The sequence below is a fragment of the Falco cherrug genome, chromosome 12 (assembly GCF_023634085.1).
Source record: "Falco cherrug isolate bFalChe1 chromosome 12, bFalChe1.pri, whole genome shotgun sequence".
NCBI lineage: Eukaryota > Metazoa > Chordata > Aves > Falconiformes > Falconidae > Falco > Falco cherrug.
In genome coordinates, this window is record NC_073708.1 from 2,975,999 (window position 1) to 3,048,087 (window position 72,089).

Sequence of the window (72,089 nt, forward strand, 5' to 3'; positions counted from 1 at the left end):
ATTTTGGTGCATGATAATATTACAGTAGGTGGAAATGAATAAATAGTTATACTCCCTCAGTACCTGGGGTTTGGGTTTGCTTTTTCTTGGGAAAATATTTAAAGATAACAGCTGCAGATATCCTTTTCTACATCCTGCGTCTAAAATACACATCTCCACCTAGCTCCTTCCAGGTGCCTCTTACTGCCCACCCAAGTAACTCACCAGAGATGTAGAATTATGACTTCTTAGGAGGAAGCCCATTATAAGCTTGCTGAATAGGGAAAAAAATGAATGTCCCTTGACAAATTGCTTATTAAAAGTGGTCATACAACGGGATCATTGCTCCTATCCTCTGATGACTCTCCAGCTGCCACTAGCTTTTTCTCCAAAATAAAATTCAAACTGCAGCAGCGAGTGTATTTCTAATCAGCATGGTAATTCAATATCCTCCCCATTTCCCCCAGGACCAATTAAGAAAAACATCAAAAAGTGTAGTGACTTTAATTAGCCAGTTATTCAGCGTGTTTTTATCATTAGCCTGCTCTGTAACCACCACCCTCATCAGAACTATAATGATGGTGTAAATTAAGCTATAGATATTGGCCATATTTAATAAGCAATTCCAGAGCAAACTGGATTTAACCAGAATCTAGTGGGTCAGTGGGTGCCACTTCAGCTCTGAATTTGAAGCTGTCTCTGTGAACTAGAACACTACAATGAACTCTCAGGGAGACAGTATAAAAATTAAGATTGATGTAAGAAAAATAAAATGCAAGATGAAAAAAGCTTCCTTTATGCAAAGAAGAATATGACTCCTATGTGCATTAAACAGTAGGTTATTTTATTTCTTGATCTCTGTTTTGTCTAATATTAAAGCAATGTCATTGATTACTGAACATTATCAGAGAAGGAAGAAGAAATGGATTATCTCTGAGGAGTATTAATGAGGTTTTAGAAAAAAAAAATTAAAATCCAGCAACTACCAGAGTGTCACAAGGCATAAGCTTCTTTTAGGGGTTTTGGTTTTGTTTTCTTCTCTGTGATACACATGTAGGTGACAGAGTTCATATTCATCCGTTTCAGGTACCCAGATGACCTCTCTTATTGTAACCTCTGTACATCAGAAAAGCTTTTACACTTGTATCTTAAACTTATGGAAAACAGATGTGACTTGATCAGAGTCATAAAAACAGATCCCATGACTGACATCTTTCTCTAGAGTCCTAAGTTGACATTTTAACTTGTCTTTTACGTCCATACGTGTGTGAATGTGTACTGTATACACTCACAGATGTGAGTAAGTACAATAAACTACTTTCAGGACTAACTTAAACTTTGTGCTAAGTCTAATGTTGTTGAGCTGCAAGATGATTATTTGAACTCCCACATATCAAGCAGAGACAGTCCATCCTAGTCTCAGTGTCCAGGGGGTGTTGAGACCCTCAGGACTGACCCTTGCCTCCTGCCAAGGATACCTCTTTCATTGCAGGGCTCTAAAGCACGGTGAATGAATCCAACCACCTCTGGTCACGCAAAGATGTTCACCTCCAGCTCATGAGACCAGGGACTGACCACTCCTCTGGTGCCAAATTCATGCTAAAGAGCATTAACGCTTTGGGATTTCAGGAGATATCTCAGAGCTTCAAGCCAAATTTTACCAAATCCTGTGTAAAGCCAGTGAAGTCTAGAGTCAGTGCTGAGACATTGTAACTACTGCTGCTAACACCGATGGGACCTTTTATCCTGAGTCCTTTAAGGCAGAGAGAAGTGTCAGTTTCTGCTGGTTTTGACTGGGGTAGCGTTATTTTTCTTCATAATTGTTTGTGCTGCAAACAAGTGTTGATACCACAGTGTTTTCATTAGTGCTGAGCAGGGCTCATGCAGTGCCAAGGTCTTCTCTGCCCCTCATCCCACCCCACCAGCGAGGAGGTTGGGAGGGCACAAGGAGCTGGGAGGGGACACAGCCGGGATAGCCGCCCCCAGCTGCCCCACGGGATATCCCCTACCACATGGCATCATGCTTAACAATAAAAGCTGGGAGAAGATGAAAGAACAGGGGGACATTCAGAGTGATGGCATTTGTCTTCCCAAGCAACCTTAGAACATGGTTTCACTGTGTAGATCTCAACAGTAGATGGTAGGCCTGTAAATGAAGAAAACAAAACATAATTTTATAAAGGAGAATTTCTACTCCTCCAAGAGGCTAGAAATACTATAGTCCTAGCTTTTATGGATTATATTTTTGAGAGGAAAACCACAGCAAAAAGTAAACACTCAGTGGTCCCCCTGACATGCTGAAATACAAATGAAGTGATGCTAGAAATCCATTATGGTCCAGATGGTGTTCTTGTACTTCAGAAATCTGAGACTCTGACAAAGAGAGAAACTGGGGAATGGAGAAAGGCCTGCACTCCAACTAATAAGGAACACTAACTTATTTAAAATGCTTTTCCCTCTGCTTCATTAGTTTATTTGCCCTTGCACCAGCAAAGAATGAGGGGTAACTGACTTTTCCCTTTGTAAAAAAGCATCTGAGATATCTAAAGACCAGTGATTATCACTATAGCAAATACTTCAGATAAAGCTTTTCCCATGAAGTTTACTAGGGTGGCATCTACCCACCCCAAATCTACCTCAATTTTTTCATTGCTTTTTACATAAATATGCTTGCATGTCAAAATTATAAGCTGACATCTAAATGTGTGTTTCTGTAGGCTGGCCTTATAAAATGACAATGGGTTTATTAATGTGCTTTACATTTCTATTCAAGCACAAAAATAATAAAAAAATATTCTCCATACAACATATTTCACTACAGTTGACTACAGGCTAAAGTTACGCACAAAATGCATTGCTAGAAAGGACATTCAGGTGGCATTAGAATTTGCCATTGAGAGTTATGCTTTACTTTGTTTTTTTTTTTTAAGTGAAAGTATACTATTATGGTATGAATAACTATTATTAGCAAATGCGTGTACATGACACCCTGAAGATCTTACATCCTTAATCACGTTGCCACAAAGAAATTTTTCTCTTACAGAGTTGTAGTTTCTCTGATTCCAGACAACATTCAATAAATTTAAATAGGAATCTTTTATCAAAACCCATATACATTCATGTTTGTATGTGCAGATTGTACAGCCAACACTGAGCTGTACTAATCAGCCAGTAGTAATTTACATGCAACCACAATACTGACAAATATTGAACAAAGTCACAAAGGTTCACATGCAAATGCACATTTCTTCTCAGACACTGATAAGCATTTAAAAAGAAATTAAATAGTGGATCTCATCTTTCAGCAAATATGAAAATGTAAACTGATGCAAATTTTTTGCTCCTGACCTAGGAACATGATGGCCAATTGCCTAACCTGTATTCAGAAGACAATTCTTAATTTTATATGCTTTTCACAAGGAACGCATTTGAAATTTCTATCGCATCAGTATAAAAATCAGAATGAACATATGTTTTTCAACACCTTCAATTATTTCTGATTTCCTAGGCTAGCATCTCTGTCTATCAAAGCATGAAGCCCAGAATATATTAACAAAGTATTAATTATGGTTGAAATCCTCAAACATATTTCAATACCCAGCTAGCACCAAAGTGGTAATAAGTGTCATCCTCTAGCAAAAATCATTGTGTAGCAATGCTTGAGGCATAAACGTGATAACATTATTCTATTATTTCTTAAGGAAAAATATTAAAATTAATTATATAAATCATGTTATATATAAACCAGTACAGCACAATATACTAATAGATCAATCCTCTAGAGCTAATTGGGAGAGTGACCAAGTAGCTGATATGAACTTCAATTTTTCCTTTCCAGCAAAGAGCTGTTAAAAATACTTTATTAAGCGTGTTTGCATGGTGTAGTGTAACAATCTCCCACAGCCACTGCACATTATCCTCTCTATTCCCCATTGCCTTAAAACAGCAATTAGAAGTTGATGAGAAATGTCCAGGAAAAATAATAGTTAAAGATCGATTAGGAATCCACGCAGCTAGAAAGATAAAATATTTACTAAAATAACAACAACCTTTCAAATAATAGTTCAAACTTCATTACTCTAATACATTCTTGAACTTCTATTTTCTGCCTCACTTCACTGTAATTGCAAGCTGCAATAGTGACAGTGAATGTTTCAGACTAACGTACATAAAAACATAGAGGTTTTACATTACAGTGGCAGTGGCTGAGTTTTTATAAACAATTTGAACAGTGTTATTTTTTATTTGCCTGCACGTTTCTAAAGTTCTTTTCTATTCTACAATGACAGAGAACTCCCATTTAGCTAAATTTAAATGGAGCTTATAGCATGCAACCACAATCTTCCTCTGGCAATCAGATGGACAAGTGGCCATAGGCATCATGTTCCTCTCCAGTAGCAGCCCTGGAGGAGAAGAGAAATTGGGAAGCTGGGTGTGAGGTAAGAAATGTTTTTGCAGCAAGAATGGGGCTTCTTTTTTGTAATTCAGTGCAAAAAGTTAAGGGTTTTGTAAGTAAATGTGGCCACTACAGGTCAAGGTCTAAGTGCTGTGTGATAATAGCGTGGCAGCTATGGTTTCTCTCAATGTCTGCTTTGGTGACAAGCAAAAATTGTGCAACCCAGTATTGCTCAAATACGTAGCCCAAAGGTCTACCCTGACTCACTGAAAATGGTATTTTAAACCAAAACCTGATGGAATTAGGAGCCAACAGATATTTTGGCATCTATAAACAAACAGAGTGAAAACATTACTTATTAGAACAGCATCAAAAGGAAAAAAAGGGGGACAATTTTAGTTGGAATGTCATACATAAGATGTTCAGAAACTGCACAGCTCATGACATTTAAAATAAAACAAGAAAATGTTCTTCACTGGGGGAAAAGCTACAGCCACTCGGTTTAGGCTAAGGTGGTTACCTTGTGCGTGGACTGCTCAGCTGGATGAAATGGCTTGCTGAAGGGCACACAAAGGGTCTGCGCCTCCGTCAGACTGTACGGACTGGGAGAAGCCTTCAGCATGCACCAAAGGAGCACCTCAGACTGACGGCCCTGGAGCTGTAGTGACGGACTCTGGGGCTGGGTCAACAAGCTGTGTGGAGGCCACAGATTCTTCTCCATGTACATCTAATATGGGCTTGGCGTGTTGACATGGATACACAAAGTGGCATTTTTTTTTCTTGACATTTTTCTCTTTATACACTTTATTAAGGAGTGTTAAGATCAGTCACTTCCTCCAGCCACTCTGGCCCAGGACCACTCCTGGAGCCCAGTATAGACCAGTACCAGCCAGTACAGTCCACACATAGGACTCGAACCACAGAGCAGCACTGACAGCCGTGTCCTGCCCTCCTCGGGGCACTAGTGCAGCACACACACCACGCTCAGGGTTCCCACACACACTCACATGTTTCCTGAGCCCAGACCCATCACCAGAAAGCCTCAGAAGACTTTGTTCAAGCATTAATTCTGAACTTCCCAGGAAAACAACAGCCTTTTTCGGAGGGATACTTTTGGACTATTTGAGAGGAACGTTCACACCAATGCCCAGAGACACAGCTTTGCTCAGTCTATCAATCCCTTCTGTCTTGCTGCCTGGAGTGGGGCATCTTTCTATAAAGTACACGGCTAAAGGAATCTTTCTTTTACAACAATTTATTTAAAACATAAATGAGATTAAGGTATTGATGCTTATTTTATTGAAGAAATGTCGTGTTAAAATATGACTTGAAATTTTAACAGAAAAAAAAAATCAATGTATTTTATTTTAAATGGTGGGGGAAAAGACACTTGGCTTTTCTGTTTCTCCTTAGTCCTTCATTCTTCCCCTTTGGGAGGGGGGAAGAATGATACGGAGGAGCTGAACACACTAAAAATGGTTATGCCACCAAAAAATAGTTTATTTTGTTTAATAAAAAACAAGTAAAACTGCTGTTTAAGCTAATCATTGAAAGAAGTAGGCAATAATTCTAAATGCTTTTAACATTTCAAAATGCACAGCTGTTCAAAACATTATTCTAATTTTAAGTTGCATAACACTCCCCTAGAAAGGTTTCTTATAAACTGCTAACAATGGGAGCACCACCAGAGCTATGATCTACATAAGCCACGTGGCAGGGCAAGCCTGTGGTAGTATTTATTTTGACAGCAGTTACTGATGGGAAAGCCGCAAGATATAATTCAGATGATACCCACACCTCAAAACCAAGAATAAATAGGAACACTGTCGTCAACAGATAGCCTTTCCAGGCTTTATGCATACCCCATGTGCAGAAATGTCAAATAAAAGCTTTTCAGCAACCTTCCAGAAAGTTTCTAAGGGAAGCTTTCATCCTGATAAAAGAAGATTCTGCAGTGACGATTTGCCCTAATCATTGTGTCACTGATCCCATAAGGCGAGCTTGTCCCACCAGATACACAAGAGACAGTACTAGGAGAGTAGTCAGCCTGTTTTCTGGAATGTATGGAAGCTGAATGGAAACTGCTACTTTATTCTTCCACCTAATAAAAATGCTCCCACTGCTTGTAAAGGGCATTAACAGAGGGCAATAAGTGGTGCCGGTACAGCAGGTGATCAGCAACATGCATAGACATACTCACCTCTGTTGATTTTCATTGTTCAGTTCTTCATTGCAGTATTTCTTCTCCACCACCACCACTCCAGTATTTCTTCTCCACCACCACCACTCCCAAATAAAAAAGCAAGGGATGCTGATTTTTAGTATAGTAGCAATATAATGTTATAAAATGACTAAATTAAGAAGCATTTGAAGGCAACTTATTCAATTTGAGTCTTTTATGACAAACAAACAATACTTAGAGAAGTACATTTAGAAAATGTGGAACTATTTTATGTAAGTATAAAGATGTCTAATGGATTTGGTTTAAACAAGTTTCATATTGGAAATCTTTTTTCTCTTCATGCCCAACAATTCTATCTAATCTTTAAAACCTACTGTGTTTCTCTTGCTGGATCTATACCTTAGGGAAAACATGCTAATCATCATGCTCATGCTTCCTCATGTTCTGAACTTATTTCCCACTGTTGGTTCCATGCATGATTATAATTTGACGATAAGAGAAACAATTTAAAACTTCAATTATGAAAGCATTTCTTTGCTAATTCCCTCCCGGCTAAATGACTTCCTCTCACACTAGGAAGTTAAACATCTGACAGCATGACTGAGCTTCAGGAACTTCAATTTCCATTCACAAAAGCCTGCATTTCTAGCTGCTTTTTGCAATCTTGTTGGATTTTATACTGATTTGCTCCCTCGTTTACTTATAGATTCAAGGATCCCTGAGAGACTCAACCTGGAGCCAGTATTGCATCTAGGCTGGACCTCTGACTGTTCTAGCTGACGTTATATTGTAAGCATTTCATTAACTGGGTAGATGAAGAATATAAATGGGGGCTGTTCCTTTGGGCATCGTCTACCTAGCTCAGCTGGCGAGACAGATCAGAGCAGTATAGCACAGTGCTACCGAAAGGATTAGGCAATAACAGCAGGTTACACGTTGAGAAATAAAATATTACAAACCAGCTCAGAATTTTTCCTTATCGATATGGCAATATTGCAGTGAGAAAATCAGAAGGTAGAACACATGGCAGAATGAAATATTATGTAATTGTTACCTTTATGTAGGTAAAACAATGTGCCATGATGATGGTACTGTAGTCCAAATACAGGACAAAAAGTGCAGGGAATTGACTGAGTTACTTTTTCTCCTTCTTTTTCCTCTAAGATCATACCCAAATTAGCCATAAAAGGGAACAGAGAACAATAAAATGCAAACGTGAGTGCTAACATCATAGGAAATAAAAATTATCCCCATTTACCTACTCATTTTTATTTCACTGTTGCGAGTGCATACTAGTGTATGATTTGCAACAAATATAAAATGTGTATGTTCTCTGCTAAAAATATGTAACTTTGATGCAAGGTAATTTGTTTAAAAGCCTAACGAGGTTGACATTTGAAGCAGGTTCCTGCCTTTTCTGTTGCTTCTGGCTGCACTGAGATAAAATATAATTGTGGCAGGTGACTCATAAAATGAGTTGACCTGCCAGGGCAGAACAGGTACTCTGCAATGTCCGTGTGGAATGATGTTATTTTTGAGCTTTATTGGATATGGTAGCAAGTGTTTCAGTACTGCTCAATGTGGGCCAAGGACAAGACAACCTGGAAGGACATGGATTGAGGGTCCTGTGCAGAGACGATGGAGTACAGGGGCATAAGGAGAGACATTGCAGGAGTGGCAGAAAGGCGAGCAGTGGTGAGGAATTGGGTACGGCACCGCGTTCCTGCAGGCAGAGGACACAGAAGTAGTCAAAAGCAGAACACACTGGAAGAAGATTGTAGAAATCAGTTGGGAAGCAGTTTTGATTTGCACAGTTGACCAAACCACACCAGGTAAGAGCACCTCCAACATCAGCTTGTGGGATAGGAAGCTTCTACTGACCTGCAGTAGAATATCAGTTGAGGAAAATTACATTAAACTCAGCAGTATTGCTTCCTGGGACATAATTTTTGTCCTTCTAAGATTCAGCTTAGCATCTTTATTACAGTCAAGGGGAGAAATACCTGTCTTCATTTTTTTATTTTCTCTTGGGCACCATGGTGAGAAGTAAATGAGTGTCTGCATGGTACACTGATCCTACTTATTCTTGGCACTAATGAATACCAATGCTATGTATAGCAATTAAAATAAACCATTATCCATGGCTTTACATGCTTAGTTATTATCTCTAGATTTAAACCTTTTCACATTGAAAAGCAGTGAGCAAAACCAGTGGGAAATATATCACCAACGGACTCGGATGGGAAGGTGTTACGGCAGTGGCAGACCATTTTATCAGTACCAGTTATCACAATTTGGTAAGTCTTGAAAAGCGTTCACCCTAGAAGAGAATATAATGGCTCTCAAACATTACCCTATCATCTTCCTAAAAACTAGAATGTCTTATTTTAGGAATTGAGATAATGGTGGGTGAATATCAAACACTTTAGATCTGGATTGTCAAAAAATATCTGTAGATTAAGAGATACAAATTCTCCCAATCAGAAATTGTAAGGGCAGGCCGTAATAAAGACAAAGGGGATGATATCAGCCAATGAAGAGAGAAGTAAAAGAGAAACCTAAGGAAATTAATAGGAAAATGTGAGCAAAAAAATTTCATGCTATAGAAGGATCTGCAACTTTGAAGGAATTTTTGTTAATAGTATTTATTTTATTTGGGGCTAAAATATTTTGCTTTGAATCTGTATTTCATTTTGTTTCGAGTGCCCTTTGATTTATATGATAAAGGTATATTATTGAACATGCTATGAAGTGTAAACCACTGATGTAGAAGAGTCTATGGACAAAGTCCGTGCTAGCAGGAAATGACAGAAGGCAGCCGAGGAAGTGCTGCGAAAGGTTAGATCAGGTGGTTTCAAAGGTTTTATGAGAAACAGGATAAGAGCAGAGAAGTAAGAAAAGCCTAACCTTTCTTTTGGAAAGAGAGCAACAGAGAAATTTTATGTATTCTGTGCTAGTCCTCAGTTAGGCTCGGGTTAACATTAAGAGCAATCATATGCAGTTGTCCTGGTTTCAGCTGGGACAGGGTTAATTTTCTGCCTAGCAGCTGGCCGGTGCAGTGCTGGGATTCGGTGTGAGAGCCCTGCTGATAGCACACCGGTGTGTTTGGTTGTTGCCGGGTCGTGTTTATACCGAGTCAAGGACTTTTCAGTTCCTCTGGCCCTGCCAGCGAGGGGGCTGGGAGGGGGCACAGCCAGGAGAGCTGACCCGAGCTAGCCAGAGGGTGTTCCATACCATGGGATGTCATGCTGAGTATAAAAACTGGGTGGAGATGGCCAGAGTCTGGCGATCACCGCTCAGGAGCTGGCTGGGTATAGGTTAGCGGCTGGTAAGCAGTTGTGCTGTGCATCACTTGGGGTTTTTTCCCTTTTGGATTTTATTGTACTCACTCTCTCTCTCCTTTTCATAACAAGTGTTATTAACATTATATTATATTTTATTGTAAGCATTAATTCTTATCTCAGTCCACGAGTTTTACCTTTTGCTGATTCTCCTGCCCATCCTGCTGTGGCAGACAGGGGGGTGAGTGAATGGCTGCATGGTACTTAGCTACTGGCTGGGGTTAAACCACAACAGCAGTGTAATATCTTATGTCACTTTTTCTTGGTATGACTCATGACTATAAGCCTTAAAGGTAAAGAGATCTGAGATAAGGTCTTTTTTGCTCGTATCTGTCTCTTCTCATCTTAAATGGTCCTGCTCAGAAAGTCACAATATAGACAGTAGTCTTTGCAATAAGACCTAAACAGTTCATTTGGGCTCTTCTTATTTTTTGCCCTGCTGACATCTTTAACTATTTATAATGTGCTTTGCAAGCAATGCCCTTCTCGAATCAGCAAAGAGCACATATTCAGGTAAGAATTGTTTTTTCCCTATCTAAAGACGCTGTGTTCCAGTTCTGATTTCGGTTTAAATTCATATTCAGACTGTGTATACTTTTTGGATTTGTTTTTTACATGAATAGTGTCTGGGTCACTAGTTTGCACAAAAATCACACTTTTAAAAAGGAGAGAATGCAAAAAGAAACTCAGTGGGCTGCTCCAGAATCACCTTTTTTGCAGCGAAAAATAATCAGGGAAAAGCAGCTTTTAAAACACCTGATTTTTTTTCTACCAGTATTAAAATTAACTAAATTGATTAACACAATGATTTCACTTGACAAAAGTGTGTTGGGAAAGTCTTGGTTACAAAAGCACCTTGATCCATCTCAGCATGATAACTGCTAAGATGAATGAATTAAACAGAGGTGTGCTGAAAGCAAACAAAATTGCAAAATAAATAAATCCTTTGTCAGAGTTTACAAGCTCTGAGCCACATTAAGCTTTGTATACAGTTTGGCCCAATGCTTAAATACCTGTATGATGACATATTGAGGTTAGAGTTCCCAGTGAAGCGATGTTGTGTATCTGACAACATTTATATTGATTTTATCACCAGATAGCTGCAATGTGACAACTGATGGATTATAGGGAACACACTTCGTTAACTCTGTATGCCTGTATCTTGCAAGCAGTCTTTTTAATCTGCTCACTTTTTAACACCCCACTCAATAATTTCTCTCAAGAGCATGTGTGTCTGGATTGTCCTTTAATGATTTTTCCAAATGGGGAAATCAATGGTATTAAATACTCAAGGAATGGGATGTAAATAAGCAGCTATAAATTTAAGTATATCATTTTTATGCTATTTTTGATCCAATGATACAGTATAGAAGCCTGCATATTTTTATATCGATGACTGTTCTTCCCATTTTTATAATAACTCTTTTGAAAATTTTATTATTTTCTTCACTATTTCAGTAATATATTTAATTGCAGTTTGCTTGAAGAGAAGAACAACAATGAACAGAAAAAAAGGATTTACATTTAAGGAACTCGAAATTACATTCTGTGCTTAACTGTATTTTGTTAGATGACTTGTAACCAAACTTGAAACCAAGGAAATGAGCATCAGGGATAACAAATTAATAATCCAACTAATTGGCAACATCATCATGTTTTGCTAGGCATTGTCATCACGTCGGGAAAATTTTCAAACTAGAGGCACCTGGTGATAAAACAGACCTGTGTCGTTTTCTATTTCTGGTTTATATGTTTTTGCTACTTGAAACACATGCATTTAATTGCTTCAAACAGTGGGACTCCAACATTATTCTGATGACTACTGAACTGTTAAATTGATCAGAGCACTGAGAATATGTATATGTTTTTAAATCAACCTACTGGCAAATTTCCTTTGCTTTAATGCTTCCTCATTACCCTTAATTAAATCCTTTTCTTATTCATTGCCTCCCAAATTGTATCAGTAACCCCTCTCTTTCTCATCTTGGTAGTGCCTCCAAAATTTACAAAAATTAATGGCTCTTCAAGCTTTTAAACACTTTGGGCAAAATTCACCACATGTAATTTCATTGGGAACAGATGGAGCTGCACCAGGAATGAATTTGGCTGTTAGGAGTTACTGGGTGACCTGAGGACTAAGCTATTTATGCATTCTTGTTTTGCAAATCTGATTTCTCCAGCAATGTAGAGAAAGATAAAGAAGCAAACCCAAAATGCTTAAGATGTTATGATCTCTGCAAGTTGTAGCCTACCCTCAATTCACACGTTCACAACGCCCAGTGACGGTGATGAGAAGTCTGCCATGGATCAGGGATACTCATAAACCTGTGTGTGTTGCTTGGTTGAAGCATCTATTTATCTAAATATATTTAAAGCTCTTTCCCTACAGACATTTTTACTACCTGGTATGTGTGTTGGAATTGAATCACTACTACCTTATTTTAGTTTTATGCCTTCGTAATGACATTAAAAGTAACACTTACTCAACATAAAACTAGAGAAAAGTGATGGTGAATCAGGTCCAATTCACGGGGTTTTTTTTGCTCATGAAAAAGGTGGGAAGTATCCGAGCACGAAAGAACCAAACAATTGCAAAAAGTAGTAGCTTTCCCTACATGTAGCTCTCCTTTACATTTTCTCTTCTTTTGCTTTTGGCTTGTCTTTTGGGTGTTTTTTTGTTTGTTTGTTTTACTCCATAACATCTTGGAAAAATATTGACTTGGAAACATAAAAAACAATCTTATTGAAAGCTTTACTTTGACAATAAAATATATGCATAGCACAATTCCTGGAAAAGCAAAATGACAGAGAAGCAATATGCCTGATTAATTTTGAAACATTTAAAACAATCAATTGAAAACCTTTTAAAGCAACACCTTCTGATGAAACATAGCACTTTACAACATCAAAATAGCTTGTAGATACATTTTTGAACTGGAAAACCTGGAAATGTTCTTGGTAAACTGCAAACAAATTGCTCTGAGGTTCTGGAAATACAGAATGACACTCATTATAGAAAAGACTACATATTACTCAATCTGGTCCAGGAGAAGGGGAAAAGTATGACAGCTGGCTTTGTGGGCACTTGGGCACATTTCCATCCAGAAGGCTGTCAGGCAAACCCAACTTCCTTGTTATAATTAAATTACGTGATATATTTTGTTGAAGAGTCACCTCTATTGGTTTTTAAACATAATGAATTGTTTTGAGGGCCCAAAATGCTGTCAGTTTAGAAAATTACATGTTTTCCACTTTGTACTTCACTGTTATTTGAAAAAATTAATCATAGGGAAGATTCTTTGTTTAACAGAGTAAAGCTAGAAACCCGTCATTTAAGCAAATGGCTTGCTAGGATTGATTTATAGATATTATAAAATATAACATAACGACATGTAACAAAATTTTATTACACAGTAAGGTTAATTTAAATTATGATTTGTTCTCCCTGATAGACAATGGGAGATACTTGCCTTCAGTAACTGCTGCAGTGTCTGACACCAGCACTTCAATGAACTGTAGCATTCTGAAAATGAAACAATTAGCTACCCTAAAGATAGAAAGTCTAAGTGATTTACTAGGTTTTAGAGGTATGTGTTGTTCAAATGCAATTACTACAATATATACTGAAAATCTGCTACCTCACAGCAGACAAAAAGTTAGTAGTGCACAGAAGAGGAATTGAAGAAAAAAACATATGAAACAATGTTTGGTATTTGGCAGGTTATTTCACCATGTGGAAGAGCAAGTGGTGGCAAGACGACTGCTCTAATACAGATGGGCAACATCCCAGACGAGACCCAGATTTCTTCCTGCAGACGAGAGCCAGAGATAGCTCTTTTGGCTTTGAACAGACTCAGAAGCTTGCAACTGAGCCAGGGGGGTCTCTTGCTCTGCCTCCTTCCCTTACCTTTAAAGGGGATGAACTGGTTTGGGGCTTCCGCGAGAGCATTCCTGGAAAACTCCCAGCACTCACTGTCTCCTTTATCCTCCATGGAAGCTTCCCATAGAATCCCTCCCAGCCGAGCTCTGAGCAAGCTGAAGTTTGCTCTTCTAAACTCTAACCCCTTTGTCTTAGTAGCAACCTTCAGCATGCGCGGCAGGAGCCCAGACTCCACGACCCCGTCACCGCTGCAGCCAAGGCTGTCACTAACGGGGCACTACAAAGCGGGTTCTCCTGGTTTGCGAGCAGCGGTTCCAGCAGTGCCTCATTCCTGGCTGGCACAGCCAACAGCCCTGTGAGGGAGCAGTCCTCTGCGCCTCCCAGGAACCTGATGGATGACGTGCCAGCTGCTGCGCTCTTCTTCCAGCAAACGTCTGTGTGGCTGAAGTCACCCATAAGAACCAGGTTCCGGTGACCCGAAGCTCCCTTAAGTGACCCAGGTATTGTCTTGTTGGCCTTGTTGTCTTGGTTTGGAGGTCAGCAGCAGATACCTACTGTAAGAACCCCCTTGGAAACAACTCTCTGGTCTTGACCCAGAGGCATTTGATAGGGCTTCCACAATCACTGTAGCTGACTTTTATACATCCAAGGTTCCCCTTAACATAGAGCATGACTCCTCTTCCTCTTCTTCCCTACCTGTCTTTACAAAACAGCCTATACCCATCCATCGCAATCCTCCAGTCACATGAGTTGTCCCACCATGTTTCAGTTATTCCTATGATATAGCTTTCTGACTGGGCATGGAGCTCCAGTTCCTCCTGTTCGTTTCCCAGGCTGCATGCATTGGTGTACATACACTTGAGGTGGTTGGTCTTCTGGCTCTCATCTTGGGAGGCAGCTAAGGAACATGTCTCACTGCTCTGCCTGGCCTGGCTTATTCCCCAGTTGGTTGCAATGGCATGAACGTTGCCGCTTTGGACCCTGCCCCTCAAGTTCTTCAGTTTAAAGCCTGTTTCACCAAGTTGCCTAGCCTGCTGCCAAAGATTCCCTTGCCTTTTCTAAAAAGGTGGATCCTCTCCCTCCCTAACAAGCCACAATCAGTGAAGAATGTCCTGTTGTCATAAAACCCAAAAACCTCATGACGGCACCAGTCACAAAGTCAGAGGCTTATTTGCATTATATGCTTATTTCTGGCTGCACCCTTTCCTCTATCTGGTAAAATGGTAACTTGGCCACCAACACTTTTTGCTTACTTGCACACCCAGGACTTTGTGGTCTTCCTTGGTTTTGTCCAGGTTCTGGCTTGCGGTGTCATTCATGTCCACATGAAAGAATATCAATGACTAGTAGTCTGTGCTCTTGACAAGTTGTGGCATCCTCTCTGCAATATCTTGGACCTTAGCTCCTGGAAGGCAGCATACCTCTCGTGACCCCCTGTCAGGCGAGCAGACAGCTGCCTCAGAGCTCCTTATCAAGGAGTCACCCACTGTGAGCACTTATTTCTTTTTGTGGTATCCACTGTGAGCTGCTGGTACAGTTTCTCCTTGAAGACCTTGCTCGTGGGTGTCTACAGCTGTTAAAGCTTTAACTGATTTTCGTTGTAATGTTGGAGGGTGGGGACTGAAGCAGAGTCCTGCTTTTGTGGGTCACCAGGGTCCAAGGTGCCTCATTCTCTGTGGTGTCCACCACAGGAGCATGGTTCTGAAACCACTTATCTATCTTAATCTCAGTCCCTCTAATAATTTGCAGTCTTTAAACTGTTTGCATCAACTCAGCCACCTGATACAACGGATCATCAACCTGTGCACATCTTTTTCAGGTACTTACCTTTTCTCCAGGAGAAGGCTCTGGGCATTCATTGCAACCCACCATCTATCTGTACTGCAGTCTCCTTCCTTACCAGTTCCATCTGGGTGGAAGCATCAGACATCTCAGGGGCTTTCTCTGTAGAAACACTGGTTTTAATTTGGAGGCAAGTGTCCATGCACCATTATGGCAGAGACCTTGAGTATTTGGAAGGACAAATATAAGAGCTGCCTTTCAAACACGGTTTGCTCTCACCTTTTTTTATTTTTAACTGCCTTCTGCACACAAAAATGGTAACTGTGAGCAAATAGCAAGCATTTCTACACTTACATCTAATTATTTGTCAGTTATGTCATTCCAGCAATATCTGTGACCTAACAGATTCTGTAATAAAGTATTTAATGATAATACACAGCCACAAGCAATTGGGGTATATTTAATTCTTAAAAAAAGAAATTTTGGGTAGATCATAGAATGATGCACGAATTATGATTCAGAAAAGTAATTAAATAAGCCTTTATAGAAAGAAAAAAAAGAAAAGAAAAGAAAAGAAAATTAACCCAACAAAAAACAAACAAACAAACCAACACAGGTTTTATTGAAAATGGAAGGTTTATAGGGATCAAACTCAAAAATCAAACCACATATTTTCATTATTTACAGGAATGTAATACTGCAGAAAAATTATTTCTGTGGGGAAAAAAATTAGCAGCAAAACTTTCAATAAAGGATTTGGAAATCAAAGTGTATTTGAGCTAACAAAATTCTACAGTTAATTGTGAATTGAGCACTTGTTTGGGAAATATCTCAGCACTGTGAAATCCTCCCCAAGCTGATGTACAGTAGATTGCAAGTCTGTATTAGAGCTGGGGAACATTGATAGGGTGTCTACCATGAGGGTCTGCACAGAATTTTTTCAAGAAATTACAATTCAGATTGTCTACTATATTTTAAAACTAGATGTAAGAAATACCTACTTGCTGGAACGCAGTAGACTTCCATGATCATAAAACTGGTGCTACAAACAGAAGCAGACCTTGAGTACCTCTTCCTGAATATAATAAAAGTGGCAAGAACTTTGAGATCTGAAAAAAACATTGAACTTGTCTTCTTCAATATTTCATTTTCCCTGTAACAGTTTACAAAATGATCCAAACTTTACATTTTGTTGTCGCTATCATTTAAAGACTTTGCAAGATGAGATGAAATCTCTGTCTGCATTAAATGAGACATTTCTGAAAACACTGCCACACATCACATGGGAAGGTGAAAGCCAAGACAAAATGTGAGGTCTGAAAGACAGACTCACCCATTGGCAAGTTTTCTCGTTTGCTTTTTTCCTTCTTAAGAAAGCACTAACCTTTCTAAATGTGAAATATATGAAGACTTCATGCCCTTAACAAATGAATGAGTATGAGAGAGAGAAATGGAAACCAGGCCTGGGGGAAAGTTTGATCCCTGGTTCTTAATAGATACACAGAATGCAGTGCCAGTATAATCAGACTGAGTCTGTTGGAGAAGAGAGATGTGTGGCACACCAATTACCGACAGCAGAGAAAATTGAAAGAAATTACATTCAGGGGAGTGTGAAATGTGAAAGTCAAGGAAATAAATTAGATGTTGTATGACCTCTAGTGTAATATGTGGAGAACTAATACATTTAACCTAGTTGTAATCATGTCATAGCTAGACTGCATTAGGAACTTTTTCATTTAAATTTTCCTCTCTACGGCTCTGTGTTCAACTTTTCGGAATAGAAAAATAACACAGCCACACAGGCAGCTCCAGCGTTAGTTCTGGACAGTGAAGCTACACAAAGTTTGCGCTGTGCAAAGGAGCCAAGCTCAGAATTTGTTAATCATGCACCACTCAAATTTTCTGACATTAAAAATTAGGATCATCGGAGGTTTCCCTGAAGAAAATAAAAGATAATATATCTGCTGCAAACTATGGTACGTTGTAACAGCCAGTAGACAAAAGTATCTACACAGTAAAAATTACCTATGTGGAAATACCTTTACTAGTATCAGAAAAGGGGCAGGAGTGGTTTACATTGCTTGAAGATGTGATTGGGGAGCCTTAAGTATTATGAGACTTCTTTAATGAAAGCATGGATGTTGGTTGTCATCTGTCTGACGGAAGGTTCTAAAATGGTAAAAACTCTGACTAGAGAGAAGCAAAAGACTTTGGGAAGCATCTGATGATGTAATCATATTGAAGCTCCAAATGCCTCAAAGGCTGCCTGATACCTGATTGAAGTATTTCAAGACAGTTTATATCCATTACATTTTGTCCTAAGCATTGCAGGCTTGGAAAATAGTGTCTTCCTCTTTGCAAAAACCTTTTAGTTCTTCTTGTCTTCAGGATAAACAACTGCTATTCTTTCATTTCTTCCTTGTGATTTCTGCAAATTGCTCTGCTTATGCCCCATTTCATCCATGTTGCTAATATCGTTAAGATGATGCAAAACAGCTTTCAGTAGATATGAAAACCATTTCTTAAATTCCCATCATGAATTCACCTCAAGCAGAATTGGGACTAATCTGCCTGCCTGAAAAAAAAAACCAAAAAAAAAACCAACCACCAAAAACACAACAAACAACCCAAAAAACCCACCATCAGAAGAACATTAATTTCTAAAGCTACCTGTTGGAGGTGGTTCGTGGGGGGGGGGGGGGAAGGAGGGGAAGGACTATTAAAAGACACTACCCTGTGATGCTGTGACAATGCACAAGAATGTGTCTTTTGTCCACAGAGAGCTCCATCCCAAACAGAAGCAAAGGCTTTGCTCCTGCAGGACAGTTGTGCAGATGGGTGGGAGAGCTCAGTTGTCTCAAACTTATTTCTGTGCCACTAATTAACTCCTTAACAGACTGACTTCAATCTACTTAACAGACTGGACGCAGTCACTTCAAAAGTTTTACTACGATAATGGTAGTTGTTATTTTTAATGGATATGTCTGGCTCAAAGATGAAATTTTGAGGACCTGTACCTTTCAGAAAGGCTGGAACAAATGATTGCTATGCACAGTAGTAGTGATTAATTAGAGCTCCAGCACTGCTAGACCAGACCTCACTAGAAGGCTTTCTTGGCCCTGAGTGAGTGAGCAGCCTGGCTCTAGTCGCCTGTTGTATTTAACTAAGCTTTTCTTGATCACGCTTAAACTGGGTAAAACCTCAGTGTTTCATGTCTTTATAATTCTTGCATCAGAATATATTTTCTGACATAGGAAATATAATTTTACTAAGCACATTCTGATAAATTTGAAATGTTTTTTATCAAAAATATGCCACAAACCTGCACACAATATTCAAAGGATTTCCAATTACTTTTTTTCTGAAAGTCTGCTTATATTGTTTGGATGAAGCATGCATATAAAGTTAATACATCTTTGCCAACTGTCTTTTCACAGATAAAAAAGTAATTTTGTCTTGAATTTGAAAATTATGCAGATTGCCTGTTTCTGTCCCTTTCCTTGAACCATGCTGTTTTTTCAATGAAAAAAATTCAAGTTTCACAGTTGGAAAACAGACCAATCCACTAAGCCAATCCATCCATTCTTCCATTGCTCACAGCCCAGTTTTCACACCAAACCATTCTGCTCTCAAAGTTACACGGGTTCTCATGTCCTTTCTGGAGATTTACAGAGTGGTGCTGGGTTTTATGATGAGGTGGGGCGGGACTGCTTCTCCCAGCTCCCGGCAGTGGCTGTTGCACTGGGGCAGGTTGCCATCCTCTGCTGACCTCCAAGGGCAAAGGACAGCCAAACTGTTCCCCTGCCCCGCATCCTGCCCATCACTATGGGTCCTCCTGTGTGTCTCGGGCAGAGGTACAAGAATCCTGAATTCTGAAAATATGGGAAATACATATGACCTGTTAAGCACATCTCACTGAAATGATAGAACAAAGTCTAATAACCATTCTCAGATCTATTTATTTTTATAGTATTTGTGTTCATGCCATATAGTGACTGAACTTTTTCTCTGTGTGCTCTTTTGTACAAACTTATCCTGGTTTGCAGCAAACCACAATTTAACAACTGAAAAATCCAAAATCTAGTATATCTGTATTTCTATGTAACTACTGACCTCGTTTGGAGTAGTTCAGCTGTCTATAATCTTGAATACTGATGTACAAACTTCATCCACTCGGCTGCTAAATTCTTTTCTTCAGCTTTCAAAAGAGCTATGGATAAAATAAAAAGATTTTTCTTGCAAAGACCATAACAACACTGTTTTCGATAAGGTAAAGGCAGCATCACAGTAAAGTAAATCAACCAGAGAAAATAAAAAAAAGCTGGCACAGAGAAAAGAAAGAAAAGAAAGCAAGCAAAAAATACAGAATTACATTGAAAGAGGGCTGTAATATAAGATATGGCTGGGTCATGGGAGACTCTAATTTCACTGCAGCCTACAAATGGAAAAAGACATTGAGCTTCAGTGGTAAGAAGCCCTTGAAAAGAACACAGAAGAAGCTAGAAGCACACTTAGCTCACAGCAGGATAATTTTCCTTTTTAGGTCATTGTTTCTGGTCATTTAAATCTAATTCTGGTGACCGCTAAGCTGTCTCAGAAAGACAGTCTGAGAGCCTGAAATTGTTTCCAGAATTCATGATTAAACTATCGTCTGGATCCAGGTTTATGTGGAAGTAGCCTTGTATAAAACCTGGAATAGGGGATTTGGCTCCTTCTTTTTCAGTTCTGCAGAAGGTAAGATTTCAGGCATTCTGTGAGATTCAGGTAATTCCTGGATATAATCATGTTTTCAGAAGTAAACATGCTTATTAAACTGTTACTGCTACTGTCTACTAACTCATTCTAACAACGGCAGTTTCTAACTTCTGTCATGTAATTTGGAAAAAATGCCTTTCCATAGAATCCTAGAATGGTTTTCAAACAGTACTTTAGCGCTGCTAAGAAGTAACTTTTTTTCATCCTGTACAAAAAAAGAGGATGTTTAGAAGTGGCTTCCATGATCCCCAAAACCGTTGCTTGGAAATGCCCCATGCTGCATGAGGCTTATTGTAGTGACTCTAGGAGGAGACACTGGAAAAGAAATAGCCTTCCAAGGGAACGATAATTAATCTGACAAGGCATTTGGTATCCAGTGGTGAAAGCAAACTTCACCAATTAATCAGTGTGACATCCAGAGGTCATTCACCAGCTCTTCATATGTCTTTGCAACTCTGGACAAGAAGGTGAGAAAACGCATGGATCCTAGATTCCCATAGAGCAATTTGGGTTGGAAGGGATCTTAAAGATCATCTATTTCCAACCCTGCTGCCATGGGCAGGGACACCTTCTGCTAAACCAAGTTGCACAAAGCCCCATCCAGCCTGGCCTTGAACACACCCAGGCATGGGGCATCCACAGCTGCTCTGAGCAACTTATTCCTGTCTCTCCCCACCCTCACAGTAAAGAATTTCTTCCTAATAGTTAATTGAAACCAGTTCTTAGTTTAAAACTATTACCCCTTGCCCTATGCCTGTGGAGTTGAATACCATTACTTCCTCCTTAGCACTGACCTCCCCTGACACGTGCTATGAGAAGGCTGTCACTTGTTTCAGTGACCTGAAGAACACACAGTAGGTGATGCTGTCTGTGCTGGTGCATTCCTGCCAACGGACTCTGTCTCTTACCAGAGGCAATGTCTGTTCTCAGTAGATCAGCATTTCATCAGAAAGTACAGCCTTCTTCAGACAGCGTCATGGAGCGAAGTGTCTAAGAGATAGAAGTGAAACATCACAAAGAAAGTATGAAAGCCTGAGAGACATTTGCATGGATATTTGGAAAACTCATACAAACTTGTAGTTCTCCTTTTTAGTTCAAGATTTTCCAGCATCTACCTGGAACCTAGTGCCAGACCATGTGCATTTCCCCCCGGCCAGGCAGACTCAGCCCTCGCAGGAGGCTGGTTCATTCTAGCTGTGGGACTTTGCCTTTGTCCCTGTTGAATTTGCTGAGATCCCTTTCAGTCCCTTTTTCCAGCCTCTCCAACTACATATAATAACCAAGGGAATGGCTTTTGCGGGTTTGGTGCTGCTGCCCTGAGCTCCTTAGATAATATTGATCCAAAGATGATTCTGATGAGTTGCAGGCAAGAATTTTCCAAAGTTTATTAGCAGAGAAACTGTATTGTTACTTCAAGAAAGAGTCAGCAATTTGCTCTTAGATATGTGTGAAACTATTAGAAATGTAGCTCTTTAAGCTCATTATTATCCCTGTCACACACAGGCGGGATGACAATGTGTAGCTATTTAATGCTATGTTAGAAGGCAACACTAGGGAGCGCCTTTTTTATGACATTTTATAACATTTTTCAGTATGAGATGTAGTAGAGCAGCACTATCTCCACTGAAAGGTCTAGATGCCACTACGACTACTTGGCTCATAGCTACATGTAAAGCTACAAGGCAAATGAAAGAGCTGTAGCCACACTTTGGAACCACTGCCCTCTACCTTGTCCACAATAATGTTGAGTGGATATAACCATATTGAAAACCCTAAAAAAAAATTGTGAACAACTATTTTTGCGAACTGTAGTGAGAACAGATAGTGACATTAAGATGACAAAGGATCCACACTAAAACATTCAAACTGCAGAAATATTAAAAATATGTAAAATATTTTTACATTCACCGTGCACGTATGTCAGTCCTTCCTTTCCCTAACTATGGAACCTGAGTTTGAAGTCAGAGGTTGTGAAGCTGTCACTTAAAGACAGAAGTTGTTAAGCAAATTAGAAGGTTTGGGAAGGGCTTTCCATGGGCATGTTGTCTTCAGAAGGACTGAAATGTGTTGGCTGATCTTTTTAGCTGAGTTGCACGTGTCCTTTCAAAGGGACTGGTGTGAAGAAAAAAATATAATTATAGACTGTTAGAGATATTTATCTGAATTTTGTTAATTTACCAAGTACCAGTGAAAATACAAGCCCGTTTAGCTAATTTGAACTTTCTTGCCTTTTGGAAGTCAGAAAACAGGAACCGTTCCCTGTATACAGATGAGGGAAAAAGAAAAAAAGAAATAAATATAGTTTGGACATGTCTATTTTCCTTTACGTTAAGCTACAGGATGCTAAACGGCTTCACTTATAAGGGTATGAAGAAGCTGTGGAAAGCAGTGAGTAGGGAAGAGAAAGAACATACTATGGGGAGCCCTGAGGGGTTAGGAATTTTCAATTAAGGGAGGATGCGAAAGATAATTTGAAGGAAATAAGGCATTCTGAGTTTGAAGGAAGGGTGTGCAATTCCCTCATGTGAAAGAGCCCCCAGGCAGAGACTTATCCCTTAAGGATTATCTAACCACAGGTTCGCTGCCATGTGAAACAGCTGTAGGGGAACTAATGGGATATTGTATTAGGGGAGCTACTCTCCTTGTGTCAAGTTTTTGTAAAGCTCCATCTTTTCTCTTCCATCAACATATAGGCAATCTAGAGACCCTTCTCCACCATTTTTCTTTCCCCCAGGGAGGCTGAATATTGATGAGCAGTAGTTGTGGGTTTTTTTTATTGTATGAGTAATAATAAACATGACTGCCACATTAACAAAAAGTTGCTTTGTTTGCTTATTACTGTGCTGACATATAATTACAATAATGTGGCATAATAACAAAGACTTGACTTCCATATGGCCATTTTAATCTCTTATTAAACACTCTGATATAACCATCAGAAACAACTTCTGGAATGGATTTGATTTATTTTTTTTTTTCAGTACTGTCCTTCATATATGTTCTTGTATATGTGGTAGGACTGAATGTAGCTAAAATTTCATAGTGAACTGGGACTACACTATGAAACATATTCCAGACTTTCTGAAATTATATTCTCTAATCAATTTTATGTAAGCTAGATAGTCTATAAAGTAATTCCAAACTTTACAGTCCTCTTCAGTTATGACTGTCTTCTGAATATTTCAGGACTTATTTGCTGTTGCAGCCAACCACTTTGACTTGCAGTAGGATTTAACTGATGCATAAAACACAGACTGAAACCTGGGAAATTCCTTAAAGATAAAAATTCTATACTGTGAGAGTGAACAGATGGTGGAACAGGCTGGCCAGAGGGATTATGGAGTCTCCATCCTTGGGCATCCCAAGCTGGACACAGTCCTGGGCAACTTGCTCCAGCTGACCCTGTCTGAGCAGAACAATTGGACTAGATGATCTTCAGAGGTACCTTCCAGCCTCCATTATTCTGTTATTTTGTTAGAAATATCAGATCTTAGAAGATGTCAATACTGTTTCTCCAAGAAACCCCAAGGTCCACATTCATCCCACATAGTTTCAGTCAGTTCAGATAAAAATCTAGATGCTGCTGCAGTTTTTACCAATACAGAGAGAAGCACATCCAGAAGAAAGCTGAAATCTGCTTTAGCATAAACACTCCAAAACAAGGGCAGGTACAGCAAAAGCACTAATATTATGTTCCAGTTTTGGAATAGCTATTGCTTTTGAAAGACTATCTAGAAAAGTTACTTCTCACAAGATTAGAGACTAAGGTTTTCATCTCATATTCCTAGTTCAAAGCAAGACAGATAAATCTATATTTCCATCTGCTCTGAATACTTTCTTGTCAAGGCTGTAGAGTTGTCTTTGATGGGTACATGAATGCAAGCTATGTATCAAGGCAACATCATGAACAATATATATCACTTCCAAATGCTTCTCTGCATTTCAAATTATGCCAATTAATTGACAATTCATACAAAAAAATCATGTCAGACACAGATTTCCCAACTAATTCAAGTCCATGTGCAAGTTTTATTATGCATAAATCCTATAAGGGTAACCGTTGGCTTATGCAAACTTGTATCTTGACAAAAGGTTAAAATACAGCTTTTTGAAATATTTTCAGAAAGTCCTTAAGGAGAGAGACATAGGATTGATAGAGGAGATAAATATCAACTTTTTTTAGATTATTGTGATGCCACCAGGTTTTATACAACAGGTGTGAAGGATAAAATTAGTCAATTACTGAAAAATAATGAGCAATGCAAAGATGACTTGTCAGTGTTATAGCCCACAGCTGCTGTTGCACATCATGGAATATAACTATCTCAATTATCAACTTGGCACAAAGAATAATGTTTGTGAGTTGCAATTAAAGCAAGTTTTTTGTACTGATTTTGCTGTGCTTTATGACCAGTAACCTGCAGGTGAACAAAAAGTTTCACTTTTGAGACCTGCTTCATAATTTAAACCAGATTAACATTTAACATACTCCTTATGCTCCTTTGTGTATTTAGCAAAGACCTGGCTGCCTTGTTCCAATAAGCAGGGAAAATGCAGAAAAAAAAGAAACCTCCAATTTGAAAGGGATATTTTTAGAGGCCCCTCGTTCTGCCATATTTATTCATGTTGCTTTTTTACTACAGTAACAACTTTTAAAAGTCTTTTGAGCTACTTCACTGTATTTGTCTAATTACCTGCCTTTCTCTCCTGGAACTAATAATATAAAACATACTCCAAGCACTGAAATTAAATCATTAATCAAATTGCAAATTTAAATGTCACAGGGAGCAAAAAATATTGGCAGGAATAGATGGTGGGTGGCATGAAAGTATTTCTGGCAAAACTTGACTTGTGATGTTTTGCAAACAAGTCATTACTTCATGCAATTATTGTTAGCATTCCTCAGCTCTCAGGTATCTGGGTAGGAACAAATAGGAGAAGATTCAGTCAACTGCCCAGTCATGGGAAGCTTGTTCAGGACTGGCAGTGTTGCTCCTGCCACCCCACATGATGCTGGCAGAAGCTCAGGACTCACTTTTAAAACTACAACAGAGCCCTTCCCTTTCCAAAACAATTCTCCCATCTACAATGACATGGCCTAGCAGCGATGCTCACCAGACTGAGAACCACAGCTCCATTTTTTACTTTTCTGATGCTGCACAGAGCTCTGCAAGAGTGACTCTACAGTGTCTAACAGCTCATTTTAGAAAAAAAGCTTATGATGTCGTTAACTTTGGATATACACACAGTTCTGCTTCCTTCAGGTTACTAAAGATTCAGGGCCCCAAATGTAAGTGAAAGTAGTTCCTGAGCCACAGAGCCAGCAAAATCTATAGAATCCCCTGGCATTGTGCAGATTATATGCTGCGTCTTGTGGTTTGAGACAATAGAGAGGTGTTTCTGTCAGTGAGAAATATTAACATATTTTTTCTTCTCTTCATTTATATATATTTATATAAGCTTTCTATTAATTTAAAATGACTTTGAGGTATTTGTCTTTCTGCCAAAGTTGAGTGAAAACGGCCAGTAAGGTTAAGAGTTTTAGGGAAGTGAGAGAACCAAATAAATGTAAACATTCCATTTTCTTAGAAAATTAGGTTAAAATTTACCAGTGTGATTCCACATGTTTCATATAACCAACCACCGCAAATATTGTTAATTTTTATTGTGTTCTTCTTAGTTCAAAGACATTCTCACTCTTCCACCCTTGTGCTGTATAACATCTCCTTCTCCCATAACTAAAACCTGTGAACTGGAAGTCTGCATATAGTTTAGCTTTCTGGTGGCAAGCTATCTTTAAGAAGAAAACAATCTTTTTCATACAGTACTGGGGAAATTAATCCTTAATATTTAGTCACTTTCCAGTCCACTTTCAGATATCTTAGTAACCCACTCAGATAAAACATGCATTGTAATTTAAAAGGAAATGTATTTCAAGGGAGTTTTCATTAACACACACACTTCTCTCAATTAACAGTGTTCTGAAAACAATATGTTGAGTAATATATGCCTATTCAGTGGTAGTGTGTTAATACTTTGGGAATGACACATTAGCAGTCTTGTTTAGATTGAATAGTCTTTGCATGAACATTATTCATTCAAAGCATGTCATTCACAATTCATGTCAGATATCTGGTAGCATCAATTAACTGATATGAATTTGTTTAAAACAGAAGAGCTGGGTATAGCATTGGTCGTTTTCCATCTACTAAGGAAATGAAAATGATAGGATAGTATGTGACTCCTCTAATGATTTTTAATCTAGTTTAGGCTTAACTGAATCTAACCAAATTTTCAGAAGATAAAGGTCTAGCAGAGTTCTGGATTCAGACTACTACAACTTGGGAAGCAGGCTGATGGAAGATCCAGGCTTTACATTTTGTTTTAATCAAAATATTTGTTGCTGAAAAAATGGCAAAGAGTGATATATTTCCCAAAATAAACCCTGGCTCTCCAGCAAGACTGAATCACTGAGGGCTTGGGTTGCTGGTAGGAGAGTGGGCAAGACAAAAGGGTGGAAGAGAAAAAGACCTTTCCACTTGGAAGGCACCCCTTCAAAATATACACATTTATTGTCCAAATGATTGAACTGCAGGCTGATCCTTGGCAATATCATGACACTTTTATGCATCAGTGTTATGAAAGATTCAAGTTACATTGCCTGTCACTATTTTTCAGTGTCTAAAGCAAGCTGGCTTGCTTTAAAGTAAAAGAAAAAGTAACAGACAGGGACTCAAAGGCCTGTTGTCTGTATCAAGACCTGTTTTCAAGCTGAAGCAGCACTAACAGATGTGTGGCTTGATTCCCCTTTTGAGCCAAGGCAAGCAGGAGTACCATTTTGAAGCTATATCCAGTGCTTGTTTCTCCTGAACAGCATCATAATTTTAGTTGCTCAGAGTGCAACCTGAATCACATTTAAATAAGGCAAAAAGTGGTGCTATGTAATAGGAAGATGGTGGAATGAGTGCATACAGAGAAGCACCGATTAAAGATAACATCAGACAAGTACTGGTGGTGATAAAACGGTAAAAAGATCTGCAAAATATGATGGCAAAATAGAATTAGGATGAAGTGGCTAGTGTGATCTACAGCAGGTATTATCTATATAATAACGTATCCCAGGGTAGTAGGACTTGCTTATGTTTTAGAACTGGGAGCCAGTCCTCCATTTGGCAGTGCTGGTTGGTTATGCCATGATTGTGCAGGAATTAGGACCACCCACATATGAATTAAGGGTGGTACACGAGGGAGCTTTACAACAGGTGGTTGCACTGGGGTGATGCACTGCTTATGCATCTGGTGCCTGGTGGGATGCTGTCCCCATTACATTCCATGGATGCTTGTGGCTTCTGTCATTAGGGGTGGATTAGGTTCCTCCACTGCCTTAGGTGCTGCCTGCACGGAAGGAAGAGTTCATGGCTGGAAATAAAGGTTGCAAGAAAATTAAGATCTGCGCACATGGAGGGTAAGAATGAGACCAAAAAGGGCAGAACTCAAACTTACAGACTTGCTAAAGGACAAGTGAAGTGGGGACAATGGCTTGCATGCAGTAACTAGTCTGGCACAAACTCTGCCAGAACTCTGCAACTTCAAATCCACTTCAGGATGCCTTTTTTAGGATCGTTTGGAAATGTTTGATCCAACAAAACATTTTCACGGTGGAGTATTTCTTTGTGCTGATCCATTGTTGTGGTTTTAATTCAACAGCAGGCACCCAGAAACCGGATTTACTGTCATGAGGAATGATCTGTTATGGGCACCCCCAAAAGAGCATGGAAATGTAAATGAGCAGTTAAATTGCAGCTGTATCCCTCTAAAAAAAAAGTATCCAAAATATTGTACTGAAAGAGTAACTAAAAAAATCCTCGACATAAACCTTTTTAATAAAAATCCTACGAAGGGCAGATTGTATTACGTTACTGGCTAAATTACATGTGGAGAAATATATTTTAATGTGCCCAATATCCCAAAATGTTCAACTTTTACTGTAAATAAGCAAATTTAAATACAAAGCAATTATTTTGATTTTTAATTGAGAAACAAAAATTACAAAATATTTCTGAACAAAGCATAACAACTTTGTATTACAGCCCCTGTAATAACAAGTTTCTCCCATTTTGTTATGAGGAAATGGCAACACTTTAGTCAGATCTATCTATTCTTTGTAAATAGCAAGTTCCTAATATCAATAATGTAATCAATAAGCTCTTCAGTTAAAGTGGTGGATTCACATTTTAAGGCCTGGGTTGGAACTCAAACTGCCACTTCCCACAAAGGAACTGATGATCATGGAACATTGTTCTCCTATGTAAAAAGTAAGATTTACCTTAATCCCCCTCCCCCACATTACACACTGGGTATAAATAAAAAAAATCTTCTGAAAGTTTTTGCAAACGCAAAAGTTGCATTGATATATTTGTGTTCTTATTCAAGTCTGATTTTTTTTTTTTCCAATCACTTGCTTATTTTCTGGTCAAAAGTAACATATTTGCTCATTATCCAGGCTAATTAAGCCAGTACATAGCTATGGTGCTGATCTGTTGGTGCAAATTTACTGCTGCCTAGAAGCAAGGAGGAGAATTACAATTGCAAGATGTGTCCAATTTGTGCTAAATCCAGTCATGCAGATTAATTATTATGGCTTGCTCTGGGATGTGTCTTAAACCTCACTCAAGTCCATTAAGGTGTAGTTGGAAATAAAATGTTAGATTTAGCATCAAGGCCATAATTTTTTCCCCTGGTTTTTAACTAAAGCTACCTGGCCATATGTTGAATTTCATAGCTATAGAGAATATTGGGGATAGAAACCCTAGACTGTGTAAATAGAGGAAACAAAATGGCTCCCATTACAGATAATGGATGAACATTTATTTGAATTAAACATTTAAATGTGGCTAATTAACTCATTAACCTTTACATCAACAATTATATTTCACACTGTTCACTACACTGCTCTCTGCTCTGTGGTTCATGGGATTCTTAATTAAATCTAAGTCCAGTGGTCTTTCAAAGGTTTCCCATTAATTCCACTATTATCATGCACAAACCGAGGGAAAATATTCCTCAAGACTTTGTCTTCTGATAGGCTTGTGGTTACTCTCATCCTTGCAAGAGCAGTGGCAAGAGCCTTTAGTCATTCTGTTAGAACCGCAGAATCCTGTGGTATTTAATTAGTAAGTCTATTTGAAGAGTTTATGAAGCAAAAGGCATAGGAAGAGTTTTGTGACAGTGATTAAGGTTTGCACTAGCTCAAGGTGCCTGGCTTTCCAGAGAGCTGTATCTCCTTTGCCGTCTCAGAACGACTCTTCTGGGTCCTGTTCAGGGTTCTGCAGTGCTCAGTTGCTATTAAAATTCCTGTCGCAACTCCTAACTTCTCTGTGCTTGTCTGCCTTTCTTTTCTGAGTTAACTTCTAGATGAGGATCAGGATACTACTTCAGTATCTGGAAATCTTGCATTGAAAACCTCTTTTGGTTAAAAAAAAAAAAAAAAAAAGTAAATGCAGCTGCAATTATTTCAGCTTAAACCTGGCCAGTGCTGTATGCATTAAAACTGTTGAATGCTTTGGCCTCAGGTCATTACACAGTACCTGTTAGTAAATCATATACCTGCCGTGGATGAACTAGTGTAAATACCAGGTAGCTCAGCTGACTGACCGCAGCACCGACCAGCTTCTCCTGTGGGACATAACCCCCAGCAAGGTCTGCAGCACGTTAAAGCACAAGGATTTCCACAGGAACGTAAGCCAGCTTTATAATACCAACATATCGCACTGTTCCTCAGATGTGAATGTTGTCAGCTAGAGTCTCTAAGAGACAAAACCTCTTAAATAATCTTTTCCTGGAATCATAAAAAAAAAGAAAAGTTAATTACTGAAGCTCAAGATATATGATAGCTTTTTAAGTGTAACTATTCTATGACAGAAACAATTTAAGAAGTTATTGCAAAAATGATGACATTAGATTTATGTCTTCTCAGATTTTGCTCTTTTTCTTTTGGCTTTCATCCAGTTCATCAGGTACAGTTTACTGCCAGACTATCAGTCTGTTTCATTAAAATAGCTTCTATGTCTCTTTTTTTTTCTGTGTACAAGATGAACTATAACATTTCAAGATTTGCTATTTGTTGATCTGATTGAAAATATTGGACTCTGCTCCATAAAACACCACAAGCTTCCTGTTTCTGCCATTTAATACTCTTCCCACTTTCAACAGCTATCCAGTGATGCTTATTCTACCAGTTTATGAAGCTTCACATTCATCTCAGAGTACATTGTAAACAGTTCCTGAATTCAGGAGAGAGGAGTGCTGACATTTTTACCTTGCTTTTTATCATTTCTAGACTTAATAAATAAATAAATAAATAAATAAAAAATATTTAGAGTTCTATTTTGTTAGCCTAACCCAGAATTGCAAGTAGAAAGAATATAATTTGCTATAAAGAAACTGGCAATAACATCAAAATAAAACAATGCACTAAATAGTTCACAGAAAAACATAGACATGGGCTCAATTTAATATTTTGTAAGAAGAATGGCAAGTGCCTTAACGCCAGCTTTAGATATTGTCTTGGAGTAGGCTCCAAAGGAAACAAAATATCCCCTAGGAACACTACTGATTATTCAGGAATGTTAAGCGCCATCCCTTGTTTCCTAGAACACAGCTGCTGATGTTGCCTTGACCTAGCATGACTCACCCAAGCAGAGTTACAGTACAGAAATACTGAAAAATAGAGATTGTGTGAACAGGACAGTGTAAACCAGTGTTTCCAAAGGGAATTTCAATTTTCTGTAAAAAGGCCTTTCTGTTGTCCATTACAATGATCTTGCTCTGTTTGAATTTTGCATCAAGCTACTCCCAGTATAAATGTAATTTCACTTCTGTGCCTTTGCTTACTGCTAGAGGCCCTTCACGTGTTCCTATTTTTCCTCCAGGTGACACCAAGCAGGGTGTAGCAGAACGGCAGAGCACGGCTACAGTCTTGTTTTGCAAAGCTTCTGTAAGTGACCCACTTGTAGTTTTGCTAATCAACATGCTCCCATGCTTACCTACCTCATTTTACCGACATTTATAGCCACAAATTGCTGTCCATCTTGTACATTGCTAACAAGTTACCGAGCAGTGAATCACGTCTCTGTGACAGACTAACGAACTAAAGCCAAGTAGAAATACTTATGTTTATTCATACAGTATTGTCCCTTTTAAGGGTCTCGTTCACTTTGTGTTACAGTGATGAATTCATTCTGCATATAGAACCATTGCCACAACTTTTTCTTTATGAGGATTTTATTTTTATTTTCAAGAGGTTGGAGAAAAGCTGTCTGGCTTGCTTTCAATTGGGGATTCTTTTTTTTTTTTTTTTTTTTTTTAAATCCAAGTTTCATTTTGTCACTGAACGTCAGCGCTGAAGCACTGATAAGGAAGAAGGTGTGTTTTGCGACTGTTAGAAAGATTGACCTCTCTTTCTTGTAGAGAAAAAGAACTTTACTTTGAAACTGCGATAAACTGTTGCCAGGAAAGACCACGGTGGAACTGACTTTGCGAGCCCACTGGAAGCTGACTCCACACTGGTCATTATTCCAAAAGAGACAGATAACCTTCTGGTACATGACCCCCGATCTCCTATCCTTCCTGAGGAAACATTATTTATGTTTTGGGGGTAAGATCTAATGACAAAAATTCCACCAAGTTACAAGACTGTTGTAGTATTTCATCACCCAAGTCCACTCTTTCCATACCCAAAGAAAGTTCGAAAGTTAAGAAAACTATGAAGAAGCAGGTCTGGAAGGTCGAAAAAAAAACCCACTTTGTTGTGATTTACTTACGCAAAGGTGTAATCCAAACCTGTATTTCATTTACTAGGAAAATATATCTCTATGTTTTAGGTATTATAAGTTATTCTATCTACTGAATGTCTGTAAATGCACATAAACTTGTCCTTCTGCTGCTTTGATATGATTCTCAACTGCAAGGAATGTCACAGGATAAACATCTTTGGTTTGTCTTCTGCTTCCAGGGAGAGGTGCCAGGTGACAACAGCGACGCTGCCAACATCCGGGAGTTGTTCACCCACCGTACACCAGGAGAGGTTTCTCGATGCTGTGTTGGTCACTAATTAGGGCTTTGTGCCTGGGTAGTTTTACTGCTCAAGAAATTATCGACTCTACTAACCATATTTGTTGCACATTCAGATGACTTGTTGCAAAACAAATGAATGGAAATGTTTTCTTTAATCAGATTTTTTTTTTTTTTTTTTTTTTTTTTTTATATTCAAGAGAAGGGAAGAATTAAAAAAAACCCAAAAACCAATAACCAACAACCAAACACAAATAAACTCCAGGAAAGTCAGAGACATAGTTAGTGGAACAAAATGTTTCTCTAAACTCAGTCGGGCTGGTTTTATATTCCAAACAAACAAAACTGATATTTTTTTGTTTTCATTGGGTTTTCTTTTTAATGAAAAGCCACTGTTCATTATGCAAAGCTGAAAATAACAATGCTATGCCTAGCTGAATCGCAAAGCTCATTAAAAATAACATTTTGGGGGGATGTAAGGACCCAAGAGTGAAAAGAAATGCAAATCTTATGTCTGTATCGAGTTGTCTAGCAACTGGATATAAAAGAATCTTTTTGAGTACGTTCTGCGAATCCGCTAGGTTTTACATGGGTCTGTTCAGGCACCATTACCCAGCTCATCAGAACCTTCGCAAGCAGGATATGTACAACTTCACACTCCAACTAGCCTCCCCGTTTGTTCCCATCGGTGTTTTATACCTTTCCACACATTGGGGATTTTCTTCTTGAAGCCTTGAGCTTCTAACATGTCCCATCTTGACAGTCCAGCCTGTCTCTGCAGTTTCACCTTTCTCATTTTCCTACTGACTTTTTTCACAGCAGTATGATCCAGCGCTATATAGTTGTACCATACCAGAGCTGCGACCTGAACCCTTGCTAAACACAGGGCTAAAACTGTTGTGGGGTTTGGGGTCAGGGATTGGAGGGAGGGTGTTTAGTTGGGGTTTTGGTTTTTTTTTTCTCTGTGTGGTTTGTATTTTTTTTTTTTTTTTTTAAAATCCCAGGGGCACAGAAAAGGAGGCTCACGTAATAGTTTGGCTCCCATGTTTTCCAAGGCAATTGTATTTCTTTCATTCTGGTCAACGCATTTTCCCCTTTAAACTCCGTAGTAAATAGTTTTCCTTCTTTCCTCCCCACATCTTATTCAGTAAAGGCAGCCTTCCTCCCGAGCCTGCGCATAGAAAATTTCCTGACATTCAAACATGTGCTGTAGTACCAAAAGAAAGGAAGAAACCCAAACTGAAACAAAAGAATCAACACATTGTACAGCTAAATCTGAACTAAATCCATGTTTAGAGCACATTCATTCCTGTCTGAGGACAGCAGGCCAGGACCTCAGCCTCAGCTCCCCAGGTAGGGGCAGGTCCCCTCCTTGGCTGCCCTCAGCCCCTGCCTCTCAATTCAGGTTATTGTCACCTGCTGCTTTTCATTCTTCTGCCTCAGGGGAAAAAAAACGCACAGCTGCACTCATTGAGGATAGGAATTCTCTCAAGAAACACTCCTTGCAGGCTTTCCAATTCTTCCCAAGATTGTAATGACTTGGGTAAACAGCTAAAGAACTGGTTTTTTTCCCTGTACTCCCTTCACATCCTATTTTCAAATAAGCACTGCTTAGTTTGAGAGCTTTCAGCTCCCTTGCTCTAACCTAATGGCTGAGCTTGCACACGCCAGGGCATTAGCTGGAGGTATCAATCTGAATCTCACTGTCTTAAAAAGGCAGGGCACATTTTTTATGACTCCTTCTAGACTGTATGTCTGCTTTATACCAGATATGATTTAATAGACTTTTTAAAGCGAGCCTGTCATCTGCCTTCCATGAATATGAAAAGAAGCGTATTTACAAGCTAGGCACCTTAGAATGCCTTTCATTGTCCCAGAAATCTCTTATTGAAGCATCTATTCAAACATACATGCTTTTTGGAAATCTTAAAAACAATTTCCCTTGCACAGATATCTTAAAGTTTGTTTGCTGTTTTCTGCTTTACTTCTTATCAGGTCTGAGAATGGTGTATTACGCAGGCATCCTGCAGTATGGGAGGATTTCAGAAATATATTGGTCTGCTCCAGAATCCATCATTTATTAATCACTGCGCCTGGTGCTGTTCCTGCCATCTATCCTCAGTCACAGCCTGAGTCTCTTCAGAAGCAGATTTTTATTTTTTCTTTAATATTTTGTATCCTGCAGCAGGAGTGAAGTCAATCAGCTTCAATCAATGCTGACACTATGGAACACAAAAGCAGTACATCAAAATAGGAAGATTTGAGGGCAAGGTTGTGTTATGAATACACGAATAATAAACTCCAGCTGTGTCCTGCCAGTGGCTACATCAGCTACACAATTTGTTTTATTGGTTTGTTTGTTCATTCAGGGCCTTTCTGTGTTCGTGTGTATCTGAATTCAGTCTTACACAGCTAAATAGAAGAGTTTGCCTATAGAAAGAGTTCTGTCTTCAAGATGGAAGATCTATAAACATAAAGGAGTTTCTTTCAATAGCTAAGTGAGTAGCAGATATATATTTCTTAGGAACAAACTTCACAAACAAGCCTCTACAAATCTCCATTGAGGAAAACAGAGGCTTTGCAAAAGATCTAACAATCTGCTGCTTCTGGACATAAACTGGATTGGAATTCCATCAGCATTTTCCTTTTTTAAAAATTTTGTCTAGAATATGGATAAATAGTGGTTTGCAAACCGTGGCTTCTTGCGTACCAAAGTCTCAGGGGCTACAACTGGTGTCCTGGTTTGCCTACAGAGCTATATTCCTTCTCTAGGAAAGTCTGTGTGTTGTTCTGAGTGTCCACTGTCTGAAAGGTGGATGAATGATGTCACATACAGTTCTCTGCTAACCCCTGATGATCACAGAATCATAGAATGGTTTAGGTTGGACGGGACTTTAAAGATCATCTTAGTTCCAAACCCCTGTCGTGGGCAGGGACACCTTCCACCAGACCAGGTTGCTCAAAGCCCCATCCAACCTGGCCTTCAACACACCCAGGGATGGGGCATCCACAGCTTCACTGGGCAACCTGTTCCCGTGTCTCACCAACCTCACAGTAAAGAATTTCTTCTTAATACCTCATCTGAATCTACTGTCTTTTAGTTTAAAGCCATTAATCCTTGTCCTATCATTACACGTCCTTGTCACTGAAATCAGGAATAAGAAAACTCCTTCACACCAATGCAGCGTTAGGAAGCAGGCATTCCTTTATCGCAGCACTGGATGCACAGGGGATCGTTCCACTTAACCATGCCATATGTTACATTTAGGAAAGATTATATAGACCATACCTATGTTTATGTATTACATTTCTCAGAAGAGCCATACATATTCATTCATTTCCCAAAAATAGGTGTTGCTATGTTAATTAAGCATTGTGCATGCTCCTTACAGGTATTTAAGAAAACTTCTGGTGGTCTCAAACAACAGTTGACCTCTGCTTACAGCTGACGGAGAACTGAACCTCAGTTATCTTTCCCTACATGGACTTCTCTTGACCACAGTTCAATTTCTTTTAGGCAAGCTTGGTTTCAGATCCAGCTTTGCAAGAAGATCTTTCGTTTTAGATCCTTCTTAGAATTATTGATTAACCTTCCCTTAACAATATAAAGCTGCACAGCTGTAAGGGCCCGTTCTGAGAAAAGGCTTTGCTCATCGTCTGGGTGCCAGGCTGCGGGGTGCTTGTGCCTTAAGGTGCAGTGAGGAAGCCGCTAGCACTAACTCTGGCTCTCTGAGCTCACCTGCAGATTAATTGTGCACACCTGTCTGCAGTGAGGGGCTGCCCCAAGCCTCCCAATGAGGGACATGCCCAAAGCTTAAGTACTGGGGAAGGAGAGATCTCCTTGGATAAGCATGGAGGGAGTAAACAGCTTGGTAGGCTGTGAGATGGCTACAAATGTGCTTTGCTGCAGGTAGGCACATTCCAGGGTAGAACTTGGGTGGATAAGGCATTGTATCTAACCAGTGCTTAAGTATGCTGTAAAGGGTTTCACTTGAGGCCTGTACCTTCATATGCCACAAGTGGTGCCTGAACAGGGACTTGTGGAAAAAAAAACAAACAAGCCAAAACTTCTGGCATAGCCCAGCTGAGCCAGGGAAGATGGACATGGGAAGATGGACACATGAGCCCTCTGATTGCCATGCAGAATGGTAGGTGAACAGCTAGGAACCATGGGACAATCATTATTATGGGAATAGAAAAATCAGGGACAGAAAATTCAATAGAATGTTTTGGACCAAACCAGACAAAATTGCTACTATCAACAGACTCTGCATTTTGGGTAAAATTGGCTGAGTCATCACGTTCTGGTGAGTCATCTGAGATTATAGTCTTGTGAAACAAACTTTCCCTTGGTAATCATGTTTATCTTCTTGCAATGGTAGGATATCATGTCCAGGAGAGACTGTATGAATTTCATTTATTTATTTGCAGCAAGGAGCAAGAAAAAAACCTGAATCTTTTCTGTTCTGTTTTGCAACTGTGACTAGGTGGTAGATTTAAATTGTACTATGTATTTTATTGACAAATAAATGTCTGAAGAGAGACCTGAGTTGAAGCAGCTCTGAAAGCAAGAGAAAGGGTATACTATGTTGCCTTAGATCAGTGCAGAAAGGAGGCTATGCCAAAGTGAGACATGAAATTGTTCAGTGCGTTCCCCATCCGATACCAGGTAGTGACCAGCGGTGTGAGAACTCCCATACAAAGCTGTAAAGGAACTCAGATGCTCAGTTAAAGATTTTGGACTCAGATCGGCATTTACCATGAACTTGTACGTTGCCGTTGCAGAAGGGTATGAAATGACCCTTTATGATGGAAAAGTGCTGTGTCATATGATGCTTACCTCTATGCAATATACAGTTTGGATCATGGAGTACTGGAACCCAGTTACTGTGGAGACAATGGATAATTTAATGAACACAAGATATATAGATTGAGGGACTTGGTGGATCCCCATTTGGCTCGTTTGACCAGCTGATCATGGCCCTCCGACTGATGATGAGCCAGAGAACAAGCCAGAACAATGTGGATTTTCCTGCTGCTTCTTTCCTTGTGCCTGGTGTTGCCATACAAGCTTTTTGAGTAAGTTAGGATGTGATATGAAACATACTGATGTGTGGGTTTGCTATATTGTTAGGGGATTTTGGCCATAATTATGTGTCTACAGTGTTTGATGAATCTGATGCGAGCTATGCACAGCCTTAACCTTATCCAATTTAAGAAACAAAAGGGGTAATTGTAAGGGCCCTTTCTGAGAAAAGGCTTCGTTCATTGTCTGGGTGCCAGGTGGCAGAGTGGTTATGCCACACCTGCCTGCAGTGAGGGGCTGCCCAAAGCTTCTCATGTCATAAGTATTGTAGAAGAAAAGTCCCCCTCAGATGGACACGGAGGAAGCACAGCTCGGTGGAGTGTGAACTGGCTGAGAAGGTGCTTTGCTGCAGGTAGGCACGTTCCAGGGAAGAACTTGGGTGGGTAAGGCATTGTATATAACTGGCACTTATGTACGCAATGGGGATCTCACCTGGGGTCCATGCCTTCATATGCCACACACAACTACTGTTTGATGGTAATTATCCATAATAATTAAACAGTCCATAGTAATTATACTGAAACAGTGCACAGTGACACCCTTGTAAAAAGTCCCTCTCCAGTTTTCTTGTAGGTCCCCTTTAGGTACTAGAAGGCTGTTCTAATGTCTCCCCAGAGCCTTCTCTTCTCTGGGTCCAGGGTGAACAACCTCAATTCTCTCAGCCTGTCTTCATAGGAGAGGTGCTCCATCCCTCTGATCATCTTCATGTCCCTCCTCATGACTTGCTCTAACAGGTCCATGTCCTCCTTATGTTGGAGGCCAAGAGCTGCTTACAATACTCCAGGTGGGATCTCTTAGGAGAGTGCAGTGAAAGAGAAGAATCACCTCCCTCAAATTGCTGGCCACACTTCTTTTGATGCAGCCCAGAATATGGTTGGTTTTCTGGGCTGCAAGCACACATTGCCAGCTCATATTGAGCTTCTCATCTGCCAGCACCCCCAAGTCTTTCTCCTCAGGGTGGCTCTCAATCTGTTCTCTGCCCAGGCTATATCTGTGCTTGGGATTGCTCTGACCCATGCACAGGACCTTACATCTGGCCTTGTAGAGTTCATGAGGTTCACACGGGCCCACCTCTCAAGCCTGTCAAGGTCCTACTGGATGGCATCCCTTGCCTCTAGCGGGTCCACCACACGACATATCTTGGTGGTGTCAGCAGACTTACTGGGGTGCACTCAATCCCATTGTTCATGTCGCAAACAAAGACTATAAACAGTGCTGGTCCCAATACAGACACATGAGGAATCGTCACAGGTCTCGCCTTGGACATCAAGGCATTGACCACACCTGAAGTGCAACCATCCAGCCAATTCCTTATCCTTATGGTGGCAGGTTTGATACGTAAAGTTAGAGCAGTGTTCTGGTTTTGGCTGAATACTTAATTTTCTTCTTAGTAGCTGGTGCAGTGCTGTGTTTTGGATTTGGTGTAAGAACCATGTTAACAGCACTGATGGTTTAAATTTTTTCTGGGTCATGTTTATACTAAGTCAAGGACTTTTCAGTTTCTCAGGCCCTGCCAGCGAGAGGGATGGATGGGCCCAAGGAATTGGGAGAGGACACAGCCAACAGCTGATCCGAGCTAGGCAAAGGGATATTCCATACCATAGGACGTCATGCTGAGTCCTATGCTAAGTCTCCTAAGCTGGGAGAAGAAGAAGGGATCGGGGGATGTTCAGAGTTATGCAGCCATTACGTGTGCTGGAGCCCTGCTTACCTGGAGATGGCAGGCAGGCGTTCAGCCAATGGGAAGTGGCGAATGAATTCCTTGTTCTGCTTTGCTTCCATGTGTGGCTTTTGCTTTACCTATCAATCTGTCTTTACCTCAACCCATGAGTTTTCTCCCTTTTCTGATTTTTCCCCCACCCTGATGCAGGGGGAGTGAGCGAGCGCTTGGGTGGTACTTAGTTGCTGTCTGGGGCTAAACCATGACAAATAGCCACCGAAATATTCGGGATGAAGATAAACGGGAGTTAGTTTGTGAATAAGAATTGTTTGGGTTGAAGATAAATTATTTGCGTAGCATATTACAGATAAAAGAACAAGAGACTGAAGAGGAAAAATCTCAATAAATTCTTAGCTGCTAATTAACTGTGAACATGATAGTTTTTTAAAACATCTTCATGAAGTTATTTGTGTGTCTGGGTTTGTCAAAGATCTTTTGCTTAAATAGATGGAAAAATCAAGCACCTGAAATATATATTGTGCACCTCAGGGATGTGATTGTACCTCTTTAACAATCGGTTATTTCTGTTGCCTGAAGGTCCTTTTTCTAGCTGTCTTTCTTCAGACCATAGGTTTTCCCTGTGCTGGCAGATGTTGAATTAGCTGTCACACTTTGCTTATGATAACTCAGTACTCAATGGAAAAAGAAATGAGGTGAGCGAAGTAAAAACTGCTCACCCATCCTTATTTTGACCCATTAAAATCACTTCTCTATCAAGAACTATTTCCATACCTTGAAAGTTTACAGGACACAGAAAGATGAGGATTACATTAAATTTCTTGCTACATGTACATTTTCTATAACATATTTCATCTTAGGGGAGATTTTAAAGGTATTTCAGGGAAATATCTGATAGTGAAAACTTCCCAATAACCTTGCTTAATTTAAACCTGTGGAAGTGTCTCTGATGTGATTTCCAGTGCTTTCAAGTAACCTTTTTTGGAGAAACTAGCCATTTTGAGGACTCTTCTATCAATTAAGAGACAAGAGCAATTGCATGGAGAACCCATGTGTAAGGGAACACAAAGTGTACTTGTCCTATGATACTTCAAAAGTTGTGTCTGATTTATATGAATGAGCACTACATTTTGGTATTTTCTTTGCCAAGTAATTTTACGAGAACACTTTCCAAAGCTAATACTTTTACTGACGTACTTTTCATGAACAGGATCTCTCAAAAACTGCTGTGCTATGGCATGAAAGAAACTACTATGATTTGCATACTCAGGAGTGAGGAAAACGATCAGGAAATACAACATTTTGATGGAAAGGCCTAGAACATGATAGCACCAGCTCACAGTTTATGTTTTTGTATATACATGAGTTTAGGTGCACTGCAGGTAAGGGAGCATCAGCAGAGCCTGTAACATTTAATTAAGCTTCCTTATGCATGGAACATAGTATAGTGATTTTTAAATAAAACCTCAAAATTGTAATGGTTACATCACTCATAACATCATATCATCCACACTAAAATGTAGAATTTTAGCCCTTTTAGAAGATGTGGCTACTAGATGAGGGTTTGGTTTTTTTAAAGAAAAGGAATATGTGAGGGTTTTCCTTATTAAATTTGAAATATTTTTTGGATGAACAATCTTTTTGAGGCTGAGAAATTAAAAATGTAACATTATACTTTACCACAAAATAACCATTTTAGGCAAAAGTCTATTCACTGGCAGGAACTTGATTTGGCTCCTTTTGGTATGATAAAAGTTGTTCATAGTTTTAAGTGGTTTAGAATAGATCTTGGTACAAATTTATAATTGGCCTTTTGCTAGCTAGGCTAATTAAGACCTTTTGCTGCTACTATGTCTAAAATATAAGTTTAAGAACTCTATTTTCTTCCATTTAAGAAATGTATTTGCTACATTTACTCATAAACCCAAATCTATTTTGGAAAGAAGCTGTCCGAGAATTTTGCTGTCAATACTTTGGTAATACCACAACGTTATGCTTTCATCAATACTGACAAAGACATTACTAAGCGTATTCTTCAGTCATAGGTCTTCCTTACAAGCACAACAATATATTGGTGGCTGTAGTTAATGGAATAAATTGTAGCCATTGAAAGTGAGACAACTTTTAATTTCCATCCCATGACTGGCTGGAACTGTAGATAGGAGACCTTTTCACCAAGTGTTTCAAAATTCAAGCTGCTTGACAGTTTGGTCAGCCTTGCTATTTGCGTGTAGCTGGAGATACAAATTCACTGCTGGTGCTATTTCTGTTTTGAAGATTTGTAGGTGCTGTTATGTTTCAATGTTTTGATATATTTTAAAAAATATTAGACTAAATGTTGGCTGAGGGTGTTCGTGCCTTTCACCATATAGCCTGTTGTAAGCTACTAGAATCCCACTCTTCAGTAGTTCCCAAATCTTGGGGTCAGGTGTTTAAGGAATGTGAATTTAAGCAAATTCTTTAATCTGAGACTTTGATTATTTTTTTTCAGTATGAAAACTTACAGGTGACTGCCTTCAGTTATGATGAAAATTATAATATTAGGCTTTATCACAACCTCCTGGGATGCCTTAAAGCTTAAATAACACATAAATTCAACTTGTCTTAAAACTGGTATGAATGGTAATTGCTCTTTTGTTCTATTTTGCCTAAAATAGCCATGTAATGATAACGGTGCAAATGCTGATAAATAAACACACCCGTTTTTCCTTGTCTATCTATCAACATATTATTAATGCTAATACATAAACAATCATCTCTTCCCCCCCAACAGTATTTCAATCTGTAGTCAAACTCTGTACTAGTTTCTTTAGAGTAAAACAGACTCCCATACCAAACAACATGTAACATGAACAATTATCATCAGTGTTAACTTCATACACACATAGCAAAATCTGGTTTGAGATTTCACCACTGCTGAAAGAGAAAAACAATTATGATAATCCTTAGCTTTTACAGCATAGTTCATTCAGAAACTTCATAAAGGCTTACTATATGTTGAGACTCTCCACTTAACATTTGGTTTTTTTTAAACTAAGCAATAGAGCTGGCTAAACATTTTTTAAAAAAATTCTTTAATTTTAATAAAAAATGGTTAACATAAATGTTTGAGAATTTTTTATTTCCTTCTAAAATATTTTGTGATATTTTAGATGGTGTGTTCTGGAGGAAATGCCAAAAAATATGGGTTTCATACTGAATATTTTTGTTCCATGCCTAACAAATAGTAACTTAATTTTTATAGATAAGTGGAGAGGCAGAAATATGCTATCTTTGTCACATGTTTATGCATTGCCTTCCTTGCACACTGAGAATTTTTCATTGATGCATCATCCCATGGTTTTATGTTATAAAAGCAATTTACTCAGGGTTACTAGGAAACATTACCTCAGTCAGGAACAGGATCCAAAACAATTGCCATACTTTCCAGTAGAAAGCAGAATTACTGGCCATTTCTTTCCTGCACATCATATTAGCTGTGAAATATTCACTGTGATTACTATTAATGACGGGTGTTTCTTATTATAGCATGTGGTAGGGTTTTTGTTATATCCATTAGAAATTAAAAAGACATTATGTGAAAATAAAGAAAAAATTCTGAATAAGAGTTAAGGTTCATTGACATTAATTTTTGATCAGTTTCCTCTCCATAAACTTCCTAAAATAATTATCCACATGCTCCTATAAAACTCCATTTTATTTCAAAAAGAAAAAAGTCATTTGTAGAAAATAGTCAGCTGGGTAAAATTCTTCATTTATTCTAAATAACTAAACTCCACAGTTTCAGGATACAGGAAAAAGGTAAAAGCATCTCAGGAGTTTATTAGTTTATAATTTATTGAGTAAGTTTTATAATATTGTATTCAAACATGACATTTGTAAGGTGCATAGATCTGGGGTTGTGTGAAAATAAATAATAGGGAAAATAGTTGAATTAAGCCTCATCTCTTCCCTTGAAATATCTCAGAACCAAATTTTCAGACTTGCACAAATTACTTAATCTTACACAGAAAGGTCTAGGGCAGCAGAAAGTGTATGCAGTTAGTTATACACAGAATAATGCTCTGGCATCTGCTGCAGAAAGAAATGACCTAAAAGTATAGTTTTTGTAACTTTACCTGTGTTTTTATTCTTTGGCACAAACAATACCTTTCCAAATATATGCTGTGTGACAGGATTTATTAAGTGGGAAGCTCTTCTTGTGAGAGTAATATTGATATCTAATACAGTATAAAACAACATCTCTTTATTAAATGAAAGAATTAAATTTTAGTAATTGAGGTGTGCAGAGACTTCATGGTTCAGGTGTTCCGATTGGTAAGATTTCAGCCTGAATCTTAAATCATACACATGAGGTAAGAGTTGATATGCAGCAAAACGCTGGATTTTGGAATTTGAACAAAAGCCGAACAACCCTGGATGTTGGGAGACCTTAATACTGCTGACCTAAACTGAATGGGTTTTGTTTCTACTACATTTCTACAAACTTCTACAAAATTTCTACTGCTTATTCCTCAAAGTGCTCTTTTGAAGGTTTTTTTTTGTTTGTTTGTGGTTGGTTTGGTTGTTTTTTTGATGTTTATTGGTTTGGGGTTTTTGTGGGGAGAAATATTCTTAATCAAGTAAACAAGATTTCAGAGCCTCAAGCCTAAAATACTTTGTTTCATATCTTGATCCATGACAAAAGGTTTTCAAACTTTATTAGGGAATAGAAATTTGGGGTTTTAACCAGCCATAGTGAATAAACATTCCTGTAAACGCTCTAAAAGTGCTTTTGGAAACTGTGAATGTTCTTTATGATGGCTGAAGTTTAAAGTCTTGAAAGCTACTGAACACAATACTGCAGAGCATCTGGATGACTGTGAACCTTGAGATCTTCCACTATAAGCAATAAAATTGTGAGCACTAACATCCTATAAAATATAATTGATTTTAAATGCTAGTAACTATATAATAGTAGTGATAGTATTTTAAAGTCTACTATAGATACTCTTGTCTGCAGGCAGTGAAAAAGGCCTAATTAAAATGAACTGTAATGGTGTTTGACCAGCATGTGATTTGACATATTATACATTCATTCCCATATAACTTGAGAATACTTTTTTGTAGTCCATGGCTAATAACAAGAAAGAGGCAAAAAAGACATGAAGGTAATTTATTTTCTTTCTCCTGTACTGACATTTTTCACCTTAATGAGCACTTAAAATGTAAATTATACAGTCAGCTTGAAAAACAGAAAAAAGTGAGATTTGTTCTTATTTTTCAAATTAAAATTAGCTTCAATTATGATAAAAATTGTCCATTGTTCCACACCAGACTTTGCTCAAAAGTACTGAACATCATGAAATACCTTAATGTTCAGGGTTCTTGCTGATAGCTGCCTTGATTTAGACCTGAAAGTTAAGAACAAGATTTTTTTTTTTTACTGTAACTGAAGACAGAAACTGAATCAAGAATACTTCAAAGTATTTCATTCAGTGTCTTGGGCTTTGGTTTTGGGTGAGTGATTGTTGTTTTTTCCTAAATACAAAGAAGTTATTGAACCTAGGTCTGGCATCTTCTATTACACTCTTGAAGAAGAGACCAGACCTCAGGGAAGTTGCTTAACCTCCCTGCTCAACCTGCCCAACTCCTTTTATTGACATCTAGTGTTTAATTACTTCATGGTTTCTAAAGTGCTTTCAGGTATTGAAGTGAAAGGCACTTTAGGAATGAGGTGGTATTGATAGTTATTATTAGACACATTTCATAAACCTCAGAAAGGAAAGATTTGTTTATAGTTTTAGCATTTTCACCAATCTGTACTTTAAATTAGACCTCAGAGCTCCACCGGCTGGCTTGCTCTCCTGACTGCTAATTGATGCTGTTCTACTAGGTGGCTTATAAAAACTATGTCATCAAAGAAAACGTACCTTAAAGAAAATACATCCCAGTAGAAACATTTCAGTTATCTTGAACAGGTACCTCCAAAGAATGAAGACCAAGATTTGTTAATATTGTATATATTGTACATTCATTCTCCCAGTAATATGAAGGTTATGGATGCAGTTCTGTTTTGGAAGTTGTGATTCTCTTGAAATTCCTTGGAAGCCTAGATAAAAAAGTTTATTAAAATTACAAAAGTAACCTTAAAAGTGAAAGGGAAAAATACAAATATCTGTGAAAGACTATATATTAAGAAAAAACAAGTAAAAGATTGCTTAAAGAACTCGAGCCTAGAAACTGGCTTGTTCTCTGTTCTCAGGATTTATAATTTCTAGAAAGCACACAGTCTATGGAAAAGTATTAGGGGAAAAAAGTATTGTCAAGTTAATTTTATTTCTTTGATAAACAATTTTATTATTTTTACAAACTTATAGTATTATGAATACAACATCATAACTGTTATCTTATTCTCATCTTCTAAATTAATCTCCTGGGAAACTTCACATTCCTATACCACAAATATTTAGCACTGTATCTGTCAATTTCAGTAAAAGTGTTCAGGAGTACATCGTAACACACTGGAAGTGTTCTTTCTTAAAGAATGCACATAATACTGAAGGGATGCTCCTAGAGAAGAAGCCTGACCTTGTGATCAAAATAATTCAAAGATGTTTCAGTATTCTGTGTCCATTTCTTAATTTTTCTGCAGAAATTCCCTACAGTTTTGATAAATGGCACTTCTTCTCAGTGTGTGTGTGCTTCCTACCAGTGAAACTCATGTAATAAAATTTCCTCCCATCATTTTCCTTGTCTGTTTAGCTTGGAGGCAATGGATGTCTCTTATTATATGGTTATAAACTTAAATGATCCCCACCAGCGGCTAAAACATAAATCAAATGAAAATAACAAGCATAACCACATTGATATGACTAATAAAAATGGTTGCAGTAAGAAAACTGCACTATTTTCAAGCCAGTTTGATTGTATCAACAGACTTTTTTTTTTTTCCCCCTGCTTTTTCCATGTTAGACATGATTCATCTCTTCTAACATCCTCTCCTTTAATGGCACAGTACTTCTAGGACTAGTACACTCTATTGCGAAAATAAACCACTGATTTAAATGTAGCTAAAAAATGCACATCACAGTATATCTTCAGTTATTGAACTGAGTTGCTCACTTCTAGACTTTAGCTGGAGATACACTAGATAAGTGGGAAACTGTTCCCTCTTCTAATCCATGCCTTATAAATACAAGTGAAGTACAGAAGACGGCAATAAAACATGCATTGAATGTAAGTCATAAAAAATGATTATCAAAAAATGGAAAATTATTTTTGCTATAAATCTAAAAGTTTCATCTTTAAGTGTTTGAAACTAATCTGTATTTTTCTTGCAAATATTGGTATATTGTTTCATTGCTGTTTCATACTAAACATTTCTTGAAATATTTTCATTCACAAATTCATTATTTTTTATACCTTTTTTTATTTCCTGAATGAAATTTTTGAGAAATCCTGCATTTGTGTGATTTTCTGGACTAAGGCAAAATGTTAACATTTTTTGTTTATCAATACATAGCTATATTTTAAGTCAACTTAAAAATAAATAGTCTTTATCCTGCTCCCTCTCCCACACCCAACCCCACCCCTCCACCAAATTCTGCTTCACATTAAGTTATTGGTCTGTTACACAAATTGCTGCTGAATTAAAAATCTAGATGCAAATTCCATAGAAAAATTTGGACCTTTCCTTATCAAATGTCACACTTCATCTCTTCCTTTCATGCTTTTGCTCTCTCATGTTGCAGTCATGTTTTTTTATGGATGATTTGATGTTTTGTGCAGCCATCTTAGGTGTAATTATTTTTTTTTTTTGTAGAGCAAACACCTAATCAGCACTTTCAGGGGCATCTGCAGCTCTGGGGTTAGCTAATTACCTGTCAACATTTTGATGGTGTCTGTGTCAGGTCATGTACTTTATTCCTAGCCTGTTCAAAGCAAAGAACTGAAAGGAAAATCAATCATGTTTTGTTTTCATAGTATCTTTCATTAAATGTACCAAAAGCTACATTTTTTCACTTATTTAGAACTCTACTTCAATTCCAATTTAAAAAATTATGTATACTAACTTATACATGAGTGCACATATGAACATGTCTTTCCATATATAACTGTACAGACACACAGTCCTGCAGCCCTATGTTTCCAGATACCCTGGAGGATGTTTTGAATTTTGCAAGGTATTGCTAGAAAATATTTAATTGTTATAGATAAAGCATTTCCTTTCTTCAAAATTCAGGAATGCTTACAGCAAGTATTTGTAGAAAGGAGAAAATGGATAGAAAATCCCAGGACATGATCAATGTACTCATTTCCAGCATGAATGAACTCTTTAGAGTTCTTGAAACGTATACATATTATCACTAAATCGATATTTGTCCTATGAAAAATTATTGATAGTCTTGCGATTTTTATAATATAATTGTACAGCTTTCAATTACTTTTTGTTGGTTTCATGCTGAAAACAGAATATTTTTTTTCATTGTTGACTTAAACTATGAAACTCTAGCATTTAAAAAGTTGTGTTGTGTGACTCCAGTAATATGTAAGGTCCCAGAATATTTTGCAATGTTTTGCTAAATATTAGTTGTTAGGAATTCTGTGCCAATGCATTTTGCACAACACCTTACCATTGTTTACAAAAACTTTTCATGGCTACTTACCATTGTTTACAAAAACTTTTCATGGCTACTTACCATTGTTTACAAAAACTTTTCATGGCTACTTACCATTGTTTACAAAAACTTTTCATGGCTACTTACCATTGTTTACAAAAACTTTTCATGGCTACTTACCATTGTTTACAAAAACTTTTCATGGCTACTTACCATTGTTTACAAAAACTTTTCATGGCTACTTACCATTGTTCACAAAAACTTTTCATGGCTACTTTTGTGCTTCTATCCATTCTACTGTTTTGATGAAACCTGGGAATTGAAACATGATATTTATTTTGGGGGATATTGATATGTTTGGACAGTTAATTCATGGGTGGCTAACTTCACTGCTGCTGCTATTTGATCAGTACACAAGGGCTGATCAAATTTCTCTCATGCTGTTTTCTCAGGTTGACTAGGAAGAAGTAACAAAACATCTCCTTTGATATACTTTTTCTCAGAAGGCTCAAAGTATAAACAGTGCCATAGCTTTGTGTTTCAAAAAATCATAAATCAATATAAGCTCAGTTGCAACATCTTGAATACCACAGTTTAAAATGGGGGGGGGGGGGGGGAACAAAACAAACCCAAAACCAAAACTCACCACAACAGTAAATGTTGATTGTATGGGTTCATAACATTCTCAGTCTTCCTACAAAAATGTGTCTTTTCAGGCTTTTAGTATTACACGTACAAGGGAATGGTTTGCATTCAACCTCATTGAACTTGTGTTCATGTTGTGTCACAAGTAACAAAGGTGAAGTGTCTGGAAGTTGAGGGCTGTCTGTGACTAATCGCAATGCAGGCAGCTTCATCGTCACAACATACACAATGTAGAATAGGATAGAAAAGAACAGAATAGAATAAAACAATGTAGTTCAATTTGATTAGAAGGGACCTATGACAATCATCTAGTCCAACTATCTGACGACTTCAGGGCTGACCGCATTATTTTTTTTATTATAAACTATATTAAAGCATGTTGCGAAGGGCATTGTTCAAATACCTCTTAAACCCTGACAGGCTCGGGTTGTTGACCACCTTTCTAGAAGCCTGTTCCAGTGCCTGACAACCTACTCAGTAATTTTTCCTAATGTCAAGTCTGAACCTGAATTGCTTCCAAAATTTGTAATGGGACAAGTTCAAAGAGGGTCGTGACTCCAGCACCCCACTCTGAATTCAACTATACACCTAGAGAGGAACAACCAATCAAATCGAAAACTCTCTTAAAAGATTGCTGTCCACGGTCGTGCCAGAAATCAGGGATGACAAAACGAGCCTGACTGTGGAGCCAGAGTTTTCACACTTTCAGAGTGCCAGGGAGCTTTTATGGAATGTTTTTTTACCTGCATCGGTGGGTGCCTGCCCTCTCTCCTACCTGAGCACCCTATGGGAGGGTCATCCAAGCTGGGCCCGGGGATGCTCAGCACCACCAAAATGCAGGGGCTGTTTTCCAGTTTCAGAGTAGTGCTGGAGACCTCTGGGGGATTTTAGGGTGGAAATCTGAGGCACTTTTGGCAACAGCTTGGGGAAGGCAAGTGACAGTAAAACAAGCTAAGTTTGGTCTTCTCGGGGGTAGTGCTTGTAGCACTCAAGACTACCAGTACAGACTCTAAGGCTGGGAACTGCATCCACCCTGTAGGGATCAGCCTCTGCAGGGCATCAGTGGAAAACAGGAGCTGAGAAAGCTCTTAAGCCATAAAAGTGGGCAAATCTACCCTAGCAGGGACATACAGCCTGTGGGAGCTGGCATGCTGTGCCTTTGAATTCAGGCATCCACACTGAGCAACTGAATCACTTCCAACAGCTGTGACCTGAATCACAAAATTCTCTGGAATTGGCACCCTTGAATAAAATTTCTGATATTTCTTTTGCTTTTGTTACTGCCTGATCACCTCCACAGCATTCTTTATCCAGGAAGATGCTGCTTTGGCATTTTAGATTGGTTTTGCCCCTTGTCTCTATAGCACCTCACAGTCAAGCCAGACAGAAACTAAAATAGTAGCTATTTATTTGTTGGCAGAATTGATGGTGCTATTGCTGGTTATATCTCCACTTGCTGCATTGTCACAGTGGTTCCATTTCCACATTAACTATCATATATATGTATACATGTATAATTAGTTCAGTTTGTGGCAGTGTGCACCCTGCCCCCTCCATCCTGACCTTTATTTCTCTAACAATGAACCACCATCGAAGATGACAAGGAATGTCTCTGGTCGTGATGGCTGTATTCGACTCAAAGTGGCTTTTGGGGTTTGACTTGAGCATGTTTAGCTCAAAACAGGTAACAGATGTGGTCTAACAGCCAGCCCGATTAAGTGATGCTGGGGTGAGGGAGCCTCACAGCCTGCTGTGATCCAGTGAAAGCCAGGAAGACCCCCATCTGCACCAAATCCCTCACCCCGTGCTGAACCATCAGGCCCCACTGACCTTCCAGGACTGACAACCCTTGCTAAGGGCCAGTCGGCACACCAGAACTGACTTGGTCCCACCTTGTCATCAGGTACATCTGGCATTTAGAATCCTCTTTTTTGAGGACGACAACTGCAGCCACCGGACGGGTCAGCGGGCCTGGAGCTCTCTCCTCCCCAGGCAGCGACGCCTCTTTGGTAAGACTCGCGCATCTGACTTGGTCAGGTGTTACCCGGGAAAGTACTGTCAACTAAAGCGCTGAGCTCTTAACTCCAGCTTGATTGTTGCACTAAGTGCATCTATCAACAGCAATTTGTTGCATCTGTCGCCTTCATAGATCATCCATTTTTTTTCCAACTTTGTGAAACTGTTTCAGTGAAAGCCCTTGAGAGGGCCCTGGCAGGCAGACGTTGCCTCTGTTGAGTAGCTGTGTCCTTTAGAGCTAAACCGTTGGCCACGTCTGAGAGTTGGGCTGGCCCCAGCCGCACCCAGACTCCTCTCTGAGGAGGGGTTTAGAAAGCAAGGGAACCTTTTCCAAACCTCATGACTCAACGGGAGGGCTTTTCCCCCCACTGGCCATGAGTCAGACTAACTGTTATGTGACACATTATGAATGGAATATGTCAGAGTAGGTCTTCTCTTCTGACTCCATCAAAGCTTGATTGTATATATAGGGGCTTTTTTATGTCTGTGCATATATATTTGAAATATTTATGAATATATGTACATATAATGCATAAAATCCTGAATGAGGTAATCTAGTATGCACTGGCATATTTTTGCTTTCCTTGTATATGGAACCTCAGCAGACTAATGAAACAAATCAAATGTTATAAGTTAAATAGCATGAAAATCTGTCAAAGGCTGGGCTTTTGGCTGCTAAACAACATTAAGGAATGTTATATATTTCCTGTTAATTTCTGATGTAAATGATCAGTGTAGTTGCCCTTGCATAGACATTTGTAACAGACTTTAAGGTTCATAGGAATGAAGAATTGATGGGAGAGTCTGGGTATGGAAGCACAAGAAAAAGCAGCCTAAAGTGAGAGTCATTAAATATCAGATTAAATCAAAGGACAAACCAGAGTCACTATGCGGTCCTAAATCATACAAAAAGGCACTTCCAAAAACCCGCGCACAGTTATTGTTCAAGGAGAGTGTAAGAGATGGGGTGATGACTCTATATTCAGCATCACCTGTCCCCTGTGCACCTGCAGTTAACCCTGGCCAAGTCACTCAGCCCCACACCTTGGTGCTTGTGGCTGTTGTAGCGTGGGATTGTTCTGGTGAGTGAGTGAAATCAGTTCTGTTTTAAAATAGAAATGCCTCTCTTGGTCTTCTACAGAGCCTTGTGACCTGACTGTTGCAATGCTGCAACACTAATTGCTGCAAAGCATGATCTATAAAAAAAAATCAGAACCATTGTTTTTAGCCAACAGACAATTATAACAGGATATTTTTGATAATTTAGCTCATGCAATTGAAGTTGTAAAGCCATTCAAGTTTGTGGGCAGTTATGGTTTCTCTGAGAATAAGGCTACAGATCCTGGTAAACACTAGAGTCATATTAAATCGCTATTGTTTTAAAAGTCCGTTCTAGGAGAGAAATAAATTGAGTTCAAAATGTTTCCTTGTCAGGACACTGCTTCAGAAATAACCTAATCTTGCAATTTCAGCTCTGTTCCAGCTTCTAAAACTTGTTATGGCAATGGAGTTCACCTAGTTCTGTCATTTCGATGTCATTAGGCTGTGATAGATGAGGAAAGATTCTTAATATGCCATTGCTCTTTTTATTTTGTTTATTTAAGCTCCATCCAGATCAAAATATTTCTCACTTCAGCTCATTTCTCATTACACATGAAAGGTTTTTGTGTATAATTATTGGCTAGTGAAGATAAGTGGCGTTTATTTATTATTTTTGTTCTGCAATTTGTTTACACTGTTTATCTCTCAGTCAAAAGAAATCAAGGCTAAAAATTTTAATGAATTGTGTATATATCATCTGTGGGTTTCAATTCCTGATAAAGGAGGTTTTGTTTATGTATCACTTATCTAACATGCACTTTAGCCAAAGTATCAAGAAAAACAGAGGCCTTAATTGAGGTTCCTCAGAGATAATTAACTGAAGGGCTTGTAAGAGATGAACACGGGTTTGTTATTAGGAATGGAAGAGAAAACTTGTATTTCATTCAGCTCAGGATCATTCTACAACAACTGCCCCTGGAGGAAAAGTAATTAAGAAAACCTGCGGTTTTGCAGTGGGTGCCTTTTCTAATGACTGGAATTAACCTTTTTCCATTTTTTTTTTTTTTTAACTCTTTAGTTAAAATTTTAAAAATTATTGCCATGATCTACTTACTAAAACATGGTTGTGCTGCATTTAAGGTTTGATGTAATATAATACATAAAAGATTTCCATCAAGTGAAAAATAGGAGTCACTACTTTGATAATACTTACTTTAGCCACTTTACTTACATTTAACCACTTTCTTCAAATGGCAGAGAAATCTCATCAGTTCAAAACAAGAACTTCTTTTGAGAGACCAATCTTTCTTGAAGTAGATGGAGACAAGTGGCGGTGCTCCTTAGCAATAAATTTATTTGTTCAGGGAACAATTCCTTTTCACAACATCTCTCCACCTAGGAAATTTATCCTCCAGGGAAGACAAGACTGTATATTTCATTAGGATTGCAATCCTTCTCCAGTCAGCCCTCATTCCTCCTAAGAAAAATACCAATGTTCACTTTTACCAAGGATAAGCATTTCACTTCTCCAGCACTTACTTCTCTTTAGTACGAGTTTTACATTTCAGCCTTTTTTTCAATTAACTGCAAAGTCTGATGGTTTCAAGGTGAGAGAGGGAAGAATCTTTTGGGGTTTTTTCCCAGTTAGACTCATGTTGATTGAAATGAAGAAATAGCAGCTGGCTTTTTAAAAATAAATAAATAAATAAATAAAAGAGGAAGGAATTTTGTGTTTTGGACAAAAAAAAACAATCCATGAGGTCAGTGCAAAAATATGTGAAACTTTTTAGAAAAATTTGTGCAATTTTCTGGGCTACTAATAATGACCAGTTCATAGCTGTGCCTGCAGAAAATCAGTGACGCTGAGTCGCTCTTTACTTTAGGAGAATCACAAAATGTCCCCAAACACTTATTAGGAATTATATACAGCATGGTGTACTACCTACAATAACAAACATATGAGAAGCCCTTCATCAACAAATGAAGTGCAGATATCTCAAAAATGACAAACCTATAAGAACTAAGGGGCACACGTTTTCATAACGAATATAATAAGAAATTACAAATGATCCATGCATCAAGATTTTCCATTACTATAGATGTAAAGTAGGGAAAAAGGCTCAAGGAATCCATAGGCAGGAGAATAAGTGCTTTTTGCCATGATGACCCAGATTTTTCCCTCATTAAAGTGCATGCCCGTACCAGCAATGCGCATGGTCTGTAACTGGTATTATGTGACAGTGACAGCCATGCATAGCTTAAACCTCTCTGGTCACTTCAGTGTTTTGGCAAATTATGTGAGTGTTGATTCCTAACAGAATGGGTAGACAGTTGTTTCAGGGCTGCTGGATCATGCTTCTAGTTAGTTCACTCTTTGAATTCAAGACCTTCTTTCACACTGGGTGAGACTGAGCTGGGCATCAGTGTAAAAATCCAGAAATTCCTCTTTTAATTATAATTAAGTAATCTTTAGGAACTCTTAGATTGAGAAAAGTGTAACCCTTAGCACTCCCTTCTTGAAGCATAGTGTCAAAATAAATGAAAGTAGAGACATACAGAAATTTTACCTGAGTTTAGCATATGTGAAACATGTGGAAGCTGCTGGGTAACATTATTAAATGCTATCCAACCCGCTCTATACACACACTGCTGTTTTCATATCTGCCCCAGAACAGCACCAGAATACGGGATTCAAAGAACGGCACAGTGACCTTGCCGTGCACTGCTGCTAGTGGCTTGCTACTGCTATTGGTGATGGGTAGAGTCAGAGAATCATACAGTGCCCTGAGCTGGAGGGGACCCATGGCGATCATCAAGTCCACCTTCTGACTCCATACAGGGCAACCTAAAAGTTAAATACCTTATGAGTGTTGTCCAAATGCTTCTTGACACCAGTTCCCTGGGGAGATGTTCCAGTGCTTGACCACCTTTTCCTAATGTCCAGCCTGAACTTCCCTTGATACAGCTGTAAAGCCGCTCCCTCGCATCCTTATCACAGGACACAGAGAGAAGATATCAGCACCACCATCCCCACTCACTCCCTCTCATGATGAAGCTGTAGACAGCAATGGGGTCACCCCTCAGTCCCCTATTCTCTAAGCTGAACAAACCTGGTATCCTCAGCATCACTCATGCCCTCTAGTCCTTTCACCATCGCTGCTGCCCTCCTTTGGACACAACCTTAACGTGTAGTTTGCACAGCTGCCTCCCAGAAAGGCCAGTGACTGCTGTAGGTCACCCAAATGAAGAGCTTCTCAGATGTCTCTTATTGTAGGTAGTACACCATGCTGCATATGATTTTTAACAAGTGTTTGGGGACATTGTAAAGCTGAGGTGGCTTCTCCAAAATCTGACCAATGTATGAGGTTTACCTTCAAAACCAGGTTCTCGGGCTCTCAGAATTCTTGTTCCAGGGTCATTGCCTTGTCACATGAGCAGCAGGCTGATTCATATCTGCTGAAATACTCACCCTAGAAATAATCATTTACCGTCATCATGCATTGGGTAAGGAGCAAGCAGAGATTTCAAGGGAGATGCTGATGTGTTTCTAAACCTTTCCTGTCCCACACTATGCAAAGAAGGTGCTGACACTTCCAGCACCTCTAAGAGACTTTCCTAAGCAAAAAGTATAAAAAATTAAGCCTAGAGTCAAACAGGATGGAGATAATTCTGCTAAGGATACTATCCAAAAGAAAAGGACCATAGCTGAAAGAAAAAAAAAAAAAAAAGAAAAAGAAAAAAAATTATAGAAGTTGTTCTGCTAATATCTGTAAAGTTGGAGATTTTTTGTACTGTTATCAAGTTGCATCTGACTGGGGAGTTTTTCAAGTCTTTGGAGAGCCCACCAAACAAATCTCTTTGAAATTTATGTATTTCTGAAATGGCTGCATATACCTACTATTTCCCACCAGTGATCTGTCAGTGTCTCATAGCTGAGACTTCACTTAACAGAACCTCAAATAAACTTTCTGTGTACTGAGAGTCTTTCAAGTGTTGGAGCTTAGAAAATCCTGTGATACATCCCTCCTCATTAGTGCTGCTATATTCTGAGTTTCACAGTTCGCATTCATTCCTTCCATAAAACTCTCCAGCTGGGTCTTGAATTGACTTCATCACCGTATTTTTTGAGTAAGTGGACAAATTTATTCTATTGATGAATTTATCCTCAAGGTAAATTGTATATTATTGCATTGGTGGTTATATATAAACAGAGAATGTTTTTATAACTGTTATCCAGAAGTTATCACTTATTCCCTTGGAGATGCCTTAATTTTCTGCCAAGCTGTATTCCTGTTTTTCAGGCATTCTCTTCACTTTCATTCTGACAAAAGTAACTCATACTACTAATAAAAAAGAAATCTCATGATGAGGAAAGATGACGTTTCTCTGGGCTTTTCCTAATAAGCTTGTTCACAAGGCTTTGCAGCTGCTGTAAGAAACATACATTTCTAATTTATTTTACATCTGTCAGCAGGTCAAAGTCATTGCTCACAAGTTCAAATTAGTTAAGTTCTATTTATCCCTTGCAAAAGAATGCATTTTATAGGAAGACATCAGCTATGGTTTGACCAATGCTGAGGGAGAAGGTTACTGAAAAAAACTGCTGGGCAGGTGTGGCATGGACTAAGACCACAGATTTTCCATACTTGAGTTATTGAGAACATTTGTGTGCACTTTTTGTTAGTGGGATGTTTTAAAGATTGGTTTCTATTGCTCCTCACTATGCAGCAATTAGCTCCAAGGTATCAGTAACACACACACACAAAGCCAGCAAAACAGCTGCTGTCTCTGGGTTTTCTAAATCCAAGCAAAAAACTTTCTAATCAAGTCAAAAGTTTAGAAATTAAAAGGGGAGTTTTCACACTTTCACTCTCAGAAAGCGTGAGCCAGATTTTCAATAAAGTTCCGCCCTCATTTATGGCATTAGGATGCAATTAATTAATTTCTAAAAAATATTTTACATGCAATAAGATACTTTTGCATTCACTGAGATCTCCATAGATTCTTCTGAAACTTTACAGGTTCTGCACCTACTTTATTGTCATTGATGTGTGAGAAAGTGCTTGCTTGAATGCATGTTGAAATAAGCCAGAAAGTGTACAAACTGAAAGGATGCTAAGGTAGAAACAAATTTATTTTCAGTGAAATTTGTTCTTCTAAATTAGAAAATTTATCAGAAATCTGTAGGCCTATGAAATGGAGCTGTTTTCAATAGCCACTGCTCAGTTCTCACATATTCTTCATATTAGTCAATTTAATGTTAAGACATTCACATTTGACTTTTCCATGTTTTTGGAATTTTTCAAGTCGTGGCATACTTTGCAGCACTGCAAATGCCAGAGCACCTCAAGTACTTCTTAATGATCTGAAAACTTCAATAGTATTTTGTATATGTGGGTGGAGTCAAATCCTGAAGACCTAGATTTAGATAATATAATTTCAATTGTGTGCTTCAGCAGGACAGGTGAAATTGGTTTTAATTGTCTTATGTTACAGAAGACAGAGGTACATAAGTAGAGCAAAGGGAAGTTTGATGTCAATTGATAAAATATTCAGGTGACAAATCAAATGCTTTTACTCCCTTGAGAGTATAAGAACAAGAGGTACCTGAACTTACCAGTAATGTTCTATTAGCATAGGCTGGACACAGTCTTCCCAGAAAAAAAAAGTATTTCTGAATTATTACTGTTATAAATATGTTCTCCTTCAAACTTTAGCATTATGCCAGAGAATTTATTTCAGCAGTACTATTTCTAAATGAAGGTTTTTGACATTCATAAAAGCTTGTGTTTAAAGATAGCTTTAGAAATCAAATTATTGTTTTTGTAATAACTGCTCAAACATGATCGTTTGTCAAAGTCTATCAGTATACATCAGTTCATGTCAACCTTAATGGAGGACAAAATGAAAGGAATTGAATGTTTCAACACAAATATTTTAATGTTCATTTCTATTTTTATTTAACAGCAGTTCTACGTAAATGCTTTCTCATTTTAATCATTTTTCTCTACATTCCTCATTATTTCATTCTGCAAAAACAAGGGGGGTGCTTTCTTTTGTTTGGCTGCATTTTCTTTTAGGCTGGCATTACAGTATTGCAATTAGGCACTTTTGAGTCAGTGATAATTTCCTGAGGTTTGAGAAATATTGAAGCTACTTTTTATTTTTACACATAATAAGAAACAATCACACATCAACAAGTAGCTCTTATATTTTTTTAGAACACAGGCTGTTAGAAGTGTGTCAGGTTTATTGTCTTAATCAATCAAAGTCAATTTACTCTATAATGGAAGTTCTGAAGTTCAAGTCCCAAATTTTAGCTTCATTCAGGTTTGTTATCAGTTTACTGAAATAGGAGACAAACTCATCTTTCAGTTTACCTCTTCACTCAGAAGATTTTTAGAGGTAAAAAGGGGAGAGAGGGCAGCTGGGGGTGACTCAGGTACTGATCGCTGACAAAGCGAGCTAACAGACTTCCAGGTCAAGGTGTATGCCTGTAGAGCTGATAAACTAAACCAGTGTGGCCAGCAACAGTATACATGCACTTTGTAACACTGTGATAGCATAGGCCAACGAAACATACACCTATTAGTGTATATGTAGTGTATACGCCCTATAGCATCAGCTCCATGGTATTACACACTTAACTACTTCAGGGTATAACTGCAAAGGACCAACAGTTTTGTATATATAGTGACAGTAGTGGTAATGACCCCCGAAGTGTGTCATTAGTGAATTAATTTAATCGCAGAATCATAAAACAGTTTGGGTTGGAAGGGAACTTTGCTGTTCATGTAGTTCACACACACACAACCTGCCCCCACCCCTGCAATGAGCAGAGAAATCTCCAGCTAGATCAGGTTGCCCAGAGCTCGGTCCAACCTGACTTTGGATGTTTTAATACAGTTTTATTTTGACTTGAAGCAGTTCCATGTAAACTTTCTCTTTTTCTTATTTTTCTTTCTTTCTTATACAAAAACTGCAAACACTAAATCAAGTTAAATGCACACTATAGCTCCTTCATACCACTCGGAGAGAACGGTTGTCTCCATGTGTCCCATGTCCAGGGAGCACGCAAAAAAGTATACAAATGAAAAATATGAAATGTGTTGCAGTGTTGTCACTATTCTTTCTTATTGTGACTTGAGGTTGAGGAAGAAACTCATAATCTTTGGTAAGTTTTTGTTCTGTATTTAACAGTCTTTTAAAGGTATAAATGGTACATTCTCTTACATATACAAAGTCAATTAACAAGCTTTAATAATTTAGTCAAGTGTCATATTTTATTTTTTATAGCTTAGCCAGATGGCATTACAAAAAACGTATGCAAAACCAACTAGTATTACACCTGCTGATTTTCCACACTTGTCAAAAGGATACACCGATTTTTTTTGTTCAGACAGGATAACAGAAAAAAGCTAGCCTTAACCATTTTAATGCAGAGCTAGAATAATTTTGGACATTTCATCTGGTTTATTTCACCTCCCCTGAGCAGATGTAGTAGGGTCTCTGGCTGGTACCAGTGCTTTCATCACTCTTCCAAAGCTATCCATGCATTTTGAGATTATTGAAACTGGATATCCATATCTGTATCTATCAATTGATAAGCAGATACATACATACATAAGGAGATATCTGGTAAGGAATTAGAGATTGCTGCAATGGGAGCATAGCAGGCTGACAAATCTGGCCACGTTTAAACTTCAAAACAAAATGTCACTTACTGCTACTATTGTCATTATTGTCATGCATTTTTATAATTATCATTCATATCAGTGTTATAATGATTTCATTTTATTATTACAGTCATCATCATTCATTCACTCAGTTATAGCACAATGTATGTTAACAGTTACATTTTACATGGCATTGCCATCATCACTATGCACATAAAAGGGTCACTTTCTGACTCACATTCTGAATTAGCTCTGAGTGTGACATAGAGCGGAGCTGGTGCCATTTGGTTAGTACTGATGGCAACAATCCTTGTTGGCGTTTAGTTTCAGTGGCCAAGGTGCTCAGGCTGGAGAGTTTGGCAAGAGAAGTTGAAATCAAATGGAGTTGTCTTCTTCCTTCTCCATTCTTCCTCTTCAGGTTGGACATTTTTATGTCACTTGCCTCCCTCACAAAAGGGGGGGAGTCACTTCTGCTTCTGATGTTACATGTCTTGGGTTTGTCTTGCTGGTTGTCCCTCTTGTGTATTCCTGAGGATGCCCTATCTATTTGCAGTCCCTGTGCGTAAATAGTGTGAGAACTTCTTCTTCCTGTTATATGGAGCTACGCACATCTTTCTTTGACCCTTTGGTGGTTACATTTCTCACACATGTATGTAAAGTTCTTATGCATTGTGCCTGACTATTCTGCCACAGTGCTACAAATTGGGTAAAAGTCAAGTTAACATAAATTATATTGCTATCCATGCTCGTAAAATTTAGTGGTAATTTGGGTATGTTTAAACAAGTGACAACAACAAAAGCCCTTGAAAAGGAAAGGTGAACTCCAGCTTCTAAAAAATTGAAGTGATGCGTATCTAGTATGCAATAACTTATAAAAACTTGTTGAGTTTTGATTTCAAAAGCACACAGCCAAGCCTGTGCTGTAATGTCATTATTTATGTATGATGTGTCAGCTGGGGCTCCTGTCCACCTGAGTCATGGTCAAAGTAGGTCTTATTGACAGGGATCATGCCGCCCATGTCTCATGTTTCATGTAACATGAAAGGAGCACAGTCCAGCAATGTGTCCCAGCAGGTACAGGAACATCTCTGCCTACCTCTTCATGATCGTTGCTCTGCACAGACATTGCACCTAATAGGAGCAGATTGCAGCACAGCAAAACACACAGAGATGAGTTACGGCATATTGCAATTCCTGAAGTTAAAGTATGTTAGATTTATTTCATGTTGGCTAACGTCTACATCAAAGTAGAAATCTTTTTTTACTTGTGTAGTAAAGATTGTAAAGTGAGAGTAATAGAGATTGAGCCAGAGAGTAGAGTAGTAGTTAATAATACTTACTGTGTATAAATTATTTTTAAAAATGGAAAATATCTTAACATTGGTTGAGTGCATATCTTCTACTTGTTCCCTTGATTTTTTTTCTGAAAAGTTGCTTTTTCCTTAGGAGATGTGAGATCAGCAAATTTTTATATGCTGAAGAAATTGATAAAAGACCAGCTCTTCTCTCTCTCATTATATTGGAGTCAACAGCAGGAATAAAGCTTGAACACTTGTGGAGACATTGTCTGATAACCTGTGAACCTTTGGACTTCAAAATTCCAAAGGGATACAAGTCCTGAAATTCAGCATTGAATTTTAAGCCAGTTAAAGGCTGATTCACACTACCCACCTCTTTCAGTGCTTCCTATCAGCAGAGGTCAGACTCTTTACCTTCATTTTGTTGATGATAAATAATGAGGTACAGAGAGATAGAAGTGATTTATCTGAAGCCATCCAGCAGGTGCAGGTGGCTTTGGAGCCTGAGTTCTGAAATCCAGTGGTGCCAGTTTGTTGCATCCAAGTTGCAGAAAAGGCTACTTGAATTCCCACAGTTTTCTTACACTCTAGAATCTTTCTAATGACAAAAGAAACACACCTGGAATATGAAGTCAAGGATTTATTGCTGCTCTAAAGTCTTAAAAGTCTAATCAACACTTTGCTACTTGTACACTTAAAATGATGCTAAAACTGCATTTAAAATTATATGTGCATATACAAAATTCTTCACCTTCTTCTTCTGTTATGCTCATTCTTCCACTGCTCATCTGGGTCTTACTCTCAGTGGTCTCAGACTGGGGCTGGAGGGCATTCCAGTCAGTTGCAATCACCCCGAGTCCCTTGTCAGAAGTCTGTTGTTGACATCTTCTTACTCTTTGCTATAGTACTCTTTGGAGTAATTTTTCTGGTTTTCCTAACCTGCTCTTATACATTTTAACATGTTTTTATACATGCTAAACTTTGCTAACTTTCTTCTTTTTTTGTTGTTTTTTTTATTTGTTTGGTTGTTTGTTTTTTTTTTCTTTTTTCTTATATGTATATGAAGGACAACAAAGCTGGTGAAGGGTCTGGAGCACAAGTCTTGTGAGGAGCAGCTGAGGGAACTGGGGTTGTTTAGCCTGAAGGAAAGGATGCTCGGGAAGACCTTATTGCTTTCTACAGCCGCCTGACAGGAGGTTGTAGCAAAGTTGGTGTCGGTCTCTTATCCCAAGTAACAAGTGATAGAATGAGAGGAAACATCCTGAAGTTGTACCAGCGAAGGTTTAGATTGGATATTGCGAAAAATTCTTTACTGAAAGGGTTATGAAGCATTGGGAAGTGGTTGAGTTACCATCCCTGGAGGTATTTAAAAGATGTGTAGATGTGGCTCTTAGGGACATGGTTAAGTGGTAGACTTGGCAGTATTAGGTTCATGGTTGGACTTGATGATGCTGAAGGTCTTTTCCAACTGAAATGATTTTATGATTCTATCCTAGGTCATGGGTAGCTCATTCTATGCAGAATATCTGTTTGTTATCAATAACTAATAGCTTCAATAATACAGTCAGTGTCACACCACACTATTGTATAAAACCAGGTAAAGAAAAGGTGACAGTCTCCTCACCTAGTGGTTAGACAATTGCTGTTATGGCTAAAGAAGCTAAAACAAATCTCCAGACAGGCCCAGACAAGCTCAGGAGCCTGCGTTAGCTTAACACAAAGTCTGCAGTCTGCTGTAAGAACCTGCAACACTGTGTTTGCCGGCTTATACAGCTACCGTGAGTCCCAGACTTGTGACTTTCACTTAAAAAGATGAAAATGAGATTTTGCTTAACGACCTGTGGCAAAACCAGAAAAGTAGGCTGGTTATCACAGGTTGTCGGTGCAAGTGAAGAAAGATGTAAAGACAGGATGAAATGGTGGTGTCAGTGTCATCACTTAATAACATCCCTTAGAGTCCATGCAAAAAGCAGACATTTTGTAAGAAACATGGCAGTAATTAAAGTCATGACAACAGCTTAAATACTTCAGTATTACTTTTATTTTGGACAACAATTTCATAAATAACAGGGTTACAATTATAACAAATTACCAGTGTGGTCTTAGGTCATCATGGCACATCCTATCAGATCTATGACATTCACAGAACTCTCACAGTTTTACTCTTCTTTTGGCCGAGAATATTATATGTCATCCAGATCATTTTTAAAGATCCAATTTCTGTGATTTTTATTTCATATCCTCTGTCTGACTCCGGGTTTCAAGTAAAAAGATTTATTTAATCACAGTGCAATCTTATGCTACTTTTGTTTCTTTGGTACCAACACATGATGATGCCATTCACAAAATTCATAAATACAAGGTCTTTGATTAGATATTTGCCTGAATAATCCATAGTCAAACAAAACAGTTTTCTGAAATTTTAGACCACTATATCATTCATTTTTGGAAAAAAAAAAAATGTCTTGAGATCATTCTGAAAAGACATCTAATTTCATTTAGGTGAAATAAAGAGTCTCAAAGACAGTTCGTACTGTAAATGATGTGTAGTATTCTCTTAAATGCATTTACAGTAAGTACAAAGAAATAAGGCATATCTCAGATAACTCAGAAATCTCAGAAATGTTCATCCAGCTTCCAAAAGAAAAAATAAGTTGTTTGATCTAAGCAGGATCCTTCAGAAGCTATAAGTGCTCCCAGAGTAAGCCGAGCTCCCCTACACTATGTGCTGCTGTGCCCTTGGCTGCCCTGCTCCAGTGCTCTTTTCCTCTACTTTTCTGAAGTTTTGCTGTCTCACCACACCTTCGGTCGGGGCACCCGATTTCACTTGTTTTATTTGTCCTTAGAGAGCTATCAGTTCACACGGCCCAGGGGGTATTTAATCTCACCAGGTTATTTGGAGAGTGGCCCCTGTTTCCCCAGCTCCAGACAGCACCGGCACCTCCTAACACCTGCGGGTTTCAGTAACACCTCGCCCAGCCCGCGACAGAATATTGTGCTCACAGGGACCCATTACTCTGCAACCCCAAAGATACTGCCTTCATTGCACTTTATCAAACTACTCTTCATGACTAGTGGGAGTCTTCCAGGGTAATTTTGACTCAGCATTAAAAATGAAAATGGAGGTTTTTAATGAGCACGTAGCACTGTCACTGAAACTTCAGCCTTAAAGGGTATCGTCAAGGCCCGAATTAAATTTCTGAAGAGGAAGATGATGTAAAACCTGGCAGGCATGTCATGGTTCACCATGCCGCCCCAAAATATGCCATGGCAGGCAGCAGCACTCTGGGACCTGAAGGTTTAAGTCTTCTTTTCTGTCTTTTTTCTACGAGCTGGAGTGACTGCCCCCTTACTTGTCAGTGGACTATGGACTTTATGGGGTAGGGAGAAAGGAGTATGTTGAAAGTTTTTTTTCCGAAAGGTTTTCAGCTTCGGGATGAGAAAGTTCTTCAAATATCTAAATGTTGCTGAGGAGAAGAAAATGTTTTCTTTTCCAGCTCTCTCTTTTCTCATCTTGCTGTTTCAGTCTGCACGAGTTCTATTTGCTCTTCCGTTCAATTTTCTCTAAGCCTTACTCCCCATTTGGTATCCTAAATACAAATTCTGCAATAGCCCAACTGTGACGAGGAATAAAATGATATAAAATATACATCTTCAAAACTTTCAGTTCTGTGACAGACTCTATCTTTCTTTCCTCAGTGATAGAAAGGACCATTTCATATTTATTTTGCAAGTTGTGAAAGCTATAGTATATCAGGCATTCTAAACTGCTTACCACTCAGATTTCTTTAATAGAAAAGGAAACTTAAAAAGAGACCCAGTCATCCAGAGATGGCTGGTAAAGACAACAAACGTTAGACAAGAATCAAAAGCAGTTATAACAGAATAAATCTAAAACAATGAAACAAGTAGAATAAGGTAATAGTAATGGAAGTAAATAGAGCAGGTGAAGAATTACTCCATCTCTTCTCCCTGAAGAAAGCTGAAAGTAGAACAGAAATAATCTTTTATAATGGAAAGGTGTGTTCAAGTTTTTAATGAAATATAAAAAAGAAAAATATAGAATAAAAACCAATTAGACATCTAAAAAATACAACCTACGAGGAAAGACTGAAATAACTGAGGTACTTGAGGCAAGGGAAGACTAAAGGGACATTTGGGAACAGTCATCAAGCATATAATAAGCTGCAAAATGCAGGAAAAACATATTTTCCTAGGTGAATAAGACAAGAGTAATGGGCCTAATTGAAACATTGGTAGAGAGAGTCTGAAGACAACGTCCTTGGTAGTATTCACTTAACTTAAAGTACTGGATTTCAGCCTATATAACCTGTTGAAGTCTTTGTTAGCCTTATTTTATGTGATGCTGTCCACAAGGACAGTAAATATGAGGTTTCTAATGCAAAATAATAATTTGGCTCTTAGCCTGTTTTATCTGAATAGGATTTGAAGGACCTTCTTTTCTTAAATTTTTATTTTCCAAACCTGTTTTAAGACTATATTTTTCGTGCTAAAATCTTTCAAACCTATATCTACTTTTGCGGATGTTGTTATGAATTAAACTTGGATGATGCATAGCTATTGACTGCCAAAGCTGAAAGGTTTAAATAGTTGAAATAGGACACTTGATGCCCTTTCAGTGACTGCCGAGTTTCTCTCTTTACACATTTATGCATTTCAGAATAATCAGTACTCCTGGAGTGATGTAGAACCAGGAAACAGAAGAATAACTTTCTGACCTCAGGTTTTAGCAAAAGGCTCATTCTGTTTAGAACAGTCTGGTGGGCAGGTTAACAGCTGTTCAAGAAATAAAAAATGTGGTCTTATTCAACATGTAGCAAAAGAAAACAATCTCTACACTCCTATCTAAAGCAAGGATGAGATATGATGATATTGTTATGTATGAACGTTATTAATAGTCTGTTATTTCTCTAGTGTAGATTTAGCTTTTAATCTTGTATAATATTATTATGTTTAGCATAAATGAAACTAGATGCCCAGATACATAATATTAAGGCTGCTTCAGAATAAGTAGAGTTTTTTAATCCCTGTGCAATAACGCATTTAATCCTTGACAAGATATACAGACAGTTGGCACACAAAAATATGAAACCTTATTTGAAGACATCAGTTTTTAAATACTTGTTCATTCTGAAAATTATATTGGGCTCAGCTGAGGAAGTGAAAACAATGATAAACAGACATACATCAGGCAAATCTGTAAGGGCATTTACTAATTTATAAATTTTCTGTGGATTATTTTACTTCCCTTATCATCAGTATCACAGCAGGAGCTGCATTAACAGTAAATAGCAAAGAATTTTTTTCTTCCCACCAATCAGCATACATAATATCTTTCTGTTGTATATAATTCTCAGCCTTAATTAAAACAAAACAAAAAAAGAAAACCCTATAGTTTATAAAAGTGTCTGAGGGATCCACGGGGATTATACTCATTGTACCATCGTCTCCAAAGTTTGTTGGCTGGGCCCTGGAGCACATGTCTAAAACAACAGCAGCTTCATGAAAATTTGTTCACATCCAGCCAGGAGCTAATGACTGTTGATTCAGTAAACTTTCTTGCAGCAGTTCTACCCACTTGAGAAGGACTGTCTTGCTCTTTGTATGGATGTAATTTCATGGCATTTGTGTATCCCTATCCGACTGGGATCACACGGAATATTTGGCTAGTGCCATAGAAGCCTGCCTGTTTTTTGCAGCTCAACTGTAACTTTATTTCCTGGGGTTTTATTTGGTTTTACCTTCCATTTATTTTATATTTGACTTGCTCTAAGTATAGCATCTCCCAGAGGTGTACTGAAGCATCTGCAATATTTTACTGCCTAATACTTGAATTGCCATTTGTTCAAGAGCTGAAACTTACAGTGAACTGTAGCTTTATAGAGGTCTGGGATCCACATTATCAATACTCCATTTTCACACCCAGAAGGGAGCTGTTTCACTTTAATATTCATTTAATATTTAACCGGACGATCCTTTCCTCTTATTTAAAAAGGAACATTTCCCCTGATATCAAGGTTCATTCATTTTGTTAAACCAGACTGAGCAATAGTGTGTTTTACCCAGAGCCATACTGAAACACTTCAGCTAAATTTAGACTTGTAAATTAAATATGTCTATGGGTGTTCTCTTGACTTGAAGCCAACTGCCACAGAATATTTTGTGTCCATGCTAAATCTGTATCTAACTCTCCAAAGCAGCATGGCCACAGCTAACAGCCAGTGGAAACACTGGTCTCGGAGCTGCTTGCTCCATGCCTGGCGATGGCTGGGCACAGTCCTCAGAGATTTCAGCCAGATCTGTTCCAGGGACTGCTCTGATAACTGAATACTACAGGCAATCACATTCAGTGCTGATCAGCATTTTCTGGTTCCTTTTTTGTGGATTAAATAGTAATAAATACCATTTAATGTATTTATTAATATTCTTCTGTTGGGTTTTTTTTCCTAAAAAAAATCTGTCATTTATCCTCTTTGCCAAACATTTATTCTGGAGAATCCTTCATGAGTAACAGGATCAGCAGTGACAGGAGTAAGAGTTTTTATCTTCATTAGGATTCATACTCGGGGAAGTCCTGGAGGTGACAGAAATTTTGGACCAACACTCATTATACCGGAACAAATCCTCGAAGATTAACAGGGGAAGGTACATGGCACTATCCCAGATTCCTCTCTACCTGTCCCATCCTTAAAAAAACCCCACATAAATATCAATAACACTTTCAAACATTAAAAAAAAAAAAAATACTAATTTTTGCTTCAGGTGATGGCTTTCTTTTTGAGATACTCATTATATATACTATGTATTGTCACTTTAATTCCTCACAGAAACAGGGTGGTTCAAATAAAACCGTTCTTTTCATTTATTGCATTCATTGCAAACGCATGCTTCTGTGGTGTTAATTAATATTTACATCAACAATAATCAAATTGGATTCTAGGTTCCTATCAGTCAACAAAGATTTATTTAATTTGAAAAGTTGTGGCTTGATACCAGAATGAGTTAATCATTTATTATTCCTCTTTGGTTGAAATATATACCTTCATATCTGCTGCACTACAGTGTGGACTATCACAACTAGATCACGTTCAAAATAAATACACACAATTATCTTTGAGGAGCTGGAAGGATTTACTTTACAATTTTTTTTCTGATTTCTAATCCTTTTTTTGCAATAGATCAACACAGTTTTCTCTGCTAAATGGAGAGCTAAACAATACCCTCAACATTTTAAGAGTGACACTGAGTGTATGTCATAGCTTTCAATGTCATTTTATAACCAGAATATTTTCCAGAGGGTTCAGATAAGGTACTTGATGGAATTTGTTACCAGTCAGAAGGTTCCTCTTCTTCTCTATGGTTGGGTTTTTGGTTTGGGTTTTTTTTTACAATTGTTTCATGTCAAATAATGCTCATTTGTGTGGAATCATCCTACAGCTGCACGAAGGCAGGACAAGAAATTTTACTGGTGTGTCCGCCAGTCTTAGCAGCTGAGTAAATGAAAAGTCATTTCATGCTGAATGTTCAGAACAGGGAGAAAACGATGCCGAGAGAAAACATGAAGGAAGCGAAAGAAAAGCAACAGCTGAGCAATAGCTCCTCTGTGTATTTGTCCATTTTACATTCATATGAAAGTTGTATTTTTTCTTCTTTCTCTCCTGCTGCCTTTTAACAGTTTTCTGATGCTAATCCTAAAAACTTTCTCATCTTTTATTGATCATCTGACAGCCATAGCTTTGCTCGTTAGTCTTCTAAAATCATGCTATAAACCCAGCACATTCCAGTAAAAATGCACATGCATTTCATAGCCGGCACTGGCATACATTCTTCTGTTTCATTAATGCACTTTGTGGTAGGGTCTGTCTTTCACATTTGCCCTTTTGACACCCCTTAATGCGCTGCAATAGCATCAGTAATTTAGTAATTTCAAGATTTAACAAGATTTCTATTTCCTTACTGATCCTTGTATGGAATATTTGTGTATCCCACCCAACATTCCCCACATCCCCCAAATATCAGCATGGGCTCTAAAGCAGTTTAATATCCATGCCCAGACCTACAGCCCTTTATCTAGTTACCAGATATATTCCTAGGCCACAGCATAGTCATGTGCCCACATACCTTAATGCTGAGCACAACACTTTATCTGATGATAAAACTGACATCACATGCACCCTTCACATAACAAAGAGCAAGGAATAAAATAAGGACCTCTTTCTGTCCCGCATCTGTTGCAAGAGTGTAAGAACTAATGAACCTGAAATCACAAAAAGATGCTACAGGAGGGAAAGCAGAAAAACTCTGCTCAAAGCAATGATAACAGAAAATAATAAATTAATTTTCTGAGAAAGCTGGAAAATTTGTAGCATTGTCTCAAATCAATTAAGACAAAAATCTGTCTGGAATTGCATAGACAGAGGAACCTTCCTTTGAACACAGGGGTGAATTCAGTCACCACTTATGGTCCTATCCAGGTATTTCCCTACCATTCTGTAGCAAATCCTTCCTTCTCTAACTACCAGCTTTGATGACACTGAAATTGCTTTGAAACTGAAAGAACAGAAATTGTCTCATTTTATGCACCAAACCCAGCATTGCCTTTCCTTTCTGACTCAATTTTTAAATAACTACAGTGAGTATAGAGTCAGTAGTCAGAGGAGGCCGCTGGATCTACAACTCTGAATAATGCATAGGTTGGCACTGACTGAACCATAAACCTTAGATGACACGGCACACAGTCCTGTTGGGAGGTCTGATGTTACAAGCAAAAGCTCATCTTGTGTCTAGTGCAGTTACTTCATATCATCTATTGTCTTTTAATACTGGCAGAATGCTCAAAAAGAAAGTATCAGCTTAAAATTTGGAAAGTCAATGTTACCAGAATATGATTTCCATTATATTTCTCACCATAGAATTCTTCTTTTTATAAAAATTCTCCCTGAAAACTCTTCTGACTCCACAGCATTTATTTGTGCCATTTATGTCTTCTCCCACTTTTTCAGTAGGTCTTTGGAATTTAATAGGAGGCTACATCAGAAGATCATAGTTTAATGAACCTGGAGGTCAAGCAATATTAGTCTGTTCCCTTAAAAGCAGTATTTTAATAAAATTATGCTGCACCACTGGGACTGGCATTCTTTCCAGACCTGCTATTTAATTTAGCATGCTTTTTTTCAGGGTACACTGAAAAGGTTTTATTCACTGGGCCTATCAATTTGCTATTTTTCTAAGGCTAAAAATTTGTGAATTTATGTTTCATCTTTATCAAGGCTTTAGATTAAGAAAGGTTGGCAATTATATTTGCTGTTCCTGTTAATGCTTCCACCTTAAGTAACTAGAGTAACATAAATGCCATATGGATGAAATCCAGTTTCTCATTATTAGAGTCCTTGGCTGGTTATTAAGTAAACAACTTAATAAATACACATAATAGGAATCACCCTGGCTTAGTCATTTGGCCAGACAGTATAAGGACTATACAGTCATCACAGCTGCTGCTAAGCGACTCGGCAAAATCAAGTTCAACCTCCTGCAGCCTGTCATACAAAATTGCAGCAACATACTTCAACCTGCATCATGAACCTCACATGTCTGCTGGCTTGATTTTCTGCTGGTCTGCCTGGTGTGAGGAGGAAGGCTAGAGCTGCAAGCTGATTACATATATCCGACGCCAAGATTTGTAGACCTCTCTCTCTCTCCAAGAAAAAGCTCAACCCAGCATGGGCTGGCCTCCCCTTCCTTTCCCAGCCAGCTATCACAGAAGCCAGATATACCAAACATTGGTTTTTTTCCCCCAGACACCAAGTCAGAGCTTTTAAAAGTCCACTGCAGTCTGTAGGAGTAATGATTTTAAGAATTCAGCAGGCTTCGCGTATGTCTTTTATCAATGGTCTAATTAAGCCTATGCAGTTATTATCATGTAGAAGAGCCTCTGTTCATAATAACACATCGTAACTGGGGTAGCCCCACTTTTTAATCGTTCTTTTGGCTATGAGCTGGCAGCCTGCGGGAAATGTAGGGGTAGAAATTAAAAGTTGCACATAACTTTTGTGCCTGAAAAAGGCTTTGAGATTTTGAAATACAAGTTTGGACAAGTATCTGGCTAAATTTTTTCATTTCTACGCAATATCCCATCTCCCCAAAAAGAAGTGAAATTAAAGTAAATGCATAAAATAACAGCTTCCAGATGAAATTCCAACATCAGATGCACCACAATTAAACAAATCCTTCAGCCTTTTTTAAACTCGTGCCTCTCCTAAGAACTGTTTGATAAGCCACTTTTCACAAAATGCTGATTCATTCAGAAATTTGCTGTTATGTTTTAGCAGCCAGTAAGTCCTCCTCAGATCATCACAGATCACAGCATAACACCTTCCATTCTAAAAGCAATATCCACTGCAACAAGAGAAGGGACAGTTGCAGCAAGTGAAGGTGCTACATCTACCTGGCCAGGTACAGTAGATGTGAGAGCTCCCTGTCTGGAGAAGTATCATGTATCTTAGACTGCACTTCAAGGATTTATCTCTTACATAGTTTAACCAGCATGGTGGTGTTCTTACTAGTGCAGAACTAAATAAACCTTCCTTTTCTTCCCCAGACAGCCACTCTTCAATGGTGTATTCTTTACTCTGATAGATAGTATAAGGGATTTACCTGAATGTTTCAGGCTTTTTACTTCAGAATATGGAGACTACTTGGAAATTTGAAGGGAGCATTTATTGGCTTTCTTGAGTAAATTAAGCCCTTTAGTCTGTCTCCAGGATGGCCTGAATCTATGCAAAAAGCCTATGATTACATAAAGACCACTTTGAACCACTTTGAAGGACATTTTGTGTGCACAATAATATTTTTCCTGTGTGTTTTTTCTGGACCTACAATCCCCATGAGTAGCTGATTCCCCACTCCTAAGCTATGAGCAATGACTGAGCCAAAGCAAGAGCTGGTTGAGGGAATGGTGAAGAACCATTATGATCCATACAGCAATGATAGTGTGGGTCTTTTGTTTTGTATTGGTTTGGTTTTTTTTCACTTACATTGGCAGTTGCAGAGGTTATTGCAAATGATGAAAGTCTAGGGCACAATAATGCTTGGACACATGGCTTTTAAACAGAAAGAATATTGAGTGTCTAAGTGAAGCCAAAGATTTTGCAAGAAGGGTTATTATTAATAAATTTAAGAAAAACAAGCTCAAATTTTACAATTATGCACAGAATGGTATCAAGTTTCCTCTATAATAACGCAGTATTTTATTGAGGAAACCTTGTAACGTGTTTGAAATGCTTATCATGTTGGCCAAAAGAGTGTTGAACTGGAAAATCTATAACTGTCCGGATCAGTCATGCATTTTCTATGCATATGTATGATCTATTGATACTATCTCAAATATTTAGCTATTTTAAAATGATTTGTTTTGGTTTTCTTCTGACATATCAAATATCTGTCTTTGAATATTGGGTACTTGTTGGTGTGTACAGACCTCCTTGTGTCATGAACTATATTAGAATTGGTCCTTTGTTCATATATTTCACACATTCCTACCTAGACAAATGAACTTTTTGCCTAGATTTATGATGAAAGTGTAATGAACTATGTAAGTTTTTGTTATAGTGGCAATGAATGTAAGCTCCAAAAAAACCCCATA

At 38.3% G+C, this 72,089-nt stretch overlaps 1 long non-coding RNA gene across 1 annotated transcript; it reads left to right on the plus strand.

Moving 5' to 3' along the window:
• The first annotated feature begins 10,240 nt into the window (after positions 1 to 10,240).
• LOC129737195 (uncharacterized) lies at positions 10,241 to 33,373 on the plus strand. Its single transcript, XR_008734767.1, has 4 exons — positions 10,241 to 10,411; positions 31,247 to 31,311; positions 31,785 to 31,971; positions 32,329 to 33,373. It is a non-coding gene; the product is annotated as an uncharacterized LOC129737195 (long non-coding RNA).
• Positions 33,374 to 72,089: the final 38,716 nt, after the last annotated feature.